We start from the raw sequence: 72,089 nt of genomic DNA, 5'->3' as shown, positions 1-72,089 counted from the left end.
TTTTAGGTAGATCTGACAGTGAATGACTTGTAAACGAGGCAGATCCGGAGTATTTTTATTAGTTTAATTTTAGTTAGGTACCAAAATAATTGTATATTGTAAATTAGATTAATTTTTTTTTCTAGTTTTAGGCAGTTTATTTTTGTTAGGTACCAAAATAGTTGTATATTGTAAATTAGATCAAATTTTTTTTTGTAGTTTTGTAAATATTTGTGTTAATTAGATCAAAATAATATATTGTCTATGGTTTCTCATGTGTAATTACAATATGTTGATATTATAGTAGTATTATGGTACCAAAATAGACATTTTTTTCCAATGAACAACATAGTAAGCAATCTGATTAAATAGTAGTATTATAGTAGTATTATGGTACCAAAATAGACATTAATTAAAATTGTCTATGGTTTCTCGCTGTGTGTATTTTTAATCTCCCTATTTTGTTTGATGTGCCAGTGGTTAATTGTATCTTTCATCTTATCCTTGTTGTCATATGTCATCCCCTCTGACAATTCATGTCTTTCTCCCTTTTATTGTACAAAAGAAACAACAAAAAATAAACAACATCAATTTAATAACAACATTTTAATAATTAAATTAAAATTAAATATAATTTAACAAATATACCTCACAAGTCGCAAAAAAAGAGCTATCGGCCTCTCCAAACCCTGATGTGTCATGAAATTGCTCAAACGGATGTCTTTCCCCACGATCCACTATAGGCCACTTCCGTCTACCAAGCACAGGAATACCAGTATCCTCATCACTGTGATCTGATACCCCACCGTCCCCATTATCATCCCAATTAGCCTCTGCCTCCATTTCTTCAGGATCATCGTCCGTATTGTCAGCATAATAAAGCCGTTCAGGGGTTTCAGATCGCTCCCTTTCAGATTGGACTCGGCTAGAGGACGAGGATGGAATCTGAGATCGACCCCTGTCAGATTGGACCCTACTAGGGCCCGCTACACATGGGGCCCGACTAGGACCCGTTACAGATTGCTCGAGCCCCAAACCCTGAGTCAACTGCAACAATTGCCTAGTATTCTGTCTGGAGTTATGTCTAGAGTTTTGTCTGGGGTTGGCTACAACATATAACTCCAGGAACTTGAAAGTCATATTCATTGTCATTTGGACATATAACTGCCAACTGCTATCGTCTTGTACCGGTAGCTGTTGGAACCAGGTTTGATTGCCTTGGCCAATATTAATTCTTGCGGTAATTATCAGTTCATAATTACGGTGGTCAATACCGAGTTGTTGGTACACTTCCCTATTTAAACCTCTAAAATCCAAATCAGGCCGAATATTAAACATTTTCGGCACTTGGTGGCTATAATAAGCGCCATTTGGTCCTTGTAATACTTCACCATCAAAATAACAAGCAATTCCAATCATAATTTGTTGAATAAACCTAATAATAAAAAATAACTAAATTAAAACAACTACAAAAAATAAATTTAAAAAAAAAAGGATGAAAAGGAAAAAAAACCTACCTATGCAGCAGCTTCGGTGAAAATGAGGGTGTAGAATGCTCTGCAGAACTGATCTTCTATATAGGGAGAATCTGCCACGTGCGCAGATCAATAATGCGAACGGGTCAGTCCGCCGATCTATCACGCGCACGGGTCATCCGTCCGCAGATCTGTTGCGCGCACGGGTCGTCGGGAACGGGTCGTCGGGAACGGGTTAGTCCGCTTAGCTATTACGCGAACGGGTAGCGACCCGTTCGCAGATCTACTATGCGAGCGTGGCGGAATCTTAATTCGGAATTAACGGATGGTATTGATTTAATTCTTATTTATTAGGGTGGTACATAAAAAAAAAACGGCTTTTATTGTGGAATACTGGAGACGGACATAAAATATCCCACAAATTGACCGAATTGATGGATGGGCAGTAAACTACGGAACCGAATCGTCTGCCCCTCAGAGTCAATGCAGAGTGAGTTTCCATATAACTCTAAATTCAAAACCACTTTAACCCTAAACCCTTTAACAGTAATCGGACTCACCCCGCAGTGATTCTGGGGGCAGGAATTTCCTGCACCTCAGGAAGCAGGAGATCTGGTTCCGTAAACTACATGTCGCTTTACGCTGACGTGGAAAGTTTCAGTTCTCGTTTTTACCTTCGCCTTTTCTTTTATTTAAAATAAGTAAAAATCTGTCCTAAAACTTTTTTTTTTTGACAAATATTATACGAATTAAAAATTTAAGAAATGTCATAAAATATTCTAACATATACCAGAATAATGTTAAACTTTAAATAAAAATCGTAGTTTGATTGTCCGGTATCATTATAAGGAGTGAATTTCAATTTCTGACCAAAACTCTTTATTTTATATGTTTAATATAAAGAAAAGAAAGGCTAAAATTCAAAATAACAATCTTTGATGAGCCGGCTTTTCACATGAAAGTTTTGTTGAAGAGTCGGAATTTCCTTTTTAATAAAGATTGAAAGTTAAGTCATTCAACTATTTAATCTACAAAGAATGAGTGAGTCTATGGTACTATGCATATTACGATTTGGCACTGTGCTATGGCTCTATATTCGAGTTTTCAAATCCTAACGGTCGATCCGAACCGTTCATCTTGTTCTCCATATTAATATGTGTTTGGAGACCAAATTTTACATTTTTTGAATTTTTTTTACTATTTTTTTAGATTTATTGAAAATCACTGTTTTTGGATGGTCCAGAATTTTCAGATCAAGTGATTTTCTAAATATCTAAAAAAAATAGTAAAAAAATTTCAAAAAATGTAAAATTTGGTCTCCAAACACATATTAATATGGAGAACAAGATGAACGGTTCAGATCGACCGTTAGAATTTGAAAACTCGAATATAAAGCCATAACACGGTAACAACCCGTGATATGCATAGTACCATAGACTCACTCACAAAGAATTGTCTTTTCTGAATTTCGAATCTGCCGTATATTTTAATTGCTGGAGTTTTGAATAACAATTCTTGCCTTTTAAAAATTCTTTGTAGTAGTACATTTTCCTCAGGGATAATAATAGTATTATTGGGTCGAATCTATTTAGGATTCGCTCAGCCCATAATGCGTTTCCTCGGCATTAAATCAAAAGGAAATATTTTGAGTTAATGAATTTCAACTGTCTGATTTTAAACATAGTAAATTTGACTCTTGTCTATAATATAAGATATATTTTAATGTTAGTGCGGATCTAATTCGCATAAATCTTGAAACAGATCGGATGATTGAGATACATTAACTCTCTTCCCTTTTGAGTTAATGCAGAGGATGAATTCCTCAGTCCAAGTACTTTACTCGTTTAAACTTTAAGGCCCTGTTCGGCAGTAAAAAAAAAGTTACTGTTCATGCGGGAAAAAAATTTCACTTGGGGCCTGTTCGGCCGACAAATGGGAATGGGCACGGGAATTGAACTAAAAATCACTGTTCCCGTGGAAAAAAAAAATTCAGTTGAACTGAATTTTTTTTTTCCCACGTGAATAGTGATTCGGCCGAACACGCTCTTGGACTGAATTTTTTTCTCCCACGTAAACAGTACAAATTAGTTCAAAACTTTTAATTCCTATTTCTTGTTAGACTGCAGAACAGGACCTAAAGGTGGACTTTCCTTCTATTATTTATTGGATCCGCTGTGATTTAATTTATATACATGCTACAACGAGCGTTCAGATTCTGCCGTTAAACTCCCAATGATACAGAACATGCACCCATTCACATTATTTAATGCGGGCATGATATTTACACTATATATATTATGCTAATAAGTAATAATATAAAATTTCAAATTTAAACCTCAATATTATAATTGTTAAATTTGATCTATCTCCTTAATATAATCTATATAATAATCATGTACCTTTAAAACAAAAAACACCAAATAATCACTATATACGATCAATCAGCATGGTCTGGATCATAACTGGGCGCTTAAGAAAATGTGCTGCATTGAGATAGAGCTTAATTTCAACTAAAACATCTCGCTCAAGACAGCGAGTGATAATCAAAGATTGCAAGTGTACATTTGTACTCATACTTGTCACGAATCTATGGAATTTGATATAAAAAAAATGATTAACTTTCACAATTATATAGCGGAAAATTGAAAAGAAACCAGATCATTACTTCAGCTGGCCGGATGCATCTTTTTGTTATATACATATAATTAACGAAAACGCACCCGTCACACACGCGCTATTAAAATAATATGATGTATAATTAACATATGACCAGATTTTATTTGGTTTTTAACTTTGTAGTTAATAAACCTAAAGGAGAAGCTCAACAAATAAAATTAATAATAGAGTCCTGTTGAAGATTGATCTCAAAATCATCATTATCGACCATTGATCTAAGATCCAAGTGTTTAGATTAAATACGAAAAATAGAAATAAATAAAACGGTAACGTATACCGTTGTTACCAAGGGCGGACCCAGGATTTTCTTTAGGGGGGCCAAAAAAATATCGAATCGGGTTTAAATAGTTTATCGGATTTAAACCCATTAACTAATTAGGTACTCGATAAAAAAATTATGTTTTGACTTATATTTTTCAATACACTGACTTATAATTTATGATCCTATAACTTATAATTAATATTACCAATCATAATTCAAGAAATTTATTTTGATTTTAACACTAAATTTAACCCGAATTGCAAATCAAACATCCAGAGGGGGGCAAAAAAATTTCCAGGGAGGGGCAAAGTCGATCGGTACCAATAGATCACCACTAAAACTCGAAATCCAAGGGAGGCGGTTGCCCCTCCCTGTGCTACAGTAGATTCGCCCCTGGTCGTTACCATAAATAGAAAAATAGTACAACGACTATATTGAGCCTTTGTAATTATAAATAGGAGTTTTGTAGTAAGAGAAAAATATAATCAAAGACACAAATTTTATCCCCTCATATTATACTCTCTATTAAATTCAATATGGTATCAGAGCCATAGGTTCGAAACTTCTGCACAAGTGCCACCCAAACTAGCAAGCTAGTTGGTACCAGCAAAATACCAGAAAAAACACAACAAGATGTCATCAGAAGGGTAGCAACCAACAATGGAAGCTACTAACTCTTCTAAAATCACCAATGTGCTGCTTGTTAGCTTGTAATAATCTAGAAGTCAATAATCCGATAATTTTGATTATATAAAGCTTTGTTCATGAATTGGATGATTAATATCATTTTGTTGCCTTGAGTATTATTGCATTTATGGATCATTTCGAGTTCATGACTGAAATTGTGAAACTCCATAATATAGATGATATATACTCTTAAAAGGTCACTGACCAAGGTAATTAGCAGGAACACTAATTACCGCTGTAAGGTTACTATGTGGATTAAATGATGGTCAAGTTTTACAGACCATAGACAAGAAGTTGTCATTTTAATCACATAGATATATGTTCCAGGAACATGATATCTGGCAGACCCCGAATGAAACATTATACGGAATTGTGTTCGTGTCATTAATGCTTTCATTTAGTGTTAAGTTCTAAAGTATGAGGTATTCATCTTTCATACTAAGAAATGTATATGTGTGATTGTTATCAAACGCTGTCGGTAAAATGCAGTTATAACGGTAGCTCTTCGGTATACATGGCTTAGCTGAGGTAGTGATGGTTTACCAAAAGTACTATTGTCCCTCGTATCTCTATACGAGCTATAGAATCACTGGGCCCCTTGATAGAGTAAGATTATCAGCGCGCAGTATGATTACAAGAGTAATCATATTTGATAATCTGCTCAAGATCAAGAAAAGATTAAGTTTACAAGGATGACACACACCTACCTTGAAACTAATCTGATAGCTATGTGACAAAAGAACTGACACAAGTAAATTGTTTACTGGATCGTGATATTGTACTGTACAGCATCATCTGTGTAATTGGATGGTCATGATGCGTTTTGCCAGATGCCTCTCATGATTATAGAAGGTAAAACATTTTTAATTCTATTTACCAACATAACACAGATCCTATCGGGTCACACCATATAGGAGTTAATCGGAGAATCTTATTGTGATTGATTATAAATTGGTTATGATCAATAGTAAGATGGTTATAATTAATTATACGTGTTATAATTAAATTATAAATGTTATGTAAAAATAACAAGCAAAAACATTGGTTAATTTATAAACGTGTGTGACACGTTGTATAAAAGTTAACCGGCTAATTTATCAATGTGCAAGACACGTTGTATAAATTACCGAAACAACAACCGCAAGAAAAAAAAAATATAATTGTTCAGAATAATTATACGAATATTATTTGTATTCGAGCCGAGGGCATTCGGGTCTTTCCAGATTCGTCCTTATCCGCATGACATGTCATCGATCCTATCCAGATGACACGTCATCGATCTTATCCACATGACATGTCATCCTTATCCATTCAATGGCATATCTTGTAAATAGGCATATGTTAAGGGGTATTTCAGTCTTTTGCAAACCTCCTCAAAAGCCTATAAATAGAGAGGTGCATGTAGAGAGAAAAACCGCTAATTCACTTGTATCGTTTCGTGCAGAATCGAATCGGTATTTTCTCTCTTTCTCGGTTTCTCTCCCAAATAGTGTTTTGGTTGAGAAAAAAAAGTTATACGTAGTTGAGGTGTAATCTTGCGGGTTGTTGTGGAGTAAATTTACGGGATCGATGAATAGTGTTTTATCGAATTTCGCGGTATGTCAGTTTTTGCTTATTGATAAAACTGAGTAACCGAAAATTCGTGTTTATAGGTTTTCGTCTTTTTCCTCGTGAATAGTGGTTTTGCAGAATTCCGCGGTTTATAGTATTTCTGGCAAAAGAAATAAACCGCTCTCTGGTTAGTCCTGGTGGATAACCTATAGAGGTATCACACGTGTGATACTCCGAGTCGATTCCTTCCCTTGTGAGGCTCTACTCGCTCGGTCTGCATTCCAACTGTGATTTGGAAACAAGGTATAAATATGTTATATTAATCTATTTAATTGGTAAGTAGATTAAAGTTTTAGAAATCAATCATGGAGTAGATCTGTAAAAGGATTAAATTGGGTTTTGATGCCAAAGGAATACTGAAGGTGGACCGCCATGGAAAGTTTCCTGACATGCCCCGTTTAATCCTTGGCTTAAGTTAGAAGTAAAAATTTTTGTTCTACGTTCTTTCCGCAGCTTAAGTCTAAACGGGTTTTGGTTAGCACCGTAAACCCCAACACTGCTCAATGACAGAAAATATCTATCATGGTCACGATCAGCAAAACAAGCTCTCAGCGGCAGAGAATTAGTATAATTCATCACAGGGGAAATAAAAAAACCCAAACCAGCAAACAAAACTCTCACAACCGAAGAAGAAACAAAAGCCATGAAACAGTGGCAATCCAAGAATGACCGAGTCATGACTTGGCTCATGGGATCAATGGAACCCGCTGTCGCAGAGTTGTTTATGACAACCGAAACAGCCAAGGAACTGTGAGAAGCAGTCTAAATACATATTGGCCAACAAAATAATTTCTCACATGTCTACCACTTGAAACAAGAGATCCAAAAAGTCCAGCAAGGAACAATGAGCAACACCGAATATCTTGGTGCTCTAAAAAAGAAAAAAGACGAACTTCGATCTTACCGACCACTAGCAACAGACCCACAAGTAATAAAAAAAAAGAACTGAAGAAGATGACATTTTTATTACCTTTCGGGGTTAAACTCGAGTTATGAAGCCGTGAGGTCGCAACTCTTGCTCACAACCGACCTTCCCTCTTATGCCTCAATTACTCAAATGATTCAACAAGAAGAAAGCCGTAGAATAGTCATGGGCAGTCCACAAGCCAGCAGTGGTGAGGGACACGAGACCCGTGGCTTTGCCATGAAAAATTCGAGCCACTCTCAAAACCTTAGAAATCAAAATCGTTCAAATTCAACCGAGAGGTGCTATAATTGCAAGAAAGAAGGCCACCATCAAGATCAGTGCTGGTTACTCTACCCACATCTCAAACCAAAAAAGTACCAACTTTAGAGAAGGGCTCAGGCTAAAGGCGGCAGAGAGGAAGAAAAGCGAAGGTGGGAGAAAGAGGGTGAATCGAAGGGGTTCTCTGTTCCTCTAACGAGTCTGCCTCCTCCTTTTTTGGGTCCGAACCAGGGAGTCATCTATTCAGGTCCGCCCTTTGCTCTAATGGGTCCGAACCAAGGAGTTAGATCTGGTTTCCAAATGGGTCCGAGCATTTCAAGTAGATCCGAATCAAGCTTGAGAGGCGCTGATGGGTCTGGCAGGTCAGACGATCAAGTTAGTCAAGTTCTCCAGCAGCTGTCTGTGTTGCTTGGTAAAATACTCCAACATGTGGTGTTGCTTCTAACTCAAATAATTCTAAGTCTAATTTATTTGATCAAATTATTTTAGATAGTGGTGCCACAAACTATATGTTTGGAAATAAACAACTTTTATCAAATCTAAATTCAACTAATAATAATCAATATGTAGTTGTTGCAAATGGTATGAAAACTTATGTAAATGGGGTAGGTGAAATTAATCTATATAATAGACAAATTAAAAATGTTCTATATTTAGACACATTTTCTATCAATTTAATTTCTATAAATAAATTAACACAATAATTAAATTGTAATGCAATTTTCTCTTGTGAAAATGTCGTATTTCAGGACCGGGAAACCGGCGAGAAGATTGGTGAAGGATTTCTTGAAAATGGACACTATCTTTTGCAATCAAAACAATTACTTTGTGCTTCCACAAAATCCATTAATTTTTATTTATGGCATAAGAGACTTGGGCATCCATCCGACAAGATTTTGAATAGTGTTCTAGAATTTAAAATTTAAAATTGTATTAGTTGTGAAACATGTAAGTTAGCAAAACAAACAAAGCTTCCCTTTTCACTTTCCACTAGCAAAAGTGAACTTGTGTTTGATTTGATCCACTCCGATGTATGGGGGCTGTTAGTTTGTAATAATCTAGAAGTCAATAATATGATAATTTATCATAAAGCTTTGTTCATGAATTGATTGATTAATAAGCTGTCATTTTGTTGCCTTGAGTATTATTGCATTTATGAATCATTTCTTTTACTGACTGGAGTCAATAACTGAAATTGTGAAACTTCATAATATAGATGATATATATTCTTAAAAGTCTCTAACCAAGATAATTAGCAAGAACACTAATTAATCGTTACAAGGTTAGTATGTGGATTAAAAGATGGTTAAGTTTTACAAACCATTTGATAAGAGATGTCATTTTAATCACATAGATACATGTTCCAAGAACATGGTATTCGACAAACCCCGAATGAAACATTGAATGGAATTGTGTTTGTGTCATTAATGTTTTCATTCAGTGTTAAGTTCTAAAGTATGAGGTATTCATCTTTCCTACTAAGAGATGTGTATGTGTGATTGTTATCTAACGCTGTCGGTAAAATGCAGTCATAACGGTAGCTCTTCAGTACACATAGCTTAGCTGACGTAGTGATGGTTTACCAAAAGTACTATTGTCACTCGTATCTCTAAATGAGTTATAGCATCATTGGGCCCTTTGGTAGAGTAAGATTATCTGCTAGCGGTATAATTACAAGAGTAATTATATTTGATAATCTGCTCAAGATCAAAAAAAGATTAAGTTTGCAAGGATGACTGATACCTCCAATATTTAGCCTATATTTGACTTGATTTCGTACCAAATTTACGTTCTAAATTGTCAAAATCATGTGCATTTCATTGATATATCCTTAGAATTTGGTACTGCTGAGAGTTTGTTTGTTTTCTGCAGGATTGGAGCAAAATAAACGAAGAAACGGCGTTTTTGGATTCTCTGGTACGGCCCTTACCAGGCTTGGTACGGCCCTTACCAGACTTGGTACGGCCCTTACCAGACTTAGCCGATCCAGCCTCCCTCCCATCTTGTACGGCCTAGCCGTACCACTTTGGTACGGGCCGTACATAGATGCCGCCTGACAGAATTCAAATCTTGGCAGAGGCTATTTAAAGCGAGGGATCTCTCCATTTTCAAGATACACATTTCATTCCAGATTGAGAGCTCAGAGAAAGAGAGAAAGAGAGCAAAGGAGCAATGAGAGAAGAAGAAGGAAGAGGTGTTGTTCTAGCAATAATCTTTTTAGTCTATTTGACTAATTTGCAAAAATATACAATTATTGAATTTTACGATTTCTTCTATTTTAGAATTATACAGGTTCAAGTCAAATGGAATTGCAATATGGAATACTTGAACTGAAAAAATCATGAAGACTTATCAAGAATGTAAATTGTAAAATCTAAACTTGGTAAAGTGTTTTTGATGTTGTTTCAACAGAATAAAAACGTTGGTAACGTTTGTAAAACGTTATAACGATTATACCTTAAGAAAACGCTGTGAAACAACTCGATCAAAGTCAAAAAAAGTCAAAAAACGTTGTTGTAACGTTTTAAAATGTTGGTAACGTTTTCTGTAACGTTTTAAAACGTTGGTAACGTTTTAATTAATTTCCAAACTTCAGAAATTCCTGATTTTGATCAAGTTTTTACAGTACAAAACGTTATGTAACGTTTTATAAACGTTGCAACGTTTTGGATGAGTTAGCTGAGCTGTCAGAAAAGTGTAAACCTAAAATCGCATTATAAGTTAAAACGTTGTAACGTTTTTGAAATGTTTGTGTAACGTTTTGGTGCAGCTCTCGGACTTTTGAAGTTTCATAAAACGTTACCAACGTTTCTGGAAAACGTTGTAACGTTTTAGCTCAAACAGCTCATTTTTGAGCTGCCACTATAAATAGACTGAAGGGATCACTTTCAAATCTAACCTAGCCGTCCCTAAACTTCAAAAGAGGCGATTTTCTGAGAGCTTGGTTCCACCATTGTTGATTGAGCTTAAAACTTCAATATCTCTCAATCAATCTCAAACAACCTCAAATTCACTTCACTAATCTCTAGTTAGATTAGGTTAGAGTGATCTATTGAGTGTTTCTCTTGTTCTCGAGTTGCTCGTGTGACTTCCCTTGGTTGTAAGGGCTCGCCGGCGCTCATCTCTCGTTGGCCGTGACTTCCCGTTTTGTAAGGGCTCACGGTTCACAATTGTAATCCTTTCATATTGGGTAATAGAAAGGCGCACCTAGAAAGAGGTTGCGACGCCCCGGAGACGTAGGCCATTGTTTTGCCGAACTCCGTTATCATCCCGCGTGTCAATATCTCTAAACTCATCTCTTTTACTTTCAATTGCAATTTATTTTCAGTTTTTGTTCATTTAGAGGTGCATTAAGTATAACAAGAGGAAGAGGCGAAAATCGACGGATCAACCTCTTCTCCACTCCCGATCTTCGATCTAGTTCTATCATGCCTCTCTTTATCTCTTTATTTGTATTTCTGGACAGATCTATGACTGGTGAGTAGTAGATCATTGTTTCTAGGGTTTGTAGATGGATTTTCTTGATTTGTGTTGCTTTTCTTGATTTGGATCTTGTATGAACTCTTTTGATTGTATTGATTGTGAATTTGCTTGTCTTGATTGCTTTGTCTTTCTGTGATTGCATATGGTATGCCTATAGTGGTAGATCAACCCTAACAAGGTCATGTGACCATTGCCTTCTCTCAACCAAACCAATCCCTTTAGGTAGACTTGTTCGAATTGAAGCCGAAAGGTTGAATTCTCCCCTAATTGACAGATTAGAGGATACCTTAGATCTCCAATCAATCAACTAGAGGATCTGGACCAAAACACGAGAGTTGAGGTTTAGAAACCCTAGAAGGTGAAGAATTGACTCCAAAACCTAGATCTTGAACCAACAAACGAGAGTTGAGGTTTAGGAACCTTAGGTATGGTCAATTGAACCTTTCTCAAGAGTTTAATACGAGGTACCAGCAAGAAATGCATCAACTCGAACTTGTAAGCTCTGTACTGGTACATCAGTACGGGTCTTACAAGAGTGGTGCGGCCTACCCGTACCAAGCCCCACTCGGCTTGGTCGGACCAGGTTGGTGCGGCCTAGCCGTACCAACTTGGTAAGACCCGTACCACTAGAGGCAAATCAGAGATGAAGTCTGAAACCCTTGAAACATCTTTTATCCTAAATCAAAACACAGTTTATACCTTTCCTTGCACAGTTACTATTCTATTGCATTGTTTGATTGCTTGAGTTGATTCTTTAGGAAGATTAAGTACCAAAACTCTCTCTTTCTCACTTCTAGTCTTTAGTCGAGATAAGTAAACTCTAGATAAAGAAACCGTCCCTGTGGATCGATACCCGATTATACTCCTCGATAGGGTTGTGCACTTGCAACCCTAATCGGAAGGTGTAACCGCGGTTTTAAAAGGTACGCTCCCAAGCGTACCGAAACTTGCGTTGCGCTTTGACGCGAACAATGACACACACCTACATTGAAACTAATCTGATAGCTATGAGACAAAAGAATTAACACGAGTAAAATAGTTTACTGGATCGTGGTATTGTACAGTACAGCATCATCTGTGTAATTGGATGGTCATAGTGCAGATGTCAGATGCCTCCTATGATTATAGAAGTTAAAACAGTTTTAATTCTATTTACCAACATAACACAGATCCTATTGGGTCACACCGTATAGGAGCTAATTGAAGAATCTTATTGATTAATTATAAATTGATTATAATTAATATTAAAATAGTTAGAATTAATTATACGTGTTATAATTAAATTATAAATGTCATATAAGACGACAAGCAGAAACAAACGGTTAATTTATAAACGTGCACGACACATTGTATAAAAGTTACCGAAACAACAACCGTAAGAAATATAATTGTTCAGAATAATTATATGGATATTAATTGAATTTGGGCTGAGGGCATTTTGGTCTTTTCACATGTCATCCTTATCCACATGACATGTCATTGTTCTTATCCCACCAAAGTGCACAAAACCAAATTGAACACCTCCATGGCATTCTTGTAAATAGACCGAACTTGGGGGTATTTTGGTCATTGGCCGAACCTCCTCAAATGCCTATAAATAGAGGGGTGGGGGTAGAGAGAAGATCACTAATTTCTGAGATATCGAATCGATTCGGTAATCTTTTTTCTCTTTTTCTCTGTTGCGATTATTATGGGATTCGAAAATAATATATTTGCGAAAGTCATGGTATTTCTATTTTTGCTTATTAGTGAATCAGAATAACTGCGGGTTGTAAATATTATTATTTTGTCCTTTTCTCAGGGAATAGTTTTTTGCAGAATTCTGCAATTTACGGTATTTCTGGCAAAAGAAATAAACCGCTCTCCAGTTAGTCCTGGTGGATAACCAATAGAGGTATCAGACGTCTGATACTCAAAGAGGAGACGTTCCTCATATTCGGTCTTCTCGGTCAGCTGCATTCCAATTAGAATTTGGAGACAAGGTATAAATATGTTATATTAATCTATTTAACTTGTAAATAGATTAAAGTTTTATAAATCAATTATGGAGTAGATCTGCAAAATGATTAAATTGGGTTTTCATGCCAAAAGAATACTGAAGGTGGACCGCCTCGGAAAGTTTCCTGACATACCTCGTTTAATCCTTGGCTTAAGTTAGAAGTAATTTTTTTTGTTTTACACTCTTTTTGCATCTTAAGCTAATCAATGGGTTTGAACTGTCAAAACCCAACAGGGGCCGGCCCCGACTATTTCATATAATGAATTTAAATATTTTGTTATATTTATTGATGATTTTTCTATAACAACTTGGTTATATTTACTTCAATCCAAGGATAAAGTGTTTAATTGTTTTAAGGAGTTTCTATGTCTTATAGAAAATTAATTCAACGCTAAACTTAAAATTTTTAGGTCGGATAACGGAACGAAATTTATAAACAAAAATTTCTCAATTTTATTTAAAGAAAAATGAATTATACATCAAACAACTTGCATAAATACTCCCGAACAAAACGGAGTATCAGAAAGCAAAAATAGACACCTATTAGAAATGACACGTTCGTTATTATTTCAAAATAATGTTCCAAAAATTTATTGGTCGGATGCCATACTTTGTGCCACATATCTAATTAATAGATTGTTAAGTTTAGTTTTAAAAAACAAGAGTCCATTAGAAATTCTTTATCAAGAAAAAATTACTTATGATCATATAAAAGTATTTGTATGCACAAGTTTTGTGCATATTAAAAGAAAAGATAAACTTGATTTTATATCTCAAAAAACTATCTTTCTAGGATACTCACATTATAAAAAGGGTTATAAATGTTATGATCCAATTAATAAAAAATTGGTTCTCTAAAAATGTCGTTTTTTAGGAGGGTGAACCTTATTTTAAAGAAAAAGAGAACATTAATCAAACATGTCCAAATGACCAATTTAATATGGTACTACCTTGCATAGGGATCAAAACCTTGAATCAACTCATAATCATGAAGTTGAAACAATTAATCATGAGGTAGAAATTCATGAAATCAACAATGATACAAATGAAAGTGAGATCGAATTAGAAGATGACTGAATTGTTAGAAAGTCATCTAGGGTACCACAACCATCCACTATACTTAGAGATTATGTAATTTACACGGTACAATATCCAATAGAAAAATTCGTCTCATATGACAAAATTGCACCCGAATACCATGCATTTCTCACTTGTGTTGAAAATGAATTAGAGCCAAAGAATTACCAAGAAACCATTGAAAATCCAATTTGGTGACCACAAGCCATGAAGGAAGAACTAGATGCCTTAGAAAAAAATAAAACTTGGAAAATTGTTTTATTACCAAAGAACAAAAAACCCATTGGTTGTAAATGGGTATATAAAACCAAGTATAAAAGTGATGGCACTATAGAACGGTATAAGGCAAGACTAGTAGCAAAAGGATTTACCTAAACTTATGGTATTGATTATAATGAGACTTTTGCACCAGTCGCAAAAATGAATACTGTTAGAATTTTATTTTCTATTGCGGTAAATAATGGTTGGGACCTTTACCAAATTGATGTTAAAAATATTTTCCTTCAAGGAACATTTGAAGAGGAGGTGTATATGACATTACTACCCGGTCATAAATTGGAAACCGACTCTAACATGGCTTGTAGGCTAAATAAATCAATCTACGGGTTGAAGCAATCTCCACGGGCATAATATGACAAACTTAGCTCTTATTTAATTTCTTGTGGTTTTAACATTAGTAATGCCGACCATTCCTTGTTTACAAATCATAATGGAACCAACACTACTCTAATCTTGGTATATGTAGATGATATCATAATTACTAGAAATAATTTAGAAGAAATTAAAAAATTCAAAATACAATTAAAAGAAAATTTTGACATTAAAAATTTAGGATATCTAAAATATTTTTTAGAAATAAAAGTAGCTTACTCAGAGAAGGGTCTTTTTATTTCACAAAGAAAATACACAATTGACTTGTTAAAAGAGACCGATAAAATAGGTTGTAAACGGATCTCAACACCAATAGATTACAAGTGTAAATTAAATATTGAGGATGGTGAACCATTAGAAGATATAAACCAATTTTAAAGACTTGTAGGAAAATTAATATACCTAACGGTGACTCGTCCGGATATCTCTTTTTTCGTAAGCCAAATAAGTAAATTTATGCACTCACATAGAACCCCACACTTAGAAGCTGTGAATAGAATTTTGAGATATTTAAAAGAAAACCCCGGTGAAGGTGATGAAAAATAACAACTCTAACAATATATGTGGCTATTCTGATACAAACTGGGCCGAAAGTTTTGATAGAAAATCTACTACCGGCTTTTGCACATTTGTTGGCGAAAATTTAGTCACATAAAAAAGCAAGAAGCAAAATATCGTGGCAAGATCAAGCTCGGAAGCGGAGTACTGTGCTATGGCATCAACCGCGAGTGAACTAGTATGGCTCAAGCAATTACTCAAAGATATGGGTATCATGTATGATCAACCCATGAAGATGTATTGCAATAACAACTCGGCACGACACATTGCGTCAAATCCTGTGTTTCATGAGTGAACTAAACACATAGAAGTCGATTGCCATTTCATGTTGGGTTTTGACAGTTCAAACCCATTGATTTAGCTTAATTGCGAAAAGTGCGTAAAACAAAATTTTTACGTTTAAGTTAAGCTAAGAATTAAACGGGGTATGTCAGGAAACTTTCTAAGGCGGTCCACCTTCAGTATTCCTTCGGCATCAAAACCTCATTTAATTCTTTTACATATCTACTCCATAATTGTTTTTTAAAGCTTTAAATCTATTTACCAATTAAATAGATTAATATAACATGTTTATACCTCGTTTCCAAATTCAAATTGGAAAGTAGACCGAGCGAGTAGAACGATCAGGAATGGTTGCCTCAGAGTATCAAACGAATGATACCTCTATCGATTATCCACCAGGACTAACCGGAGAGCGGTTTATTTCTTTTGCCAGAAATACTGTAAACTGCAGTTTTCTGCAAAAACACTATTCACTGATCTCGTGAAAACTATAACCGAGAAAGAGATAAAATATAATTAATGGACTGATCAGACAATCCGATAACACGTGAATTAGTATTTTTCTCTTTCACATCACCCTTCTATTTATAGCTTTTAAAAATACATGAAATTACTATTTTGCCCATGCCACCTATTGTGGTAGTTTAGAGGAGAAATGAAAATCAAATTGAATTTTGTTTCCTTGGCCGACATCAAATTAAAATTCAATTGATCTAATTTTTCATTAATTAAATACAATTGATTTTACTTTGGCCGACATGATCAAATGATTTGATTTATATATATTTTTTGTTTTCTCAAAAAAAAAAATATTTTGTTTTGGATTTTAATTTTAATTTTAATCAAGGTTTTAATTAATAATAAAATCCAAATCAAATATATATATAATTGTTCTAACAATTATATTTCTCACGGTTCAGTTTCGGTTGTTGTTCGGTAACTTTTATACAACGTACCGTGTACGCTTATAAATTAACCGTTGTTTCTGCTTGTCATCTTATATGATATTTATAATTTAATTATAACATGTATAATTAATTATAACCATCTTATTATTAATCATAATCAATTTATAATTAATCAACAAGATTCTCCGAGTAGCTCCTATATGGTGTGACCCAGTAGGATCTGTGTTATGTTGGTAAATAGAATTAAAACTGTTTTAACTTCTATAATCATAGGAGGCATCTGGCAATATACACTATGACCATCCAATTACACAAATGATGCTGTACTGTACAATATCACGATCCAGTAAACAATTTACTTGTGTCAGTTCTTTTGTCACATAGCTATCAGAACAGTTTCAAGGTAGATGTGTGTCATCCTTGCTAACTTAATCTTTTCTTGATCTTGAGCAGATTATCAAATATAATTACTCTTGTAATTATACCGCATGTAGATAATCTAACTCTACTAAGGGGCCCAGTGATGCTATAACTCGTATAAAATATGAGGGACAATAGTACTTTTGATAAACCATCACTTCCTCAGCTAAGCTATACATAAGGAAGTGCTACCGTTATGACTGCTTTTTACGGACAGCGTTAGATAACACTTACACATACACATCTCTTAGTAGGGACAATGAATACCTCGTACTGTAGAACTTGATACTTAATGAAAAACATTAATGACACAAACACAATTCTATTTAATGTTTCATTCGGGGTCTGTCAAATATCATGTTCCTAGAACATGTATCTATGTGATTAAAATGACATCTCGTGTCAATGGTTTGTAAAACTTAACCATATTTTAATCCACATACTAACCTAGTAACGGTTAATTAGTGTTCCTGCTAATTATCTCGGTTAGTGACTTCTTAAGAATATATATCATCTTTATTATGGAGTTTCACAATTCCAATCATGAACTCGAAATGATCCATAATTCAATAATACTCAAGGCAACAAAATGATATATAATTAAACATCCAATTCATGAACAAAGCTTTATGATAAATTATCGTATTTATTGACTTCTAGATTATTACAAATTAACATTTTATTAGAGAAAAGGTGCAAGCAAAAGAAATTGAGACACCCTTTGTTCGAAGTGAGGATCAATTAGCCGATATCTTCATTAAGGGACTAGAACCGAAACCATTCGAGAACATCACAAGCAAGCTAGGATTATTGACATTTACAATCCTTATAAGTTTGACAACATAAAATAATTGTACAATGATTGTTTCGAATAGTAGTTTCATTGTTATTTAATACAAGTTTGCATGGTTATAAATTATCATTATTGTGAAAAGTTATACTTTTCACAACATAAAATAATTGATAAGTTTGCTAGCAATTATTGTTTCTAAGTAGTAGTTTTATTGTTTTTAATAGAAGTTTCCATATTTATAAATTGTCATTGTTTGTAAAAGTTATAAGTTTGACAACATAAAATAATTGTAAATCTTCGAAGCGGGATACTTTTAAAAATAAAACTTAAGATTATGCCGTTGAAATTTTTAACACACTATTTTCATTGGTAAATAATTGTGCTCTTAATTGTTCAATATGTTATTGTTTCAATTGTACTGGTCTTACAACATCAATACTTGAAATTATATAAAATGAACAATTAATCTATTAAAATAGTCTTCAATTTGAACAATTAATCTATTAAATGAAGATTTTTCAATATTTGTAAACACAAGTTTATATGCTTTAAAATGTGTTTGAAGAATAAGCTTTAAAATGTGTTTGTAAACATAGGTTTATATGTTTGTAAACACAGGTTTATATGCTTTAAAATGTGTTTGTAAACACATGTTTATATGCACAAATTTTCAATGCTTTGTTTATGTTGTTTGCATGCCAGTACATATTGGTTTACGTACTTTACTTGTTCACAGGTACTGTTCCTGGCACATTCTACACAAATGAAAAAAAAAATTGTGCTGGGGGACGCCCTCGGAATTAGTACAAATTTAGAGTTGTAAATTTCATGCTCGGGGACGCGCTTGGGGATTGGTTCAAATTAAGAGCTATAAATTTTTGCTCGGGGACGAATTCGGGGATTCGTTTTTGTTTTAAAAAATGAAAATTTAACTCATTTACAATGAAAGTTAAACACTTGAATGCAGTTGATTAAACGCTTTCCTTTATATGTTTAAATTATATGATTGTTTCGCTGTATTTGGCTGTATTTTTGTTAATTTTTTTAACATAGCGTTTTTCACTTTATGCAGCGAAATTCTATATAATAAAGAAATATTGGTACTGTTATTGCTCTGTATGAAGTAAAACCTGATTTTTTGTTGTTGCTGACATTCTAGAAGGTTGGGGGACGCGAGCGGGTACTTTGTTCAGGGTACAATTATCAGCTTCCATATTAATATCTTAGTTTGCAAGTATTAATTTATTATCTTCCAAGTATTTATACCTATGAATTTAATTAAACTTGGAAGATCACAGTGCTTTGAATAAATTTAATTAAACTAGTTAGTTAAGTTAGTTTATGGAAGTTAAAATCTATTTAAGAGATGGGGGGATTCATATAATTATTCATTTAAAAAGGCTCAAACTCTGAGGATAAAAGGTTTGATTCTTAGAGAATGTGAATTTCAAGTAAAAAAAAGAAAAGAAGAAGGTAAAACTGGGATGCAGATTGAATATGTGGACTCCAGTTTAGGACCGCAGATTGTCTGTGCGAACTCCGTTAATTGGAGCCGCAGACTGACTTTGCAACCTGAATATTCGCAGAATTTCCTCAAATCCAAGATGTTTTGGTTTATTGTTTTTATGCTATTAGTTTTGGTTTATTTTTCAGAATACTCGTCTCATTCTAAGGAAAAAATGAGTTGAATATCAGAGATATCATTTTATTGTCATTTTTTTCCCTTTGTGAATTTGAAACTCAAGATGTAAATATAATATTTATTATATTAAAAAAAGGTAGATAGTAACCTCTTTTTTTGTCTTTTTAACCAACTAATATTAACCGATCACATCATAACACTCATTAAAAGACCCTAATTATAAGATATTATAAAATACTATTTTTTATTTTTTTCACAAACCTGTGATTTTTTTAATGGAAATTTTAAGAACTAGTATTTGTTAATCTGAGATTATTTTTTATTTATGCATATTATTATAAAATTCCATTAATTATTAATTATAGAAAATATATATTATATATTATTAACTATAAAAAGAGTAAATGAATAGGGCGAAGCGACTGCGAAGAGCAACCGGCTAAGCAGGCCCCCAGCGCAATTTAGGTCGTCGAAGCAAAACCCGCCCAGTGTTGTGTTATCCACGCCTCTTCTCCCCTCAGCGTCTCTCTCTCTCCCCCCCTCTTTCTCGCCATGGCTTCGCCATCGGCCAATCTCTGGGTACTTCTCGGATTGGGCCTCGCTGGAGTTCTCCTAGTGACGCGCAGCCTCCGCCGAGTCATCAAGAAGGATTTTGGCGCTTTCTTGGAGCGCCTCGAGCTCCTCCCTCCGCCACCTCCTCCTCCTCCCAAGGCTCCTCACCCCCTTTCCGGCCTCTCCTTCGCTGTTGCTGATTTGTACTCACTCTTCCTCTCTGTCTGTGTGTGTCGTGTCTGACTGTCTGTGTCCATGTCCGGGTGGGTGGGTGTGTGTGCGCACTTGTGTGTAATGGACAAACTGGTATTAAATAAACACAACTAACGAACTGCTTCAACTTCTCAGCTCGGGTACCAGTAAGAGATCTTTTGTTTTGACCTATGACCAGCACTTTAAGCTTATTTAAGGCCCAAGTTAAACCCACAGTCGATTCAGGTTTCCTAGTAAGTATTTGTAAATTTTGCCTGTTTAGCAACATCACACCTTGTAACTGTCTTGGCAATTTGATTTGGCAGGTTTGACATAAGTGGGGCCATAGCTAGTTTTGGATGCCCTGACTGGACAGCAACACACCATCCTGCAGAACAGACCTCTCCAGTTATCTCAACCCTGGTAGAAAGCGGTGCCACTTGCGTGGGCAAAACTGTCATTGATGAGATGGCTTTTGGGTCCGTACTGGTTTTGTTTCCCATGTTGCTTACTAGAGTAAATATCAATTGCTTCTAAGACAAACGTACCATTACTGTTTTGAGTCAGTTCTGACCAAACTGATAATTGACTAGGCTTGGTATGGTACAGGAAATGAAATGATCAAGCTGTAATTGCATAGACCAACTCTTGCCAGTTTTATCTGATGTGATAGTGCATTCAAACACAACCAAATATATTGCTAAATTACTATGAGATACATGTGTAATACTAAAACGTTAAAACAAAAATATCAAGATAGCATGTGCTACTGGTTTCTTTCATGGCATGTGCTGCATCATCCTTGGAATGAGATATTTGATTATTTGGAAAAGAAAGGGAGTAATATAGGTATGCTGGTAAGATATCAGAATATTACCTAAATCCCTTCAAATGGTGTTTGGTTTATTACAAAAGTAGGGACATATCATATGTACTCTAGCAACACATGGAGATGATTTATGCGGCTGTTCTCAGAATACATATTACCTTTCTTTCTCACCTTTTATCAATATGTTTACAATGAATAAATGGGATGTTGATAATTTTCGGAAGAAATTATGAGAGTAGTAGTGTATACGATTTCTCATGTCGAGGGTAAAGAAGCTTCACAGAGGGCACTCATGATATATTATAAACAACATCCAAATACAAAGAAATTCATGATGTTTATCTATCTGACTTGTAATTTTTCAAAATGTAGTGTAAGTGGAGATAACAAGAGTTTTGGTATGCCGTCAAATCCCGTAGCTCTTGACCGGATTCCTGGCGGGTCCTCCAGTGGCTCTGCTGTTGCCGTTGCTGCCGGCTTGGTTGATTTTGCGTTAGGTGAGGATATTGAAATACTTTGCAAAAACTGAAGATATAAATGACCGCCCAAATATTAGTACTCGTATGATTTAGGTTAAAGTAAAAGAGGAGGGATCAATGCTATAATAGTTATTGGTGGCAAATGATACTAACTTCAATTTGTGCTCAAATTAAAAAATTTGAACTGCTGGATGTGTTTTATGCATATCAAATTATCAATTACATGTGCTTAAAAATTTATAGAATTTTAATTCCATTTCAATAGCCATAACGTAAAGAGATGGAAAAGAAATGCCAAAATTTGGCTATTGAATTTTTTAGCTTCTGAATTTTGATGCATATTGAAATAAAGTTGAAATGATGCTACTTTTGTATTCATGTAGTGTATAGTATGTATCAGGTATTAATGGAATTTTGGTATTTGGAAGTTAATGATAGTTATTTGAGATTTAATTTTTACACCGATTTGGTACCAAAAACCTCTGGCATTGGATCTCTCCTCAAAGAAAAAAGGGTATTATTACATAGTGTACAGAGATTTCAAATAGCTTCCTGTATTCTCAAGATGAACAAACAGCCACCCTTGATTTTTTTAAAGAACTCCAAATTCTCCCTTTCATACAACCCTGCTCATCTATATATTCCACTGAATATCACCACACGTTCATTTGTCATGTCTATGTATCCCTTTCATTTAAACACTTGCCACATATGCAAAGTCTCCATTGCAATGTGGTCGGTGCCTCAGTGGCACTTCCATCTCACCATAGGGAATGGGTTAAAACCCGCAAGACACAAGAGGTGCTGGGAATTTTACAGGGAATAGCTAGGGGACATTTGATGTCGAAGCTTACATGGCAATGGAAGATGCTGATGTGTCATTTTTTATTCAAATAAATGGAAGTTAGGTGGAAGAAGGGTATTTGTAACGGTTTAGACATGTAGGTGGACTGTCTGTTCATTTGTCCAAAATGCAGGGGTGTTTGAAAATTTGGTGCAACTCTAATTGGAGATTTGAACTTTTCTCTTTAATTTATACTGATATAGCCTCCAACCCTAGTTTCTTCAGAACTAATTAGAAGCATTATATTTCGATGGGAATGGGTGGAGGAAGGGTGTTCTTTATACTTGAGATGTTGTATAGAGTTCTTGTTGGTATGGTGTTATGCATAGTAGTCTTGTTAAATAGCGGTACCCATGATATTTTGAGTTTTGTGAAGCCATAAATATCATCTACAGTAATTGGCCTTTTGAAATATGACCCAAATATTTTTTTTTTTCCCTTTCTATCTAGAGGAAGATAGAACATAGGGTTACTTTGTTAGTTAGGGTAGTTCTTATTTTTACAGGCTTATACTTGATATTTTGAGTTCTGCAAGGGAACTTATTAGTGAATATGCACCAGATTAATTTAAATTTTCGTGCTTAAAATTTGAAGGTGTTGACACTGTTGGTGGGGTGAGGATACCAGGAGCATACTGTGGAGTGTTAGGCTTCCGGCCTTCTCATTCTGTTGTCTCCAACATTGGTGTTATTCCTGTTTCTCCGAGCCTTGACACAGTAGGTAAGTTACTCAACTAATTGGTACCAGCTGTTATGATAGCACTGACAACACAGTTTAGTTATTTTTTTTTTAATTAAAGAAGTGTACAGGTTGACAATTAAGATGATGTCAACAAATTTTAAGTGGGGTCACAATAATCTGGTTTGGCCAAATTGGGTTTGATTCAGGACTACATGGAGTGCCTGAGCAGTGGTTTTGTGCTTTTACGGGTTTTCTATTGGAAATCAGAACATTGGGAATTATGGATATATTAGGCTTTAAGCCTTTTAATGTAAGCTACATTTATTATGAAAGTAAGCATTGTTTGCATGGTGCCCTCCTAACCTGTACAACCCAATTAGCCATCATGACTTAGATGACCAAGTTCGGAGTGATTAGCTACTCCAGCTGGCGTCAGGTTGGGTGGACCTGCTGTCAGGTAACAATGTGCTGATTCCAACACCACTTTGTTTGCAGGATGGTTCGCAAAGGAACCTGGTGTATTGCACAAGGTGGGCTATGTGCTGTTGCAACTGTCATACACCACCAGTTACCAGCCAAGGCATTTTATAATGGCAGACGACTGCTTTGACATGGTGAAGATACAGTCTAGCCGGCTCACGCAGGTGGTGATGAGATCTGTGGAGCGACTCTTTGGGAGTATGTTCTCTTTGTCCACTAGATACTATGTTAATTTTATTAAATGAGAAAACTTCAAATGAAAAGCACATTACTCTTTGGGAGTATGTTCTCTTTATAATTTTTTCTGTTGAGAGAAGTCCATAAGTTTATACAAAGAGTTACAGGCAGGACCAGTCCAAATTGACCATTTTCTAACAGAGGCCAGAGCCAAGTATCATAATGGTACTATCTGCATAAGTATCACAGATGCCTCGTCATATTGTAATATCTTGTTGGCTGGGGAAAAAATGATTTATATTTTGTTGTTGTTACATATTATCTTTATTTAGGAAGTTTTTGGAATAAGCAAATTGTCAGTGTTATTCAAAATTAAATCATTATGATTATCTTGCAATATAGCAGGACATTGTTTCAAAAGGAAAAATATTATGATGATATTTATTATTATTATTATTATTATTAGTTGTGGAATATTAAACACTTGTATACTGTTCCAGACCATTCATTCTCAATTGTTAGTTATTACATAAGTATGCTATTTTGATTTTTTCTTATTGTTTTAAAAGAAAGCATTGTATAATAACTAATGTCATTACTATTTTCATCATCATTGTTGTCATCACTATAATCAAATGGGAAGAAAAAAAGAAACAGGTATGTGATTTAGGAGATTGGATGTTTAGCATAGTACTTTCTTCCGCACAATATACACTTTGCCGGTGGTCGTGCTATTTTCCTTTTTGACATTACTGATATTTTTCAGGACAAGTTCTAAGCAATGTAAATCTGGGGAACTACTTGGCTGCTAAATTATCAAGCTTAAAAGAACTTCAAAATGAAAATAAATATGCCAATGCCAAGAATTCTATATTGCTATCACTTGGATGTGCCATGTGTGGGCTCCAAAAGTGAGTCGAAGAAACAAAAAATGTCAAGTTATTTTGCTTTTCTTTTTCTGAACAAATATTTAAAACTACCTTCTATTTTGATCAGTCTGGAATTTAAAGATCAACACATAATGTGGATTGAATCGGTTAAACCAGCCATTGATTCATATATCAAAAGAAGCATATCAATGGATGAATATTCCAAATCCGACTTGTACCAATCTGTTAGGCATGAAATGCGAGGAGCACTTAATTCTCTACTCAAGGTGAATTCTATATCTGTTTAATGTGAGTAAAAGAAATGGAGAAAATAATTGTTGATAGATACCTTGATGATTTTATCAACTTAATTGCAGGATGATGGAATTCTGGTAATACCTACAGTTACAGGTCTCCCTCCAAAGCTCAACTCAAAGGAGATTTCATCAGACGATTATATTTTAAATACCCTCTCTCTCTCAGCTATTGCTAGCATGTCTGGTTGTTGTCAGGTATATTGTCTTACTTATCAAAATTAAGAAGATCAAATAAACTTCCGTTGATATAATTGATATACTTCAACTATTTTTTTGTAGGTTACAATACCCTTGGGAACTTACGAAAAGTGTCCAGTCTCAGTTTCATTTATTGCTAGGCATGGTGGTGACCGGTTTTTGCTAGACCTCACTCGGTCTTTGTTCGGAATTCTCCAAGAGGAAACCAAAACGGTAGTCAAATCCAAAACCTCAGGCCAACAAGTCAATAACGAGGAAGCTGCTGAGGCTGCAAAAGAGAAGGCAAGCATCCTTCCTACCTGGGAGAAATAAATATTGATGTATTGTATAAATTATAAAATTGTACGGAACGTAAAAAGTTTTCAAAAGAAAAAAATAAGTTTCATAAAAATTAATCTTACTTGTGAATGGGCAGGGAAATGTTGCATATAGAGAAAAGCAATGGCAGAAGGCTGTGGGTTTATATTCAGAAGCTATTAGATTAAATGCGACAAAGGCAGCTTACTACAGCAACAGAGCAGCTGCTTATCTTGAACTGGGGAGGTAATTTTCTTTTCTTCTTATGATTTGATTTCTGGTACTTTACATTTCCTGGATGTTCTGATTTGTGTACCCCTCATTTCAGTTATCGACAAGCTGAGACAGATTGCACTAGTACTATCAACCTTGATCCAAAGGTTAGTGAAAACCTTTTGTAAATATTTTTAGCCTTCTTTATCAAGTTAAAATGGAATTTTTCATTGCATTTATCATTAGTCAAGTTACTATACATGTTATGAATATCCTTGACAAATTCCTTCAAATGGTTTTTTTTATACTTGATTTCGAGCAGAATGTTAAAGCTTACCTGAGAAGAGGCACCGCAAGGGAGATGCTTGGTTACTACAAGGAGGCAATTGATGGTCTCTCTCTCTCTCTCTCTCTCTCTCTCTCTCTCAACATGCACGCTGCACATATTTGACTCGACCAGACCCAGTTGAAATTTTATTGTGCATCAACTAACCCTAAGTTGGGTCAGCTGTGTTTGTTTACCAATTTCATCATTCTGTGCAATTGAGCAAAAAAAATCACCCTGATAAATGTTGGACCAAAATGCATGATTCAAAACTCAGCTGATTTATCAGTCTGATTGAATTCAACCCCCTCCTAGCTGAGTACATTTTGCATTTTTTATTTGGGCAGTATCAATCAAACATGGTTTAGTAAACTGAGTTAGGCAAAAAGGTATAACCAGTACTAGTACCTGCCAGTTCCTTATTAGACCCAGGCTGGAGTGAAGCGGCACGGAGGTCACTACCCCTCCCTGTCCCCTCTGCCGGGCACACATGCACAGAAAATATGAAACAAAAAGGAAGGTAGATAGAAAAGCGAACAAGAAAAAAAAATAAGCACACCCAAAATTATCTCCATTAGATATGTGCTGAAAGTGCTTTTATCTTGAATCTGTGCAGATTTTCAGTATGCACTTGTTCTAGAGCCAACAAACAAGACTGCTAATCTAGCTGTTAATAGACTAAAGAAGATATTTCAGTAAGGTTTCCACACAATTTGAATCATATAAAGATTTTATGGAAAAGGTAGGATGGGGGAATTTTTGTTGATGAATTACAATTGTAGTCTCAGAATTTGATGTAATATCTGTTCTCCCTCAATTCCTTTTGTGTGACAATTTTGCAGCATCCTATTGTGGCTGAATTTTTTTTTCCCTTATTTATTAGCGGGTTCTGTGTCCTGAAGTTTTGTTTTCAATTTGTTTAGTAGCAACTGTAATAATAAAAGTTTGCAGGTTTCTTGTGTATCATTATTAACTATATTATTGTAACAGCATTGTGTTCAGCATTTAGCATACAAGATTGACATTCTTTTAGTGTGCGGTGCATCTGGTTACCTCTTCCTTTTTTCGATTGCCTGTTAACTTGTTTTTCTTTTCATTTCTTAGATATTTAATTTAACATAAAAAAAAAAACCTGAATTCCCAAGTTTATAGTTGTGTGTAATGCTCGTCTCTGCTTGACAACTGATGCTAACAGATGGTACTTTTCAAGGGTATAACATGGTATTCCAATCTTTGATCTTTTGAATGATCTGTAAAGATGATAGGAAATCAATATTTACTAGATTCTTGATCGTATCTTATTTATTGACAGTGATGTGTACATGAATTAATTATAAGTTTATTAAGTTACGTGGGCTAATAGGTCTTGATGAAAAAGGAAGGGGAAGAATAAATGGGAATCGTGTATGTATTCTCAGTTTCCCACTGTTTTAATTATCAATCATAGTCATATTTTTTTTGAAAGAAAATAATAATCATATTTTATTTGCATGTTTATCCTTATTATGATGCTTGTGCATCAACTATTGTTTATGGTATGCTTTGGTTTCCTTGTTGCTTTCAAACAGTTTTTTATTATCATGTTTCTGTCTTTCTTTTGTGGAAGAGGCGTGCTGATAACGGAGTTTGGTAAAATAAGTCAAACAGGGATATTTTGTGGGCGGTCACATTAGGGTTTTCCTAAGACATCTGAAAATCGACTCTGACTCGGATTGTGATGGGTAGATGTTGCTGTGCCGGCTTTTCTTTTTCTTGATTGGGACATTTGTTAGAGAGACTTGTGGTTGTGTAGTACCTGGCCAGTAAGAAACTTCTTATTGAGTATTATAATTTATACCATCATTCCCCTCAAATTTACCATTTTTTACAGTTCCCCTCTCATTTGGAGAGTAGTGCTCAAAACATTTGGGAGAAAAGGGAGGTAGTATAATTGGTTAGAAAAATGTTCTAGAGTTGTTATACTCAAAAGTTGAGAGTTCGATTCTCCCTCACGAACTTTAGTAACTACTACCAAATTTTCAAAAACAAGTGCTCAAAACATTTGGAATTGAAATTTTACAATATTTGAATTGTGTAATTTCAGTCAAGATCTGATAAGACAGCTAGCTTTATTTCTTGTTTGTTCTTCAAATCACATCAGCAATTTTGTGACTAGAATCGAGCTGAAATGGAATTGAGAAACATATTTTTAAGTTTTGAAATTGGAATCATTCCATCCTTATGCTAAGTGGAGGCACCGGTCTTTTCCTGATCTTAGTTTTTATTTTGCATGTCAAGTTGCAACAAATATTCATTGAACTTGAAAGTCATCAGGCACTAAATAGGCCTCGGGCCCCCGTGAGGCATGAAATTTGTTGATTGGGATTTCTATTCTGGTATCAAAATTATATTTCTTCTTGAATTTCGGAAGTTTTTTCATGACATATTTAGATACCTCTGATATAGTTCAAATAGTTACTAGTTTCACTGATGTAGATATTATTTCAGACATCGATGCGAAATTTTTTATCCAGGCACTAAAAAACTTGAGTATACAAATAATTAATGTATTCGAAACCTCCACATGTCATTTTAGAGTAGAAAGGCACGGCTCAATTTGGATAAATACCTCCTTTAATAAAAATAGAAGAACTTTTTATTTTTTCTTCATTGTCCGACAGCGTGTTCACAATTATTAGATTAGCTTTAAGTGAGCGAAGATAATTTAGTACATGATATGTTTGCCTTCAGTTCAAGACAAATAGCATGGGACACCACGGCCAGTCTTGACAGCGAAGTCATGTTTATCGTTTATTTCTCATCAGCAAGTTGGATACAAACGGTACGGTACCAGTATTGTTGTGGGGGCATGAACCTTGTTGCATGAAACTGTCAGAAATGTTAATAATGCACAAATTTAAATTTAGGAATATGAACTCCATACATCCTTTGTTAGGTGCAAGCTATATTTATTGTTGAATCCGTAGATAGCTGAAAGCCTGAAACCTGTCAATGTAGATTTAAATATGATTGGACTTTGGAGGTTTGTTAAGTGTGAACTCACAATATTTTTTATTTATTTCTTATTTAGTATGAATACTATACAAAAATGAATTTGTACAACGACCACACTTAATATTCATTTTACGAGTAGAACTAAGGTATTCTTAAGTTCGCCAAACCTCTTGGTGAATTCAAGTCTAAAATCCATCAATTCGGCTTTAAACGACGAATCTGTATAGTTGAAACCCGCCTACCTTACGAGTGATGCGTCTACTTGTAAAAAAATTTAATTTTAAAATTAATTTTACATAACGTCAAGTGGTCAAAAAAATTTCAGAAAATGAAAACATTAAAATTAATTTATTAATCTTCTAATTTTGACCGCTTGATTTTATACTAAATTAATACGAATGTTTAAAATTTTCACATATAGATTCATCACTCATAGATAGACGGATTTCAACGATTCAAATTAGTCATTTGAAGCAGATTTTATGGGTGTTAGACTTGAGTTCATAGTTTTACTCTTCATTTTACAGCTAAATAACGAATTGTTGGATGGCAAGGTCAAACTAATGTATTTTCGTTCTTCGTCAATTAGGAGTTTATAGTTTTACTTTATTTTAGTGAATGTGAAATGTGCTAAAGATATTGATACTAATTTAATCGTCTATAGATCGAAAATGGTAATACTAAAGTTGACACTAGGTACTTATGATGTTTGCTTCTCTATAGCAATTAGAATGGTAAAACTAGAAAAATGAAGGGCAAATTTATAATTTCCACAGACGACTTGATATGTCCCAATTAATTTCTCTTTGTTCATGCCATATAATCAAACCCTAAAGAAACGATATTACCTTTTGACTCTCAGAGGCATTGACCGCGACCTACATACTGCCAGAATATATCATATCCAATCCATTACCTCGAATCAAATTGTTTGTATTTACAAATTCTTACTTTCAACTTATTTTTTTATCCATCTCTTTTCATACCAATCATTTAATAGCTGTAACATCTCGTAATTTTATAAATACTTATAAACTTAGATTTTTCTTATTTATAATTATGAAAATATGAAGGTTTACAATATAAAACTTTTATCTTATTATTTTAAATAAAAAAAATGGAAAGAAAAAAAAAAGACGTAGCACTATGGCCATGTGGCCTATGCATAGGTTGCCTTCTGTTTTTACCACCGTTAAAACTCTCTACATATGATTCTCTCTCTTAATCATGTTAAGATTAAAAAAAAAAAAGAGAGAGAGAAATTTAATAAGAATAGAAGAAATATTTTGATATTAATAATCTGTTCGATTGGAATTCCGACTACGTTGCGCTGATTCTGTACATTCGTAGCAATTGGATTTGGATTTCTGGATTGATCGTTATCAGGTAACCGGACTTCTCTATAATCTGTGTTTTCGTTTTGTTTGGTTGAATTGAATTTTGAATTGGATAATTGAATTGGATTTTGGATTATGATGCATATTTAACGGGATAGCGGGTCTGTGGTTCGAATTTGATTTGTGAAATGATATGATCGTGTGTTATGAGAATTTGAGAAATGATATGATTGTGTGAAATGAAATGATATGGATATTGTGTGACTTGTTTTATTGATAACCCAGACCCAGGTGCTATTGCCGGTTAAATATGTATTCGTAATTTGATTTGACTTGTTTTATTGATCCGAACCGTTCATCTTGTTCTCCATATTAATATGTGTTTGGAGACCAAATTTTACATTTTTTGAAATTTTTTTACTATTTTTTTAGATTTATTGAAAATCATTGTTTTTGGATGGTCCAGAATTTTCAGATCAAGTGATTTTCTAAATATCTAAAAAAATAGTAAAAAAATTTCAAAAAATGTAAAATTTGGGCTCTAAACACATATTAATATGGAGAACAAGATAAAAGGTTCGGATCGACCGTTAGGATTTGAAAACTCAAATATAGAGCCATAGCACAGTAACAACCCGTGATACGCATAGTACCATAGACTCACTCTAAATATATTGTCAATTTATTTACAAAGAAATTCTGAAGCAAAGTAGACGAACAAGGACTCGCCAATAATAAAGCAAAGTAATTAAATAACAAGTAGCTATGAGAGCGATATTTGAAAATAGCTAAGGCTAAGGTGTAGACTTGTCACTTGCTACCTTGTCACCTTGATATAGTGAAGCAACCCCACATCATGTATTCATGTTTGATCTCACCTAACATTTTGACAATCATACATCATCCACATATCTCCTGTACTTGGGAGATATTATCATTATGAGACAAGCAAATTAATTTTTCTGGATCCAATCATACATTCGGTACTACAGTTGACCACAAAATAACCATCAATCAAATATGAGCTCTTCTTCCACTGAACCTTGTTTTAATATTGCATATCAAATTAAACATTTTACGCTTTATAAGTGATAAATGATAATATGTCATAGTTAATTCTTTTTTATTATGACGAATATTTACCATCACATAGATCAGCTGTGAATTCACATCAGTGATCAACTTTTAACATTATTGGTTGTTAAACAAAAGACGATATATTCGAAGCACTAAACTTAAAAAAAATTAAATTGTTTAATAAATGACTAATTAATTTGTTTGCAAATGGTTCTAAATTAAGAATAGCTTATATATCTCGGTAGCCAGTTGCCGGTTTGTTCAAGTTCTCAAGACAAATATTACTACAAAAAAAATATTTATTTATTTTGAGAGAAGTTCTCTAAAGATTTTGTTGAAGTACTTTTCAGGTGATAGGTAATGCCTTGACTTTCATTCTGAATCCTGATTCATACACGCAGCCTGCCAGTTACATTTTATCTTTACATACGTGGTAAAAAATTGGACGGACAATTTGATTAGCTTTTTTGTTAGTCTGTGAAAGGAGATAAATATACAGCAGTCAAATTAAGGAGCAAAGATGTGATCAAATCAAGGATTCTTAGGAACAAGAAAATCTTGAGTGAAAAGGGGAGTGAAAGGTACCTCAAAGGCTAACAAACCAAAAATTCTCAGTGTTAAATCACAGATAGAAGGTTCCAGCGAATTACAACTTGTAACAAAATTCTAACTCTATACCATGATAAATTTATAATACAGTGAAATATGATTCTCTGGTAACTCCATCCCTACCTCCTCCTCTATTCTAATCTTGGTCGGAGCGTGAACAGATTCAACCACCATAGTACGTCAATAGTCGAACAAGAGTATATGCAGTCACGGAGGGAGATGTAAGAATTAATTAAGGTCATGTTGATTGTGGAGTGAGTGGTGGAGTAAATTCTTTACTCCACCTTTAATTAGTCAAACGAAAAATAAATTTGAAAAATTAAGATGGAGTAGCATTTGAGTTAATCCGGAGACTTCACCTCTCTAGGTGAAGTAGCTTACTCTACCCATGGGTCCCCCGGTTAGAGTAACATTCAACTTATAATTGTCTTTCTCTTCGTTAAATTACTACACCAAACTTCAACAAAACATGATTAATACAAAATTATTAGTTAGGTCTCACATTTTTATATCTGCTTTCAAAGTTCAAACAATTTATACGAACAACTTGACATTATCTCTATTTTAAAATGTGTTTGGAGACCAAATTTCATTTTTTTTTTCCACTTTTTAGATAGATACAAAATTATTATTATTTTAAAAAATTATGAACCATCTAAAAACAATAATTTTGTATCTATCTAAAAATATAATAAAATAATTAAAAAAAATATAAAATTTGTCAATAATCATATTTTAATATGACATATCGGACAGTTTGAATCGTCTCTTTAAATTTTAATAATAAAGACAAATGCGAAACATTATTGGGACATAGAAACAATGAAGCATTTGAGTTCTCGATTTGGATACAAAATGACATAGAAGCCTGATTTGAATCAAAGCAACAGTCATGCGGAAAACAAATTAAGCCTAACTTTTCTTTATTTTGAAAGGGAGGGTACAAATTTAGTCAGCTCGAGTAAGAAATAAGAATCACCAAAATCCAGTGAACCTTTTAAGTTTTAACCCATAAACTTTGTTCTACTTACACAGTTGCTGCCGGCAGCTGAGCGCACAAAATCCTGGACGATCAGAACTTTTTGAGGACATTCACGTGAGGTTATATACTGTGCAGAGAGCAAAAATTATACCTCGAGATGCGCGCTCAGCAACTTCAAACCTTTTCAGGAAAACAATATCGACCGTTATTTATTGCGTAATGTAATATTTTAGATAATTTGATGAGAACCTTCTAGAAACAATAAAATCGTGCTCGGCGTTGAACTATTTTTCACGAAAGTTTAAAATAAAAAAGATGAAAGTTTCGAATGGAATCAGAATTCCCGGTCATGATCTCTCCAATCAAAGAAATTCTTGTTCGGCAAATCAGGACCGTTCCTTATCACGACCCATGTCCCATAGGCTGTAATTAGACTTCAATAATTGAATATCATCAACATCAACTTTCATAGAAATTTAAGCTTTTTTTAAACAAAGATGAAATCCAGCCTTTAAACTTTAAGCATCCACAAGATATATTTTCCATTTGAGTTTTGAATATACAATTTCCTACTTGTCTTAGCCAATATAATGAAAGCTTGTTCTATAAAACTTAAAATTTATATTGTTATTGAATAATGAATACATCGTGTACTAAATTTGATTCAAATGAAAATATATTTCAAGAAATGCTAAGTAACAAAAAACAAATGCCAAGTACCTAGAGTGTTAATTTTCAAATTTCTCCAAATAAACATTATGATTTAAAATTTTCTCAGTCTAAATTATTGTGTTACGTATGTATCTATAATTTGTACAGTTTGATAAAATAGATGCTATTTTACAAAAAAAAAATATATATGTATATTTTTAATATAACTTGCTTAATGACGAAAAAATAAATAATAAAAATACTTTCGTTCAATGGTCGGACAATCACCAAATTTCTATATTTTTTTTATCATGCACACCTTTTGTGTAATCCTAAACTAATTTGGAGGGAATAAAATTTGTAAGACCGGAAATATTAAATATACATATATTAGACACAATTTGTATCTTTAACCATCGTTTTTTTTTTCAGGATGGTATTTTTATTGCAATATTATGTTGGGCCTCTTTTACATTTAAAGTTCATATTTACATGTCAACAAACTAACATTCATAATATAGGAATACTTATACCTATCAGATATAGTTTTAGATATATTGAATTATATATTACTATGTCCAGGTGCCTTTTTTATGTACGAATGAACAGAATTAAGTTTGATTGTTATTCCACAAACTGTGATGGGAGGGAATAACTCACAGACAATTATTCTTACTAATCTTTTCATTTATTCGGTTATTCCTAAATTGTTATCCTCCCAAACATTGTCTTATTATTTTTATGCCTTTCTATCCTAGCAAATTACGTCATTAATTATGAGCAATATTAATCAACAACAATAATAATAGTAATAGTAATAGTAATAATAAAACAATATTATTATTATTATTATTATTTCTCTCAAAATATTATTATTATTATTATTATTATTATTATTATTATTATTATTATTATTATTATGAATCCGGCTAATGTACTTTCTTTAGAACTTCAACAATATGCTTCCGTATTCAAAACCTATGAAATCGGTTTGAAACAACAAATTCAAACCAATCTCTTTCATGAGAGCTTTGTTTCCTTATAAAAAAAAATTAAAATTTTAAATTTATTTACTATCAAGTCAAGCGTTGAAAAAAAGTAAAATATTAATGTAATAAATATTAATCAACAATAAAAATAATTTTAATAATAATAATATTTTTTTTTTGTGATTTTAAGCATAGTGACATAATTTGCATTTTATTTGTGAATAAAATATTTGCTGTGTTTTTGAATTGAACGGCAAATTATTCTCGAATAAAACTTGAATTACGAATTATTCACGAATAAAATGTGAATAAAACTTGAATTACAAATTATTTGCGAATAAAATGCGAATATAAAATTAATATTTTTTTTGTTTTATTTTACTTTCTTGTGGACCGTATTATTTTTAAATTATTTCTAAATTAAGAATTTCTAATTCTGCCTAACCGAATTTAAATAATTAATTTGTCACTGATGTTAAGGGATATATACACTGAACTCGCTACGTGCAATAGCATAATGAAGTTGTGTGGAGAAGATATGAAACCAATAACGGGGACTAGCAGAGCAGGACGCTTTTCCATGTAATCCTTTATTAATTTGCAGAAAAACCCCACTCTAGTCTATAGCTCTAGGATAATTGTGTCATAAGTTAACCATCCCAAGAGAGATTCCATCTCCCTCCTTTTTTTTTTTACCAAATCCGATTTTTGGAAGAAGAACCAAATCCAGAACTTAAAAGAACATATAAAAATTAGCGGCAGCAACGAGAATTAATTCTTGGGAACCTCAATTTTGAATTAACTATTAAATTGATAATAGGCCTTATATAATGTTCGGTGTACAATTCAAGGCGCCTTAGTAACAATACTAACAAACACTTGTGTTATTTTAAGGTTTCCTATTTGTGTTTCTTAATCACAGCCATCAGGCCTAACCACCTTGCTTAGAATAATGATACATGTCGCTCTCCTTTTTTACACGGAGAATGCGGTATTTTCAGAGATATTTTTTGTAAGAGAAGATTGGTTCTCTGGCCTTTAACTTAGTTAATTATTATAGGTTGCAAGCTACTTCATAATAAAATGAAAGTGACAATATACATACAATATTTTTGCGTATCTACCAGTCGTCAATCATATCTAGCATCTTGTATTTTTTTAAAACAAAATTTAAATTATTAACAATTGACATGACTTAATTTTATTTTCCCAACAGTTTTGACCACCCAACAAGCTCTAAAATTTTCTCATACTAACATAAACTAAAGATTAAAAATAAAATAAACTGGAAACACTTGGATAAAAAATGAGCGGAGATAGTGAATTTAACTGAGTGATAATATTCTAGACCAATTTTCTCCCTTCCTAAATCTTGCCAGACCAACAAATCTTTGATCTTTCAGAAATCAGAAATAACAACACATCAAACTCAATTTCACAGGACGTTTGTCTGATTTTATTGACTTTGTTTTCTTGCTATACCCAATCATCAATCAAGCTCTTGAGCTCTTGGCTCTTCCAACTTTCTTCCCTTCTTCTTTTTAATTCTTTAATCCTGTTGGTTCCCTGTTGATTGATTTGAGCCATCAAATCTGCTCTGGAGTGTGTGTGTGTGTGTGAGTGAGAGAGAGAGAGAGGCATGTGAGTGAGTGCGTGTACACACACACACGATAAGGAAGGAGGGCGCATAGGGGTAGCCCGGTCGCTGTCTCTAGATTTGACATCTATACCCTTACTTGTGGCCCCCATTCTCCAGTTTCAGCTGACCGCCCCAATACATTTTTATTGTTTGCGGCTTTGTGGTGCTTTCTATCTCCTTCACTGTACCAAACTCTGTACTACTTTTTCTCCAGATCTTCTCGCCCACGCACTTGTATAATATTCATGCTGATTAGCATGGAACAGTAACATTAGTGACAAATAAATTATTCGGGTTCATTTCGATGAGATCAAAAATTCGTGATTCGAGAATAATTCAGATATAATTCGGAAATGATTCGGAATTATCTGGATCAAAGATCCATCCTGCAAGAGAGCAAAAAAAAAATGTTCTAGAAAAAAATTTGTGAATGTGTAAAATTCGAATTTAATTCAGTCATAATTTGGTCAACCGAATATCTGGTGTTCAATTCGGCATCACAATAAAAAACAAATTATTCGAATTTAATTCAGATTTAATTCGCAAATATTGTGACTACGCATAGTAGCCTAGATACAACTCGTTATACGAATGGATGAAGAGATGTCGTCCGCTATAAGAAATGGGATTTCTCCATCAGACCCATCCCCTCATCTATTCCATCGATTTTGGTAGTGGGTCCATCCTGCTTCCTTGCGGAGACTGGGGCCCACAGCCCAATCACATCTCTGACAGCCACCTGATCCTGGATTGGACAGCTGTGCTTTCTAGCCCACCACCTCTTACCCCTCCTCCTCTCTCCTAGTATAGTAGTATTCTTCCACTCGGGACTGTTTCGCTCTTATTTTCCTTTTTCGCTGGAATAAGGAATAATTGAATTGAAAACTCAAATCTCCCTTGAAACTTTGATGTAATTCCCTCCGTTTGCATAAAATCTACGGTGACATTTTCTATTACCCTGTCGGGCATTTGATACCAACTCATAGAAGCCAATCTGTGATTCCAAATTGGAAAAGATAGTACGGGAAACACTTGCTACTTTTTTTCGTTTAAATGCCGTAGTAGTGCTCTTAAAAGACATAAGAACAAGGTTCGAATAAATGAAACCTTTTTTATATATGTTCAAATGTTTACAAGACTCTTTAAAGATATGAAATTAATTCTTGTAGATATTACAAATGTTAATAAGACTCTTTAAAGATATGAAATTAATTAACTGAATCAAGGACATAGTTTAAAAAAAAAAAAACAGAGAGAGAGCAACTGGACGACATTAATGTGGCAACAACCCACGCTTATGTTGCAGAATTTTATCCAGACTATAATTGCCTTCCTTCCAATTTTATTGGATAACTAGGAAGAGAGCAGACTATAATTGTTTCAACCAATTCCACAAGTGTTACCTCTTAACAACTAACATGATCTGGCATTTATATTCCACTCAAGTGTACGAGCTTTCTCTTGTTCCTTGACCAAAAGAACACCCCTACTATACTAGTCAAGTGATAAAATTATTACCGACTTTTATTACCTGACTCTCACTGGTAGAGACGAAACAGTATGAAATAAAAGAGATCACACAGCCTTGAGGAAGTGAGGATTATGGATAAACACAAGTGAGAGGAACTGGTTCTCTTAAACCAGAAAAGAAAAGAATTTTGTCAGAAGGAATTGATGAAAGAATACCCACAAGTCCCAACAAATAAGCTTAATTACACAGATAGCCTAATTTGCACCAAAAGTGGAAAATCGCCTCTTCTTCATTAATCATTGATTTATTTAACATCCCAGATCTAACCATAATACACATTAATATTAAAAAAGGCATACTAATTTCTAATATACTTGCAAAGAACCTCCTTTAGAAAAGGGTTATAGGAAAAAAAAAAAAGCAAAATGAAGAAAAGGAGCCGGTACAACAACCACCCTCTTGCACCTCTCTCGCCAGCCGGTTCAGTAAACCCCAACTTGGTCTAGTGAAACAGGGTCTGATCAAATCTCATTTCCTCATCAATCTCTTAAGTTCAATCTCCGGGACCCACTAGCAGTGGCACTAAAAAAACCTCAAGTTTTGGTTGGCCACCCTTCAAGCCGCCATGACACGCCAAGCAGACGTGGCAATAAGCGAGCGGGTGTGCCAGCCAAGGGTCAAGCACCCGTCTTTCTCCTCAATCCGGTATCCGTCTCCACCAGCAAATAGCGCAAGCAAAGTGCTAGCCTGTTTGAAAGCGTTCGACCCAAGATGAACGGGCTCAAACCCGGCCAGGTTAAACCGGCCACGCCACTGCGCCAGGTTCTCATGCCTCTCAGTCCGATCAGAACCCTCACAGGCTACAATGTTAAAAATCTGACGGCCCAAATACAACTCCGACATAACCTGGTCAGTCTGGCCTGGATCCTGGGGCTCAGTTGGTGAACTATTCGAACCTTCAAGTGAATCAAACATGGTCGAATAGTAGTGCAACGCCTCGGTAAACCGGTCTAAAAACGAACCAGAGTTGTGGTTCGCCTCTTGTTCAACCACAGTAAAGAGTTTTGGTTTTACCTTTTGCACCGTGTCAAGCACCTTGTCAAGCTCACCAGGTCGGGCCAATAAGCTATGTAGCTCACAAACAGAATTAATCACCACCGCTTCTGGCTCACCATCCCGGCTTTCATCTTCTAACATGTAGGGTTCAATATCAGCAAGTGAATTGGCAACCAAGCCATGATATTTGAAATCGACCCGAATGGTGTGTGCAAATTGCGCAAGCTTGAGCCCAACCTGTTGAAGAGCATCGGAGTTGTCAGGCTGTGGTGGCCCCACACCTGTTAATCGAAACGATGGTGGGCCCCCAGGCCGGAGAGCAAGGGCTTGGATCAAAGCAGGCCACTGCAAACCCTGTTTGATACCAAAATCCACCACATGGACCCTTTTGCACCCCGCAAAGGCCTCCAAAATTGCCTGATTAGCAGTGAAGTGTGCGAATTTGAGATAGGGGCAGGTTTCATAGAAGTGCATGTGGAGCAGATCGGCAAACGAGTCAAAGGTCGACGGGTCAGATATCGGTCCGACAGGAGGTCTAAGCCGGTAGATCCGCCGAGCTAGGGCTTCACTGAAGTACGTTGCGACTTTGCGCATCGCCCCGCCTTGGGACGAAGCAAGGAGCGATATCTGTTTAATCAACGCATCGGCTGCCTTGAGATTGTCTTGTTGGACAGCCTCAGCACAGGCCATGAGGGCATGAACCAGGCGTACGCCGGCTTCTTGTGGGTCTACCACAACAACTTGAAGACTTGGAGCTGTAACAGGAGCAGGGTTCACGGGTTCAGACTTTATTGTTGTGGGAGCTCCTCCCCGACCAAGAGAAGAAGAGGAAGAAGAAGAGCAGGAGCCTGATCCAGAACCAGTGCGCATCCGCTTCCTTTCCCTGCTGGGATCTGTTTGTGAAATGGAGTTGGGGTCAAAGGTAACAGTAGATGATTCAGCCGGGTCAAAAGAAGGGACAGATGAAGGAGGTGGGGGAAGTGAAGGAGGAGGGAGAGGTGGAGGCGGGGTATTGAGCTCAGTCAGCATGGAATCAAGCCACGTGGACAGATCTGAAGGATTGTAGTGCACCGTTTCAGGAAAGAAACCCATATCATCAGTGACCTGAGCTGTTGATGCAGAGGCACTCATTCCCATGGCCATCTCCAGCTGCTCCAGCTTCTGCGCCACGTCAGCCATGTCCGATGATCGGACTTTGTAACCCAGCGCAGCCAGAAGCTCATCTACATCTTCCTCCTGCGATTGCGCCGAAGAAGGGAACTTTCCCTTCGCCGCCGCCTCGCCGGAGGAGGCGACGACGCTGTCCGGATACTCTCTCTTCATAATTTTTCTCTTATTTCTCAGCCTATTTTGTGTCAATTTCTTTTTATTTTCTCTACTACTTGTGAGAGATAATTGTGGGAGAAGAGGAATGGAATAATAATAATAAGAGGAGCATCTCTTTCTCTCTCTTTGTGTGTGTTTCTCTCTCTTTCTCTATTTGTATTTGTATTTGTATTTTTACGCTCTTCTGCTTGCTTGCTGTGATTCGTTTCTAATGATCAGTTAAGGCAAGTGTAGTTATTTTGGAAATTCGTTTCCCGAGTCGGAAACGACCAATAGGAAAAAAGAGAAATCAAGTGGAGAGACTGCAAATCCGTCAACAAACTTTCTTAATCAGTATTTTCTAATCTTAAACACCCCCCCCCCCCCCCTAATTTACAAATCATAACCTATTCTTATTTGTGGCAACTCCTGCAAGGGCAGAGCTACTTGATTCTCTTTTTAATTTTCTGTGTGGCCTTTAGAATAACAGAGGGCTGCTCCTTTTTACCATCTAATAATTTATTTCAAGTTTATACTTGTCCGTATTTACTGCATAATAATTAACTAATAAGAAAAATTGGAATTAAGTAAATTATTTCTGTATTAAATTGAAATTAGCAATTTCGATCAAGTTTTCATAATATTATTTTCTGCACAAAAAAAATGAAATTTGAGGATGTTTCAATTTGCATACGGTTCCGTATTTAAAAAAAAAAACGAATAAAATTTTGCACTAGGGTCTTATTTATTTGGTAAGGCCACAGGGAGGTACACTATATCTGAACAGCCAGAAGATCAGGAATCTTAGCTGGCAGTCGTACAACTTCGACAGTTTCATCCTATTTTTTATCCCGCTTTTGCCCCTGCTTATTACTGTTTACCGAAATGACACTAACCCAGACGTCTCGCCTGTTATTAGCACAACCCTCTGAACTCCGGGCCCTACCTTTGCGCCAATTATCTCGCACATGCCTGGATGTTCTTCTCAATTTGTTCCCTAGACGCGGTCTTTAGGAGCATGTCTTTCACGTGTCAGGTGGGATACAGCTTTCAGTGTTAAGGGTATATTTGTAATGAAGTGGTAGGCGTCCAGGAAAGGATATGAATAGAGGTGTGGTCCGGTAACCAAAACCACAGGTTCACGAGAGCTACGAATCCTTATCGCTAACTCTCTCAATGGCGCCACGTGCCGCAATCGTTATCTGTTGCTCCCTCGCCCCCAGTAACTTTTTGGGGTTGTGTGTTGTGCGTGAGTGTACCATACCAGCGCCCCATCTTTCCCACACCAGGATCAAAACCGTACAAGATACGTCTCGGATTGAATTCGTAGGTCGGCTTAGTCGTGTCATATCGATAATTGGGCTCGTCCGTGGACCTGTTGTAGAAGAGAATTGTTTATACCAAATGGGAGACAGTGAGATGTAAGAAGAACAGTGGCTGAAGAGAAACCGATGGACGGTAGGGGGACCCATTAGTGTACCCCCACACGTGGGATGGGACCCATATTTGCCGTTCATTATTAGTGAATTTATCTTTTATATATTTGTGGGTCCTACCCTCCACCAGCACCTCCAGTGTGTCCCACAAGCCCACAACCTAATGTCTGACCGGCTTGATTAGCTCAGGTCCTCAGGAGAGGGAGATCAGTTCGGTCTGGTTCTGCATTAAATGCTAGAACCATTATAGAGAATTGCACTATTTGAAAGCAACATCAAAATACCGACCATTTTTATTAATATCCTTAAGAAAAAAAAGTTAATTTTAAAAATAATTATCAATTCTGTTTTTTCTCAAAACTAACCTAACCGTCAGACCCACGGGCGATCCAATAAATAAGCAAACCGCCTGGCCCACGGGCGGTCTGCTAGGGAGGAAACCCCCCCCCCCCCCCCCCCCCCCCCCCCACGGGCGGTCTGCTATAGGTGCCTAGTTAACCCGATTTTTTTTCTCTCCTGCCCACTCCAACCATTCTGTAAACTAAACATTTCATGTGCTGCGATTTTACTATTTGAGAGAGAACTTAAGACGATTGTTGGGCGATTGAAAGGCGATTAGACTATAGCAACAGGTTTTTTTTTAATTTTTTGTTAATTATTTGCTAATTATTAATTAATGTAAATGTTGAAATTATTGTTGCTGTTGCAATTACTGTAGCACCATGAATTAATGTAGCCACGGGAAATTATTTTTTTATTTTCTAATTATTTTCTAAATAGCCATTGATTCCTGTTCAATTAGTGTAATCCATTATTGTTCAATTAGTCTAATCCATTCCTTATTTAGAATCAATACAAGTCTAATCCATTACTGTCATTTGAAACCCTAGTTACAATGGCACTCAAAGTTGGAAAAAATAGAGGAAGAACTCAAACCGAACGTAAAGAAAAAAGAACACTTATTAATAACTTTTGGACGGTTGAAGCCTACGCGATGAGGAATTTGAAAAAAATGTTTTCACCAAAAAATAATGAAGACTTTATGAGCACTCTTGATCCATCAATTAGAAAAATACTGATGGAAGGCTTGGTAGACAGGGTCCCTCCCCCTGGATGGGGACAGTGCTGCTTATGTGACGTAAAGGGAGATATGGTGGATATGTTCTTTTGTTATAAATGTGACAAAGCTGTTGACCCCAATTGCATGGACCCGTATGCAAATCCGGTGAATGACACTCGTCTCACTAAGTGGGAGTGTCTTGCGTGCGTCCGTCGGGCTGAGGAAAAGAAGGGAGCAAGTTCCTCAGCTCGTAAGGCTTAGTCTGAATTGTATGCTGTTGTAGTGTTTTATTTTTGAATTGTAACAGTTTGTATAATTGTTATATTTGAATTGGTTGTTGCTGTATGAATTTTATGTTGTTTTATTTTATGGACTCGACAGTATTGTATTATTTTGTACTGTATCTGGATTTTATGAATTTTATGTTGTACGTGGGCTGCATTATTTTTGTAACTAATAAGTTGTTTTTATTCGAATCGAAATGTAAAGTGCAAACAACATAACGCCAACATGAATAAAAAAAAAACATAATGCCAACATGATGCCAACATAATTACAAACATATAATACAACAATCCCAAAGTCGAAATACTACAGTCAGAGTCAGAACTACATCACAATAAAAAAAAACTCTGCAATCATCCTCGTCGTTTCCTTCTGGATAGAGACAACCTAGGAGCCACTATGCCTTTGCCCTCCCGGTGCGGCTGTACACGCCTCTGTATCTGCCCCTGCGGACTCACATCTCCTAAGTCCTCCTCTCCACTCTCCTCTCCCATATCCTCATATCCTCCACCCAGACTCTCTGTATACATGTGCTACGTATCTGTACCGGCCGCCCATGGATCAAAAAAATTGACGGACTGTGCATCGGCCGGGCCTGTACGCTGCTCCCATGTATCTTGCTCCCATGTTGGAGGATACGTAGAAGGAGGCGGTGCGCCAAATAATCCAGAGACAAAGCCATCTGTAGTCTGAGATGTACTCCTACCAGCCTTAAAGTCGTGCTCCATCTCCACTCCATATCACGGTCTGTGGGAGCCAGTCACCTCTGCATCTGTATCGAACGGGGGCAGATCATTCACGCTAAAACTGGGATTAGCATTCCAACGAGGTGCTCCATCCTAAATTAAAACAATGTTAGATTTGCTACATACAAGGAACTCTGCAATAAATAATATAAAGCGGTAACTGACCGGCCCAAGCTCTATCGGAACTCCATATTTATTTCTATAAGCATCCCATCCTTTAGTTGATAACACCCAGTGGTGGAACTCCCAACCGGAGTCATCATCTGCATAATTGAAAGTCAACTGAGTTAGAACAAACAATTCGAGAAAAATAAAACCATTGTGTGTGTCATACTTTTAATATTAACTTCTAATTACCTGCAGAAGGTGGCGGCATATCATGGGCGTAGATAGCCTCTGGTTGATAATTCGGATTTCGCGGTGTCTTCTGTATCTCCCGCCAATTGATGTTCTCTCCAGAATCGCGCAGCATGCCAACGAGGCGGCCTTCAAAACCGCTTGTCTCCATGATTGGTGCAGTGTGCTCGAGCATTTGGCATCCTATGTATCACCAAGCATCCCTCGCCATGCACACCAGGTTGTGTCCAACTCCTCTCATAATTGTCAACAGCTGCACACAACATGATTACGATAGCAGTAAGTAATTAAAAAAATTTAATTTTTAATTAAAGTATGTTTCAGTTGTACTTACCGCGCGAGCATTGATCGGACCCCAAGGCATGTAATTGCCAGATGAATCCATCAGTCTACGTCTAAGGGCGTCGCCATAATGGCCCGTCAGGTAGACTGACGGCATGCCCCATCTCTAGTACTAGACGGCGTATCTTAGATTCCTGGGACCAGCACCCAATTATGCAGTAGATGGTGGGCTCCATAAGTGCTGCTCCGGATGTCGAGCCCAGTCGTATTGGAAGCTGAAATGCCGGCTCCAGTCGACTTTGGGCTTACTGTGTAACGTCCTGCAATTACAATTAATTAGAAAGGAGACAAACGATGACATTATTAAAGTGATAATGAAATGAAGTAGGTAGTACTTACTTATGAAACTTGTTGGTATCATCCTTACCCATCAGCGGGTGCTCCGGGATGAAAACATCCAAGCCAAACTGTCGAGACACCCGATCGAGGTAGTGGTACTCCACTATCCAGAAACAAATGACCGGTTCCCGATAAAACCATAGCCGTGTCTGGTCTAATGTCAATCGGCTTAGCCATCTACGCTGGTACCATGCGCGATACGGAAACCAGTCGATATTCTCATCTCGGAGAATCTGGAGCTGACCCCGTACGTAAGAAATCCCCTTGCCCTTCTCTTCATGATCGTGATCACGGCCCCATTTGGCACCATACGCGGGGCATGTGTTAGAGTCAGGCTCTCCCTACCGGGGATGTGGCAATGGTATAACTGGCCGATTTACGGGCAGATGTGACCACGACCAATGCTGGAGCAGAAGAAGCGGTCCATAAATCTGTTTGTTCCTCACCTGAAAATGTAACTTAAAATAAGATCTCGGTGCTTCTTATCCAACCGTAAATAACAACGTATATTAGTAGAGACTTACCAGACAAGCATGACACAGGCCTCTGTATAAGTGGGCGAGGACAGCTCCACCCCAGTTATATCTCGATTCTCTCTCCAAGTCCCTCAGCAGGGAGAGAAACATAATCGGAACCGCATCACCACTGGAATCCTCGAACATGACAGCTCCACACAGATCCAGCACATACGCCCTAGTATACCTGCAATATAAAATAATCAATATAAATAATTGAGTTTGTTGATGAATTACTAAGTTACTTTAAAGAGTGCAATGGTACCTCCTGACCGCCTCAATGTCATCAGTCTCAGGGAATATCTGATTTTGGAAGAAGTGAGACCGGAGTGCCTTTAGAGAAATACAGTACCCAGAATACCAGAACTCCTCCTCATCATCCCCCTTCTTCTTATTCTTCAATTTCTTTTGCAATGTCTTCAGATCACACCCTAACAACTCCAGTATCATCCTCTGCAGGTCTGGATGGTCTGAGATGCCACCTACGGAGTCGCCATCGATACGTAAACCCCATAAGGCGCTCGCATCACCAAGGGTGACTGTCATCTCCCCGACCGGGAGATGAAATGTATGGGTCTCAGGTCGCCATCTCTCCGCTAGACCATGCATTAGAGACTGATCGATCTTACTCTGCGGCATCATTGCAAGCTGATACAACCCAAGGTTCAAGATGTATCGCTTCATTTCTTTATGGGGAATGAACGGAATCTCAGACATACAGTGCCTCACCATAAGCATCTCTGCATCCTGTATTTATTACCAATTTGTCAGACTCAAATCGTGTCTTTTTTTAGTAGTTTTTACATTAAGTATAAAAATCACATACCTCAAGAGATGCCAATGAGACGCGGTACTTAACATGATGGGTCCATAGAAGAGGACTAAATGTGTCAGGATCATGCGCGCCATCTGTAAAACCGGCCTGAGACAACGAACCCGCTCCAATCGGATCCTCAAATCCCCTACCAGTCGTATCCTCATATGACGACGGGCCCTCTCCAGTCGGATCTACCGAGGACGTGCCCTCTACAGTCGGATCCACGACATCTGGACCCGCTGCAGCCGGATCCGCTGCAGGCGCAGCTCGTACTCTACACCGTCTAGCCCTGGGCATACTACATTTACAAAAAAATATATATTAATCAATCACAACTTAAGCAACATATGATATTAACAACATAGGATATAAATTATATAACTATAAATTAATTATATAGTTATATATTGTTAATAAAATACTAATTATATACTATCTATATATTAATAATATCAAATAATATAACTATAATATTGATACGGTAGCTTATTTTGACAGTAAAACTGTAATTTATTATAACAATATAACTATAATATATTATAATATTATTATAATAATTAATTATATATATTAACAACATAGGATATTAATTATATAATTATAAATTGATTATATAGTTATATATTGTTAATAAAAATTAATAATATATATTAACAAAATACGATATAAATTATATAATTATAAATTAATTATATAGTTATATATTGTTAACAAAATACTAATTATATACTATCTATATATTAATAATATCTATAATTATCACAATATTATTATAATAATTACTTAAACTATAATTTTACAACATAATAATTATATAATTTTTAACCATAAATCCTAACTCTAATTTTTTATTAACATCTCACAATTCAAGCAAACATTAATAAGATGAAAAAAAACATAATTATTTCTAGGGTTTATGGTTAAACATGCAAACATTTTATAACATGCATGCAAACATTAATAATATGAAAAAAAATCTCAATGTTGCTCTTGTCACCAACTATAATTATTTCTACTCGAAAATTACCAAAATTTGATGATAATCAACACCAAAATCATGAAATGAAGAGGGATCAAATTCTTCTACGTATTATTTTGGTTTTTATTATATATGTCACCAACTAATCGAATCGAACAATTTAATCACAATCACAATTACATTTAATCACAATCAAAATTACATTTAATCGAATTCAATCACATTCAATCAAATCGAATCCAATCCAATCGAATCGAACAATTATAACCTAATCACATTCAATCATCGAATCGAAAACTTACCCGAGAGAGAGGGGGATGAGGGTGGCAGCTGGTCAAGCGAGCGAGAGAGCGAGAGAGGGGGCTGTCGGGCGAAGGGAAGAGTGGCGGAGCCGCTAGGATGGCAGTGGCAATGGTGGCCGGCTGGCTGGGCTAGGGTGCACCTAGCTAGGGTTTTTCGGTTTTTTTTTTTTTTCATTTCTATTCTGTTCTGGACGAAGGCAGAGAGAGGGAGAGGAAGCTCACGGGTTGGGGTTAAATGGTTCACTATCAGACCGCCCGTGGGGGGGGGGGGGGTTTGGTCCCCATAGGAGACCGCCCGTGGGGGGAGCGGTTGGTCCCAAGGAAACTGCCCGCGGACCAGGCTGTTTGGTATTTAACTGGGCCGCCCGTGGGCCTGGCGGTTAGGTTAGATTTGAAAAAAAATTAAATACAGGGTTAATTTTAAAATTACCTTTATTTTTAGGGTATTAATAAAAATGTCCGTCAAAATACTTGTGACGTTCTTGAGAAAATATAAACAGTATAATAAAGGTGCCAGCGACAGATAATATTTTTTTAATATCCTATTTATGTATTGAAAAAAAAATATTGCATCATTAAATAATATTGATAAGTTTAATTGCAAATAATTGTTCGTGTATATTTCAAAGTATACATTCGCAATAAACATATTTTGAGCAAATGTCTTCAGATATAAGGTGCTATCTTTTAAAAGTTCTATGTAAACTTGGAGATATAAGGAGAAATTTTATGTAAATAAAATGTAAATTGGTCTGAGAAGTTTTTATGGTTGTTAATAACATCATATAAAATTAAAATCGGTACAAAAATAATAACTTTCTAAATGAATGTGTTCTGTACCATTGTCAATGTCATCCTAGTTCAATATAACTAAGAGAAAATTCACAAGTACATATTAGATAATTATTTTTCCTATTTTTGCACGTTACACAATTTGAATGAAATTAGGTTGTTTTTTCTTCTCTACGCTATACTCCAATGAATATTTAATCAAATAAACACAAGTTTTTTTTTTTTTTCATTCAAGCAATATTAAAAAGTATATTAAGCTAGTGTGAAATTTTTTGGAAGCAATATTAAAAAGTTTTTTTTCATCATGGATAATGCGAAGTACGACCAAATATTTTGGAAGCAATAATTAATATATCAGCATAAAATTCGAGTAATCCCTTCTGAGAAATCCGATAAATTTTTCAGACTAATATGAAATTTTTCGTTACAAACATTAGATATGAAAATGATCTAGACCATCAACAGCTGTGATTTACGTCACGGTATTGTGCTGGGAGGTGGTAAGGTAAAGAAAGTATAATGTCATTGGATGGGTGGCTTTATGTGTTGCGGTGAAGCTGACGGTAGCTCTAACGGTTTCTTGAAAATTGTAATCCTATCCTCTCCGATTCATGCTGAGTTGTTGCAAAAAATACTCCTGAGCATTAAGGAAGTAATGGAGAGCAATCAAATCATGGAAGATATCCAAAATCCTAACAGTGGCTCTAACGGCCTCTTGGAAATTGCCATCTTATCCTCTCCGGTTCATGCTAAGTTGTTGCAAAAAATACTCCCGGGTATTTAGGAAGTAATGGAGAGCAATCAAATCCCAGAAAATATCTGCATTCTTGATGGTGGCTCTAACTGTTTCTTGGAAATTACTATCTTATCCTCTTCGGTTCATGTTAAGTTGTTGTAAAAAATACTCCTAGGCATTTAGGAAGTAATGGAGAGCAACCAAATCCCGGAAAACATCCGCAATCTTGACGGTGGCTCTAACGGCCTCTTGGAAATTGCTATCTTATCATCTCCGGTTGATGCTAAGTTGTTGCAAAAAATACTCTCGATTATTTAGGAAGTAATTGAGAGCAATCAAATTCTGAAAAATATCCGCATTCCTGACGGTGGCTCTAACGGCCTCTTGGAAATTGTTATCTCATCTTCTTCAATTCATGCTAAGCTGTTGCAAAAAAATACTCGCCTATTTAGAAAGTAATAGAGAGAAACCAAATCTCCAAAAAATATCCATATTTCTCTCCATTCTCTCGCGTCGCCATCTTTTTAATGCAAAGCTCTGATTCCCATATACATACTGATATTGCAAATCATGTTATTAATAGATTCTTGTACAAGTTATTCCTTGAAAAGGATAGACATTGTTTTCAAATAAAATGAAGAATCGTCAAATTGGCTCAATTATTCTTATTCTAACATAGTATTTATTAATGGCTAATCTTGCTTCAATAAAGTAATATATTTTTTCTTAATATTATGTCTTAAGTTTCTCATTCCTGCCTAAATTAGTTTTATTTTCCTGAATACATGTCAAGAAAGTTTGATACCCACGACTTCTCTTATCAATAAGTCTGTCCATGTCTTTTATACCAATACAACAATTTCCAAAATTTATAAAACTATAGTAAACAAATTATGGTCCAAGTAAAATATATGCTCATCCATAAATCTAGCAAGCAATATTTAGATATGTACATAAAGCAAAATTCACATTGACTAGTCTATTTGAAAGCAACATCAAAATACTGTTACGTTCTTGAGAAAATATAAACAGTATAATAAAGGTGCCAGCGACAGATAATATTTTTTTAATATCCTATTTATGTATTGAAAGAAAAATATTGCATCATTAAATAATATTGATAAGTTTAATATCCATAGTCTCTTGCAAATAATTGTTCGTGTATATTTCAAAGTATACATTCGCAATAAACATATCTTGAACAAATGTCATCAGATTACATATACAAGGTGCTATCTTTTAAAAGTTCTATGTAAACTTGGAGATATAAGTGAGAAATTTATGTAAATAAGATGTAATTGGTTTGGAGATATAAGTGAGAAATTTATGTAAATAAGATGTAATTGGTTTGAGAAGTATTTATGGTTGTTAATAACATCATATAAAATTAAAATCGGTACAAAAATAATAACTTTCTAAATGAATGTGTTATGTACCATTGTCAATGTCATCCTAGTTCAATATAACTAAGGGAAAATTTACAAGTACATATTAGATAATTATTTTTCCTATTTTTGCACGTTACACTATTTGAATGAAATTAGGTTGTTTTTACTTCTCTACACTATACTCCAGTGAATATTTAATCAAATAAACAGAAGTTTTTTTTTTTAATTCAGGCAATATTAAAAAGTATATTAAGCTAGTATGAAATTTTTTGGAAGCAATATTAAAAAGTTTTTTTTTTCATCATGGATAATGCGAAGTACGATCGAATATTTTGGAAGCAATAATTAATACATCGGCATAAAATTCGAGTAATTAATTCTTTGAGAAATCCGACAAATTTTTCAGACTAATATGAAATTTTCCGGTACAAACATTTTTTTTTTTTTTGATAAAAGGCTTTTAGCCCATTTTATTTCAGAAACTCAGTTTGTAACAACAAAAGTAGGTCGCGTCCAATCACAAATATCCAAAAAGCAAAACTAAAACATACAAAACATAGAAACTGTTCCACACCTGAATGGTGAGACGTAAACAGAAGGAAAAACAAAACAGCAAACTAATATTTTTTTGGAGTTTAATATAAATGCAAGCTAAATAAGATAGATCTTGTTAAGCAACGGAACTGGAGCTACTTGCTGTACCGGCCCTATCCTCCATCGGCTGATAGAGTACCATCTGTGTATCGGCAGGGTCCCAGATTCTTAGAGGAATGTCATCAATTGTAGTCGGCATCCACCGCAGCACAATCTCCCTAGCCTGTCGCTTGATCATCCCTGCCCAATAATTAACCAAAGCCACAATCATTAGTACAATAGATCGAAAAGTTTTATTATTAATATGTTGAAAGCAAGCATCATTTCATATTTTCCAAATCATCTAACAGAAAGCACTAAAGACTACAAGGAAAGCAATTTGAGAGTGTTTATCTAAGGTAAAAGAGAAATCAATGATATCTGTGACAGAGGACCGATTTTGAAAATAATATCTGCTAAGTCCCATCCAAAACCAAAGTTGGTGTGCCAGTTTACAATGTAAAAACAGATGATTAACAGTCTCGTCTGCTGGACAGAATTGGCAGGTGGTACCTCCTTTCCAACCCTTAGATTTGAGTCTATCTTTGGTCAAAATTTTATTGTTACTAAGTAACCACATAAAAATTTTAATCTTATGAAGGAGGGGTAGAGGCCACCATAGTAACGGTCTAGGCGTTTGAATGCCAGCAAAATTGAGAAACCTGTATAGAGATTTAACTGAGAAGCAACCTGAAACTTCCCATTTCCAAGAGATTCGATCAGTTTGATGGGTGAAGGAAATGTTACTAATGAGAGATAGTATGTGTGTCCATTCCTGGATCATGACAGGACCTAGCTGTCTTTTGAATTGGACAGCCCCACCTTGGGATTGAATAACCTCTTGCAAGCTAATATTAGGAGTACTACAGATAGCAAAGAGTTCAGGATAGGTGGTTGAGAGAGTGGTGTGGGTATGTCATACTTCAGTCCAGAATCTCACTGAGGAATGCATCCCTGGTTGAAAAGTAACACTACATTGTCCTAAATTGTCTAATTTAACTATATCTTTCCAAAAAAGTGAATGTGGTAATGAAGAGCCTAAATAGTATTTATATAGGATTATATCTTTCCACAAATGGGTGTAGGTAGGATCTTTAAATTTCCACCACCATTTCATTAAGAGTGCTACATTCATTTGCTGTAAATCCAAGATGCCTAGACCACCGTATTCTTTAGCCAGACATGCTCTATACCAATTCACTAGAGAATATTTTCGTTTGGAAAGTTCTGATCCTTGCCAAAGAAATTCCGGTACAAACATTAGATATGAAAATGATATGAACCATCAGCGGTTGTGATTTACGTCACAGTATTATGTTGGGGGTGGTAAAGTAAAGAAAGTATAATGTCATTGGATGGGTGGCTTTATGTATTGCGGTGAAGCTGATGGTAGCTCTAACGGTTTCTTGGAAATTGTAATCTTATCCTCTCCGGTTCATCCTAAGTTGTTGCAAAAAATACCCCCGAGCATTTAGGAAGTAATGGAGAGCAATCAAATTCCAAAAAATATCCGCAATTCTGACGGTGGCTCTACCGGCCTCTTGGAAATTGCTATCTTATCCACTTCGGTCCATGCTAAGTTGTTGCAAAAATACTCCCTAGTATTTAGGAAATAGTGGAGAGCAATCAAATCTCGGAAAATATCCACATTCCTGACGGTGGCTCTAACGGCCTCTTAAAAATTGCTATCTTATTTTCTTCATGCTAAGCTGTTTCAAAAAATACTCACCTATTTAGAAAGTAACAGAGAGAAACCAAATTCCCGAAAAATATCTATATTTCTCTTCATTCTCTCGCGTCGCCATCTTTTTAATGCAAAACTCTGATTCTCCATGTACATACTGGTATTGCAAATCATGTTATTAATAGATTCTTGGACAAGTTATTCCTTGAATAGGATAGACATTGTTTTCAAATAAAATGAAGAATCGTCAAATTGGCTCAATTATTCTTATTTTAACATAGTATTTATTAATGGCTAATCTTGCTTTAATAAAGTGATATTTTTTTTCTTAATATTATAAGTCTTAAGTTTCTCATTCGTGCCTAAATTAATTTTATTTTCCTAAATACATGTCAAGAAATTTTGATACCCATGACTTCTCTAATCAATTTAACTCTGTCCATGTCTTTTATTCCAATATAACAATTTCCCAAATTTATAGAACTATAGTAAACAAATTATGGTCCAAGTAAATATATGCTCATCCATAAATCTAGCAAGCAATATATACATATATACATAAAGCAAAATTGAAATTGACTAGTACAGGCAGTTATTACATAGTTCTAGACTTCTAGTACAACCGCTCTCACCAAAATCTGCTCTGTGTACTGAATGAAATATGGGGAAGCAGAACATCTGATTTATCCAATTTTTGTTAGTGGAATGTGATGTTATATTTTTTCCACATTGCAATGTGAGCCACATAAATAGAGATATATCCATCCCTCAAATAAATGTTAATAATTTTATCATTGGACCTAAAACCAATGTTCCCTTTTTAGCGGTTGGACTTGGGATGGTTCCAATCATTTGCCATACTTATAGCCTTTATGGGAAATGGCATTTTAAGCAAGTAGCCCTCCAAATTATCTCAAAATAAAAATAAACACTGTACAAACGTTATTCGTCAGATATAGTATAAATCAGTCAGGGTCAATGTAATCTAATTGTTATAATGAAATTCCTTGCTCAATAGGACTCAATAGTGAGGATACTGTGCCATCTCACTGTTGATATTTATTTCCCCAAAACAGAGAATATTATTTGGAAGATGGTAACTGATAATTTGACAATTATTTATGTTGATAGTGGGAATGATATTATTAAATTAGATACAGAATTATATGGCTAAAAGGTAAATTATTTTATTGCTCGACTATAAAATTTATGCATTTAATTTAGATTAATAATATGTAGAGGCCTTCTTAGAAAATAAAGCACGCACAGTTTAAGTATTTAGTTATATTATCCGATTTGAAAAGGAATTATTCAGAAATATTTGCAGTGGTACTGTAACAATTTTGAAAGAGGTGCATAAGAGATAAGGATAAATGATCATTGACAATCTGACACCTCTATGTGAAACTGTGAACGAGATTGCTTCAAGCAATATAAAATAAATATTAAGTCACGCCAACTTGTGATTTCAACAAACTAAAAACATTGTTTATTATATCTATACTTGTTAAATACGAAGTTTTCCAAATTTCTCTGTGAAATATATATATATATAAATTCTTTAAATAAGGAAGTGGGAGATTATTTTAATTATTTGTGAGATGTGTTTCTACTCTCCATCAAGATAATGTTTCTTCCCCTTTTTATTTCTTTAGTGCTAATGCCTTAAGGTGCTTTTTTTTTTATGGCAATGGTGTATTGAATTTACATGATTCTTTGTTCAAGCTAAAGATAATATGATCGATGCATTAAAATGAGTACTTTTAGAATTTAAAGATTTATTAAGATTAATGATTGCATTAAATATATCAAGGGATCAGGAAGATAGTATATTAGTTAACGTATTAGGTAATAGATTGACCCAACTTCCTATCCTTAACTTACACATTACTTTGCATTACAAAACTCTATCCATTAATAATTGAGCTTTGGTGTGTGTGTGTGTGTGTGTGGGGGGGGGGGGGGTCAAAAATTAAAGTTTTGTCAATGGCAATTTAAAAATATGTTTTCTACAGCTTATATATGTTATTTTGAATAAAATCCATGGACAACTTTTTCTTAGAAAACATCCTCAAAGGCCGAATTTGTAGAATTCGTATCCTTTGCATTAACTCAAAAAGAAATTTTTTGAGTTAATGAATAGTGACCATTCGATCTGCTTTAGAATCGTACAAATTAAATCTGCACTAATATTAGAGAGCCCCTATATCATAAGCAAAGATCGAATTAGCTCCATTTATAATCAGACAATTAAGATTCATTAACTCAAAAGATTCCTTTTTGAGTTCATGCAGAGGACTCTGTGTATCATTATTACTGTATACAAGTTTTGTCCGACAAAATCTAAATTAAATTCAAAAGAGAAAATAAACAATAGAACCAGGTATCGAGGTACAAAATTTGCATAGGAACTCTTAACCATTATAATATAAACTAATGAACTAATTCTCTTTTTCTCACTTATTCTATAATATTTTCTACATATAATTTTTTTTTCCATTATAAATACGATAGACACAACACGGTTTATCGAGGTAGATGGTACTGCAGCTAATTGGATATAAGTACAGATTAACAAAAACTCATAATGAATTTCAACAAAATGATACCTATTCTATTTATATTTGGATGAAGTGAGAATAAATTATTTTTGAGTTAGGTTATTTAGAATAGCTTGTTTTATGTTTGATTGGATTGGAATCAGTGTTGTAAATAACGGTATGTGCTTGTTAGACGGGCAGGGAACCGTCAAGCGATTAATCGGGAATAATTAGCCGATTAGTCAAAAAAATCCATGACTAGTCGGACGATTAATCGGTCGAAATGGCCATTTTTTGCAACACTGATTTGCTGGTTTGAATAGCTAGAATAGAAAATCTAAACTTTTTATCTTATTTGAATTGACTATTTCTATAAAAAAAAAATTAATTATTTTAATAAGATAAATGAGAACTTAACTATTCTGGATATGTATCCAAACATATATAATAAGAATAGTTTTGGTATGACAGATTTTTGTTGGTAGGATTATATTTATTTTATTGGATGATTATATTAAATTGTTGAGATTTACTTAAAATTAAATGACAAGAACTTTTATAATTATATTTAATACTGAATATTGTTTTTACTAAAAAAACGAGAAACTAGTATAAAAACAAAACAAGTATATATTTTCTACTCGTTCTAATTTGACCAAAATGTCAAAATTAATTATAAATTTTCTCCCATAAAATGTAGAATTCTAAGTACTGCTCATATAATATTTTGAAAAAGGCAAGGGCTTATGCAAAATTTGTTCCTTATAATAAATAAAAATGTGTAACCATTATATATAGAAAGGAAGCAAAGAAGAGCACGTCAGTTGACCGCCACCATCTGCCTCTTGTTACGACGGCACAATTTATATTGCAACATGGGTTTGCTTTATTTATTTATTTCTTGTTCCAAGGGAATTAAGGGATCACAGTTGAAAAAAAAAGGATAGCCTCCAAAATTTCCTATGTGCGTCAATCAACACTATATAATTCAGTGTTGTAAAAACGACCGGTTAGACTGATTAGTTTTTGGCGGGATCAAATAATCGTTATAAATTTTCTCAATTAATCGGTCTATTGTTTTTTATTATAGCTGATTATCTCTGATTAATGATACCATGTTTGTCCGATGAGTGCATATTGTTATTTACAGCACCATTATATATATTTGTATCAGCGCATAATAATTCTTGGAATAGTAATTAAAATTATTTACAAATTTTTTATCGCTAGAATTAAATTGATTTCAAAATCAATTTAATAAGCTTTATAATTAAAATATCAGGAAGTTTGATGAGCTTAATTAAATAACACTAGCTTTTACTATATGTGTGGGTTTCCAATTGATGGGCATGAATTGTTTTGGGTTTAGTTAGTCCGTATGTCATTTAATTTTAATTAATACAAGTAGTTGGTACGAAACATGGATTATACACTCTATTCTTGCAAGCAACATTAATAATTAATATTTTAAAGTCAGATTGCTTTTCAAATATTTTACCTTTTATTTTAAAAAAAAGTTGAAGTCAATGGAGATTAATTATTTTTTGCAGCAAAATATCCACGAGTAATGTCATATGTTATGGAAAAACAAAAAATGGCACTCAGAATCAAATTTGAGCAACAAATGGAAGTGCTAAAAAGTTGCAATTAAATTGTGTTATTGTGGGTCCCTGGGATTTACTCTGCCTAACGACCAGTTAAAAGCCTCTGTCGTTCTGCCACAAAAGATGAAGATCCCAAATCTTGATGCGTCATTTCATTTGTATTTAATTATATTGTTAATTAATTAGGTTATTACCCTAAACTAAAGTAGGTTCCATTTTGCTCACTGATAGAGATATGCACATGCGAGTATTTGCTACACTTACCCAGCTTTCTCCCACCTCGGTCCAAATTTCTTGGATCAGTATAAACAAGAACAGGTTTAATTAAAGCTCTAACTCTCCTCTCTTTTAAATAAGACATAGTACAGGAAAAAAAAAGGTAAATTGTATATTTTTTTTTGTGTGCAGAAAATGACTGAAAATGATCTAATAAATTTTATTATCTTTTGCATTTAGATGATTTGAGATGAAGATTCGATTGGAATTAAAAAGTTTTTTTTTTAATTTAGGCGCTTGTAAAGCTACGCTGGTGCATTTTTTTCAACTAATAATTAAATTGATGCTGAAGTTGTTTGATAAGAGTGGTGTCATGAGGGGCGGACCCAAGATTTTCATCAGTGGAGGCAAAAAAATATTGAATCGGGTTTAAATAGCTTATCGGATTTAAACCCATTAACTAATTGAGTACTCGATAAAAAATAATGTTTTGACTTATATTTTCCAATACCCTGACTTATAATTTCTAATTAATATTACCAATCATAATTCAAGAAATTTATTTTGATTTTAAAACTAAATTTAACCCGAATTACAAACATTGAGAGGGGAGGCGAAATTTTTTTCAGAGAGGGGCAAAGTCGATCAGTACCAATAGGTCGCCACTAAAATTCGAAATCTAGGGGGGGGGGCAACCCCCCCAGGCGCTACAGTAGATCTGCACCTGGGTACCATCTGGGTTGATGTACTATTGCATAATATGTAATTGAGGTAATTAGCTGGAGTCAAGATTTAATGCCTTTAGCTAGATTTATGTAACAAATTTGCGTTGAAAGAAAATATGATGTCATGTTGCTATTTTTCCATTTTTGAATGAAAATATTTTGCTTTAAAGGGACCAAGGATATTTATTCAGTACATATGATATAATAGAGAGAAACTCTCTAAGAATGCCATTTTACCTACTTCAAAAAAAGAACAGAGAAATTCAACATCATATTTAGAAAAATATAAAAATGAGAGAGACAGAGTCAGACTCAACATGTGAAACCACATGTTTTGGGACTGCCGAGAAGAATTTCTAGGTTTAAATTGTCAGGATGTAACCCCATGTGTGATGCTAATACATTGTTAAATGAAATAAATACCCCTTTCCATCTTAACTTAATCATGTATCATGACCAGACTTATCATGTCGGCTACAATCACCAACAAAGCGCTAGTTCTAATAATATCAAAGCAAAATATATATATTATTACATACATCCAGTTGCATTAATAAATGTAATTATTTACCATACATGTATTTTTACCCAACTGGTGAAATTTTTTCTTTAAATAGTAATTATATAGAGAAGAAATGGACCTTTTTCCAAAGTGGCACAAGATTTTTTTTTTTTTTAAAATTTCCCTTTTTGACACGAAATTAGTTTTCAAATTAAACAAGAAATGTCAGTCAAAAATTATGTGCGAGGAGGCCGAAATAAACAATCACAAACTATGCCATCATTTTAATAAAGCTAATACGTGGGAAGGCACATGGAATTGTTGTTTTTTAGGAGTTGCATATGTAGAATTTGTAAAATATATTAAAAAGGAGGTTTCGTGGAAGCCACTTATTTTGATCCGTATCAACGCGTGTCAGAAGAATGCTTAATATTTTATACAGTTTAATTGTCTCTAGGTCGCACAAAATTTATGATAACTGACAATACAAATTCTTTTTATCACTTTCAAATACCTACATGAAAGTGAGGATTTAATCCTGATTCGGCTTTGTTACTTGGCTTGAATGTTACAAAAATCATATAATATTAGTTTTTAATTTAGTGATTAAGATAACAGCTTTCGTGTTGAAAATTGTTGGTTCAAATCTCAAAGATGAAGCACAACGAGAGATCCTCTCAGATTGGAGCTGATGCATCATCTTTTAATTTCATGCTTGATAGGTATAAGCCTGCTAATAAAAAGGGGAAAAGAAAATTCCTATAATTACAGAACAACTGAGGTTGTACACGATGGAATAGAATAGTAGCACATTTATACCATGTTTTACTTGTTCAACAACATTGTTTAATTACGGGGCCAAGATACATGGAACATTTATTATTGGGAGTATATAGAACTCGTGGAATAGTGCTATGTTATCATAAACTACTGTATTTTTCCAGCCTAATTTTGACCAGCAAACTGTCCTTCTGTTGTCCGTCTTATTGATTTTTAATCTAACTATATACAAACATTCTGCTATCATTTGAAGGTCATCAATTTCAGATACCAATTAAAAATATAAAGACTAGGGGAAAAAAATAATACAAAACCATTGAAATACTTTACCAAGCATGCATATACTGGTATCATCCACAATGTTTTTTTTCTTTTCCTTTTTGCCAATTACATAATTAAGAAAATGCCCACAATTATATTATGAATCAAGACAATAGTCAACTTCTACATTAAACTGATAGTTACTAATTTACTATCTTTATACAGTACAAAACCAATGATGACTATATATATATATATATATACAAACGCTACTTGATAACTAATAATCATATACAAGTATACAACTAACTCTTCAGACTTCATTTGCCAATTCAACGGGTTCCAGAGAAATCAAATCTCAGATCTACCAGTAAACTGCCAGTACACAGAATTTAACATTTAACCAAGCATAAAATTATTTCTACAAAAGAAGCACTTCAGTTTCATAAGAAAAAGAGTACGGAGGTTTGACACGATCGCATAGAATAGTAGCATTTCTATCATGTTTTTCTAGTTCACCAACAATGTTTAATTCCTGGGCCAGATACATGGAACATTTATTAAGTACAGAACTTGTTGAATAGTGCTATGTTATCATAAGGTACATGATTTTTCCAGCCAAACTTTGACCAGCTGTCCTACAGTTTTCGGTCTTATTGACTTTTAATCTAACTAAATAGAAGTAAAAGGGGGAAAGTTACAAAACCATAAATTCAATATGAGGGTTACTTTACCAAGCATGCATATACTGGGTATCATTCACAATGTTTTTCCTTAATGCTAATTACAGTAAGAAAATGCCCAGAATTATATTACAAATCAAGGCAAGAGTAACCTTCTGCATTAAATTGACAGTTACTATCTATCTTCATACAGTACAAAACAATATGATGACCATATGTACAAACGCTACTTAATAACTTATGAGCATATATATACAACTAACTCTTTCAGACTTCATTTGCCAATTCGACGAATTCCAGAGAAATCAAAATCCCAGATCTACCACTGCATTGCCAGTACACAGAATTTAACTAAGCGTAAAATTATTTCTATAAAAGAAGTACTTCATTTTATTATTTTTATATGAACGTACCAATGAAACAAGAGCTCCTAGCTGTGTATAGTTTAGTCAATAGTCAGGTCTCTATGCAAACACATCCTCTAGTATACTCTCGAGCAATCCTGGCATTGAAATTGGTGCCATCATAATTTATCCTGTCTGTTCAGAAGGGATTGATGCAGGGCTCCAGGTTAATGAAAGTGAAAATATAAAAAAATAAAAACAGAGAGGAGCCATTTCAACTTTGTATTATATAAAAAAAAAAGCCGAGCAATTAAAACTCAATGCTAAAATGAAGTTACCTCTTGATCGGAGTATTAGGGACATTCTTTCTAGATTCAACAGCCACAGTGGAGAAAGACAAATAATGATCCTTTTGTGAGGATTCTGTGGACTCTGCAAGATTTCCGTCCAAAGTTTTGGTTTCTTTAGGGGCTGTTCCAAGGAGTTGAACTGTTAAGCTTCCACCTAAGTGAAAAAGGCAATATGCGAAAAAAAACAGTTATTATGTAACATAAGAATGTATCAAAAGCTAACCGACGTAATTTCCGATCACCTCCAAGCTCCATCCAACTAAGGACGTATCTTTTCTTAACTTGTGACCATGCCTTTCATTGATCATAAACATGGAAGGCTGAAGGTTTTGAGGCTGTGCTTTGGCCAATTTTGAACACCACTTTGTAAAATATACAAAAGCCATTCTGAAGTTGATGTTTTTCAGAGAGAGCTACAGAGGGAGAGACAAACAGACATACAGAGACAGAGCTAGAGAGAGAGAGAGAGAGTCCATACAGAGAATCAAAACAGCACCAAACCAAGCAGTAGAACTCCATCTTTCACCTAAGAGAAACCATGCAAAGGCAGCACCCCAAACAGGTTCCAACCCGTATACAATCGCAGTCTCTGTCGCTGATATGTCATTCATAGCATGCATCTATATGCAGAGATGTATAGTAACATTATTGTATTACTTTTTTTATGCACATAGGATCTTAAAAGTTTGCAAATAGAACAAACAATCTTTTTTCTTTTTTTTTTGTAACGTATCCAACGTAATAAAAAATTTCCCACAAAATTGAACTGAAAAGGGTATTCAAGAGATTAATTATATTTGGTCCCAAGTTTGTGTACTCGACTATCTAGTCATAAGGAGATTGCAAACAACATAAAACTTGTTCAATGAAATTCTACATATTGAAAATTTTATAATTTATCAGTAAAATCAACACGAATAAACTAATCATTAAGAAAATGTAGACCTACCTCAGCCCATAGGCACAAAGCAGTGGAGAAGAGGCCTGTGTACAAAGCCGGTATCCAAGGAAATGAGGCACAAAAATCCCAAAGAGCCGTCAATTCAAATGAGGAAAACATAATTTGAGGCGAATCTGTTGAGTATTCTCTAATGGCAAACCACAGCATAGATGACAAGGCTACTACTATTACCTACACATGCAAGCATATCATGTCTTGAGCTAAACACAATAGTAAATAAAAAATTTAGTGGTAAATTAATGTATAACCCTACAGAAGATGAATATATCATGGAGAAGATGCATGCTCCAATGAATCATAAGAATTGTCATGCTTAAACATATACAACATTAAAAAAAGATATCCTTCTTGTTCTTCTGTACTCCATTTACTACAAAAATATACCCACACTACCCCTAAGTCTACATAATCAAGGAATAAAAGATGAAAACTAGGGCACTTTCCAATAAGATCAGAGATTGTTTAGGACAAAATCTTCAGCTTTTGTCTGCGTAAATTCTAATAAGACTGTTACAAAGCAAAAATAAATCATCAAAACGGACTGGTGGCCACACAATTTTTTTTTTTTTCTGAAAATAAGGAACAGAGCTTTGTTTTTGCTGTTATTGGACTTTGGGGAAGTTAATAAATAAATTACGTTCTGAGGGTGGTACAAGGAAAAAGGTTGTATCAATGTTTGCCTTTACGGGTTTATTCTGTCTTTCTTTTCTTTAAGATTGAAACCAAGACTGAGGAGCTGGTCAATATGCACATTAGATGGACTCACTTGGAAGATCCGAGGTTTAGAGATGAGGAGGGGGGCTTTCTTTTCTTTTTTCCTTTTTAGTGAAAAAGTTGTCCAATGGAATTATCATCCATTTGGGAACAAGTTGCATACAAGGGTTTGATTTCATCTTTAACAAGAGAGAGGGTATGCTTTGGCAACTGGGAGTGTATACTGGCACCAGAAGGGTAGCCAGATGCCAAAACATGTTAAGTTAATATTATCCAAACAGTGCAAGATGTATTTAGAAGCAGTGATTATAACGGAAATAGGCAGCATATGTCAAACTATTTTCATACAAAACGAGAAAAAAAGAAAGAGAGAGAGAGAGTATAGTTATTAGTGGCAAAGATGAGCATACGTGATTTTTATCATTTAAAAGGTTTGCATTTTGTTACATGATTTTAGGGGCCACCATAAAAAGAGTTGGAAATTATAAATCAAACCAGCTAACATATTAACCAGCTTGAGTTAAGTATGAACTCACATCGTGATTATGTGCTTTACTTTAACCGTATTTGATTGGCCTCAAGCTTCATAGAAGGATCATACTGAAAAGGTATTTCTATACAAGTGTCAGATGTACCTCATAGCTAAGGATTGGCCAGAAATTCTTTTTACTCGTTTTGCGGGAAATTTGTTCTGTTCTGAGCATGTGAATGCCGAAAAATAGTGCACTCAATAAATTCAAAACATCTCCAGCCTGTAACATGGTTCAAAATCAGTAAAAGTTAGAACACAAATGATAGTCAATGTTGCATGAAAAGACTGCACTCTTCTCATCATTCAATTTAGCTGTAAATGTGTTTTACATTGTTATCATCAACAAAACTTGCCTTCACAATTTTAGATGGTTTTTACATATACAGGCAAATTGTACCGTCATCAAGCTTAACATATCGGTACTTGTGTAATACAAGCCGTAAGGCACTTGACAGTTCAAGTCTCTGATGGAGCTTTTTTTTGGATCAAGCACTTGCTAATCCACTTAAACATCGACTCACACATACAAGAAAGAGAAAACACCAACAGAAGAAGGAAAAAAATAAAAAATATGCTTGAGAACGTACACAAGGAGAGCCACTGGATTCCAAGAAACCAACGCCAAAAAGTGAAGCAATTGCACCAAACCAAGTAAGAGGTGGAATCGATGCACCGCTTAGACCATCTATCAACGGTACCACTATGACCTAATAAGAACATTAAGCAACTTTTTTTTCATCAATGCTTTAAATCACCATTATTGTAAGGTTTTTTTTTTTCCATTATTCTTTTTTTTGTACAAATGACGGCCAAAGCTTTGCTGAATTTGATCAATTCACAATCAACATTTTATACGACCCTATCTATAGATGAGGTAATGGAAAACAGGCATGTGGTTAGATGATGCATTTTTGTCCTGATCAATAAACAGTTTGTAAAAATCTTAAGCCAAAATTAGAGAAATGTAAACAAGAGAGATTTAGAATCAACTGTAGGCTAAAGTTTGTACAGCTGGTTTGATGGTGATATAGTTGAGATAAAACAAAAGTCCAGGGGCAATTGTGTCCTTTTCAACTTACTTTACTCTGAATTTAAGTTTTAATAGTGTTTGTTGCTAGCAATAATTCAAAACATATTCTATGCTCTAAGCAAGTTGCAAATATAACCATCTTTGGCTTGATTGAACCCCTGAGCTTTTTAGTTGTTTTCCATCAAACCATTTTGTCACTTGACATAACTCATGGCATCAATACAACTATGGAATTATGAGTTTGCATTATACTTCCCATGGTAAATCAGCAAACAAACTATGACAAATGTGTTGGTTGCAGTCCCTTCTCCCCCCTCTCTATCTCTATCTCCCTTCATCTCTTCCATAACAGTACGTTTGAGCTAAACGTCCTCACCTCAGTGACATAAGCGCATTACTACCCTCCTTTTAATGAAATTACCCCCTACATGTCCATTCTCAGAAATTTCCTTTGAAATATGCTTATTGACAATCAAGGCCAAAATTATTAAACCCTGTTTAAACATTAAGGTGCCGAGGTGTACATGCACAATCCCCAAAGGATGTTAGTTGCAAATTGCAGGTAACCCAAGGATGCAGTTTTTCTTTCAGTTTGCGTACCAGTAAATGCAAGATGGAGAATTTATTAAAGAAACTTACTGTAAAGGCCGAAATAAAAGAGGCTCGGCCTGCATCAGAGGTAAGCATGCCGAGGGCTTGGGAGAGGTAAGCTAAGCTTAACCAAAGCCCCAGCTCTAGCCCTGCAGATATGGTTTTCAAATCCCCACTTGATTTGAATAAACGTGGTATAAATGGGACAGCACAGACACTGAATCGCACCATGTTGAAGAATGCTGGATCTGTCATAGCCTCTACCTCTTTTAGCACCGGTATGTCACTTGCTTAAAACAAAGGGACAAAAAAAACTCAGTATTTTTATAAGAGAAGATAATTAAATTTCTTTACCATACAGCAGGATAGTACTTAGCATTGGTGTGGCAGTTGTAGGGGCATTGACATGGTGCTGGCAACAATGAGAACCTATGCTCTCTCTAGTTTCAGCTTGACTTATGTACATACGGACTCTTGCAATTAACAAGTTGCAGTGAAGGAGGTACGATAAACTGGACAGTAATAACTAAGATGGTCCTAAGATGCACACCAAGTGTTCGATGAAAAGACCAGAAGATTTACAAGCAAGTGGCCAGGTAAGAAGGCAAAGAGCATTTAAAATGCAAAAATTTAATCAATTAAAAGAAAATTTTAAGGATAGAAGAGGCGTAGGTGTACCATAAATAACAGTTAAAACATTGAGAATCATAAGGCTTCTAACTTTTCTGGAAGCAAAAAAGATCCTTCTCCACAGCGGACGACGCCTGGAAAGGGATTTCAACCGCGATCCAAATCCTAGTTCGATCTCCTCTCTTTTGCGCTTCAGTTCCTTCTTGATCTCGACCTCAACCTTGCGAAAAATCTCAAAATAATTCAATGGAGGCGGCTCCTCATCCAAGGAACATACCGTGATTAATCGTCTGAGCCTGATTTTGCTGGTAATGAGGTGATTTGGTCGAGATTGAGGAGAGTGAATGATCCGAGGCAAGGTTGAGAGAGAACTTAAAGCCAACATTTCTTTCCTTTCTCTTTTGATTTGAATCTTCTCTACTCTCTAGGCAGAGTAGGAGGAGGGATTAAATGGTTGTGGTTACTAACGAGAAAGTGACGCTGGGCAGTGTTCCCTGTACCGCGTAAAATAGAAAAAACGTGAGAAAAATGAAAAACGGGTGGATTGGGACCGTGGTGTGGATCGTCTCGGGTGCGTATCCTCTGAGATATCTCAACTTTTGCGTGACCGACGTGTCCGGTGCCTATTCGGGAGTGATGTAGGGGTCAGTATTATGTGTGCTTTGAGATTCGTGTAGAGAGTATTTAAACGGTTGGGATTTTCCAAAAAGTCACGCAAAGTTTGAGATATCTCAGAGGATACGAATTCGATCGTCTCCAGGTTAAAAGAACAGCATTTGTCCTGCTTGCTTGTTTCTGTTGGGACCATAGTGACAAGATACCCGAATTATATCTGTTTAATTCTTTTTTGGATGATGTCAAACCGAATGCTGAATTATTCGGTTGATCGAACTTTGACCGAATTAAACCCGAATAATTCCCGAATTTTACAAACTTTTTCCAAATTTTACGAATTATTCGCGAATTATTCACGAATTTTTTCTTAATTTTTCCAAGAACAATTATTTTTTTATTTTTTTGTTTTTTTGCTCCCTTACAGGACTGGGATTTCTGATCCGAATAATTCCGAATCATTCCCGAATTATACCCGAATCACAAATTTTTGATCTCGCCGAACTGAACCGGAATAATTCATTTGTCACTATGGTTGGGACTTGGGACTTGAGGATCTGTCTGAAGAGATCAGATCGATCACCGTCGCGCTTCTCCAGGCAGGCGGTTGATCTACACCAATGCTCCTGTCTGCATCAATCACGATGCAAAATCAACTGCCAAGATATGTCCAACTGTGATTCATGTACCTCAGAAGATGTAACAAGGTCTGCTCAATGATTCTCTCTTCTGAGAGTGCGTATTCTCTGAGATATCTCATATTTTTCGTGACCAACGTGTCCGGTGCCTATTCGGGGGTGACGTCGGGGCCAGTATTATTTGAGCTTTGAGATTCGCGTAGAACGTATTGTAACGGTTGAGATTTTCCAAAAAGTCACGCAAAATATATCTCAGAGGATGCGAATTCCTCTTCTGAAGTATTTCTATTTTGTACCGGCGTTCTCCGATATATATACAGAACAGAGAAGTGCATCGACTGTACTCAATAACTCAACTATAGTATATCAGCGATATATCAGTACTCTATAATTGTCTGGCCTTTTCTTAAAACTGTCATTATAGAGGAGTAAAGCTAGCGTGTGACATGCTCACCAAGAAAGTTTGGTGAGCATAACTCCAAAAGTATATCGGATCGACGTCAAATGTCAAATCCAAACCGTTGAAATCCATGTACTTCATGAGTGATGCATATACATGCAAAATTTTGAAAGTTTCGAGTTTATTTGCTACACGGTCAAGTGGTCAAAGAAATAATAAAAATTGAATATATAAAATAACTTATAATAAAATGTTCATTCCTTTGACCACTTGACCGTGTATCAAATAAACTCGAAACTTTCAAAATTTTGCATGTATATGCATCACTCATGAAGTACATGGATTTCAACGGTTTGGATTTGACATTTGACGTCGATCCGATATACTTTTGGAGTTATGCTCACCAAACTTTTTTGGTGAGCATGTCACACGCTAGCTTTACTCATTATAGAGTACTGATATACTATAGTTGAGTTATTGAGTTAATATAATAGTTTTAAGTGTATTTTTTAAAATGTACATCCTATATATATTTTAAAATGTACTCAAATGTATTTTTTTTTTTTACATTATAGGATGTACATTTCACTGTTTTAAAATATACACTTAAAACTATTATAGAATATATAGTCATTTATTGCGGAATGCACATTTGTCTATTTCAGTTAAACACAATTGTTAATCGAGGTCTTCAATATATCTTCTTATATTAAGCACGTAGATGTCGTGATCCGCCAACAATAGTGATTAAAAAATAAAATTTTAGATTGAATATGAGTTCTCCAATCAAATAGTCTATCTTCTTTTGATTTTATGCATTTTTTTTATGTTTGTTCACGTCTAAAAATATAAATTTATTTAGGTACGTACTCGCGACAAGTTGTAGTATGCCTAAAATATCATTAAAGAAAATTTTGAATTGATTGATAATTGAGGAGGGATCAAATTACAATATTTTTTGAGTTACAATAAGCATTTTCTACATTTTGAAAGTCCAAATCGTCGATCCAAACCGTTAGATGTGATCTCTATAATAAAATGTGCTTGGAGACCAAATTTTACATTTTTTTTAAATTTTTTTACTATTTATTAAGATGGGTACAAAAACTAGTCAAATTCATACCATTGAATTTTGTACCAATCTTAATAAATAGTAAAAAAATTCCAGAAATTGTAAAATTTGGTCTCCAAACACATTTTATTGTAGAAATCGCATCTAATGATTTGAATTGACTATTTATACTTTGAAAATGTAAAAAATGCTTATTGTAACTTGTTGTAACTCAAAAATTATTATAACTTGATAATTTATACTCTCATTTAAGAAATGTATTTATCCAATACTGCTATTGTCATCATTGGTATTTACCATTTATGTTGCCTTAATTAGTAATGATACAATTAACACTAAAAGCAACGTTTAGTAGTTTTAGCAATAAAGTATGTCATTTTATTTGTTTTTGACAAACTTATGAAATTATGAAGTTATGTGCAACAAACAAAGAATTGAAGAAAAATATGTTAATGTTAGAAGAAGGACATATAAAATTATTTCAAAAATTAATATGGTTCAGGGTCAATTTTCTCAAATTCATTAAGACTTATAATGAAAATCCAAACAATCAAAGTCATGTCTTTATCTTCCCGTGTTAACCAAACAGGTTTGAAGTTTTTACACGCGATCAGTTTCCTTTTACATCTTGTTTGGATGGAGAGTACTGGAAAGGAAGGGAGGTGAAGAATAGAAGGAAATGATGTGGAAGAGAAAAGAAGATTAATATATTTAATCTCTTTATGTTTAAATAATTAATAAGAAAAAAAAAATTGAAGTTCTATTTTCGTCTTATTTCTTATTTGATTAATTAAAATTTAGAAGGTTAATAAAAATTCGGTGGCTATTATAAGTTTGTGATAAAGAAATTTGAATGAGAATTATATATGTAAGATGTAAGATTGAATATTTCTGTTATTTTTTTTGAAAATATTAGTAACAAAATTTATCATCATCTATTACACTTCAAATAGGGAGGGAAATCAATTATATTAATTATAATAATACAAAATTAAATCTTTCACTGCCGACATAATTTTATCTACCAAATACGATTCGAGAAAAAAAAATTCTTTTCTTTCCATTCCGTCCCTTCCTCTGCTCTCCATTCAAAGAAAGTGTTAGTATTACTGCTATGACCCAGATTTCTCGGGAAAATATTTTAACAGAGTTTTTTTCGCTCCATGCAGCGCACTAATCATATGCAGTGCTGTTTTGATTCTATAATCAGTGCGCTGCATTAAGTAAAACCTACTCCGTTTTAACCGATTTTTCTCTGAAGCGGCCAAAACGGATTCGTGAGGTGCCAGACAGACCGGAGATTCCTTTCTATTTGCTACTTCTCATATCCAGTTCCTACAAAGGGAGATCTCCTGTCTAAACCTCAATATGTGAATGGATTTATACACATTCGTCTACAAAATTGAGATCAGTTGGAGTAGATGTAGACAACCAGTTGTGTTGTCTTTATCAATGAGATGATTCACACCAGAATTTTGAATTTGTTGGATTATTATGGAAATGGTAAACCGTGAGGCCGAGCAGTAGTAATCATGGGTCCCGCAAGAGAGCAACGGAATATCAGGTATCGTGATAATTGTGGTAAAATACATCCCACTGATAGATTAACTGTTAGATTTGATTATAAAGATCAATTTGTCAATGTAAAAATTAAAAAATTGTAGCCGTTAAGTATAATATGTTAACCTAATAATTAAATGTCGTAACGATATTGTCTTCGACAAAATATTACAAGCTAGAATTCATTTAAAATTTTAAATTGCTCGCGTAATTATTTGTGCAGGTGTTAAATTATAAGGAAGCCATCCGGGCTCCACTCATCAGGTTTAATGAGACACAATGCTTCGCGTTTCGACTCTGGTATGGCTGTCATGCGGGCTCCACTTGTCAAGTTTAATCAGACACAACATTGGCTGGTGCATACCTAATTAAAAGGGTCAAAATTATTTTTTTGGACTTCTCAATATATTTTATAAAAGTAAGCTACTGATATCATTTTTAAAAGTTTTGAATTTGAAATTATTATAAGTACAGACTTTGTGAATTTTCTTCGTATCCAATTCCACCGGGCTGGCCGGTCCGATGACTTTTAGGCCTAATTGGGTCTTTGGTGGAACCCAGCTCGAATGCGATGCGTCACAATCTCTAGCAAGACGTTGTGCATCAAATTCTTTTTTTAATATTATTAAAATAGTAAAATCAAAATGAAGCGTAACTGTCATTCGGCCGCAACGAAATGATCCATCAGATTTGCCGACACTTTTATTAATAACCACCTTTAAATATATTTTACCACAAATAACCAAAATTTTGAACTTTTATTAAAAATATTCAAACCGCAATATTTTATATTGCGGTTTGAATTTTTTTTTTTTTTTTGCACTATAAAAATTATGTTCTTCTCTCCCCCTTTCAAAATCACCAATATCAAAGAGAGGAAGAGAGAGAAAGAGAATGCGATTTTGAAGGCGAAAAATGAGGACAAAAAAAAATATTTATGTAAAAAAATTAGAGTTATGACCAATCTGCATGGGTGCGTCATCGATGTTTTAACATTATTGATGTTTTGGCAATAATAAAGTTACGGGCGTTTAGAGAGTATGGGTGCGTCATCGATGTTTTGGAAATGAAACATCGATACACTTCTGCCGTCATTAAGCCGGGTATAAAGCATCGGTGCGTTATCAGTGTTTTTGCACGGAAGCATCGTTCTTTTTTTTTTAACTTTAAACAGCTATAACTTGCATTATCAGTGTTTTTGCACGAAAGCATCGTTTTTTTTTAACTTTAAACAGTTATAACTTGCATTATCGGTGTTTTTGCACGAAAGCATCGTTCTTTTTTTTTAACTTTAAACAGCTATAACTTTGGTCAAAAAAGTCGGATTTCCGCGTATGACCCCGATTCGAAAAGGGGGGGGATGAGACAGTCGAGACCTTTTGCGAGGATTATTCCGTTTAAGTTTAGTGCCTCAAAAATTGCAAAAGATTCTGAATTGCAAAAAAACATCGTTTAGTACCTCAAAAATTTTGTTTAGGTTTTCTATCAACGGTAGACATACAATGACTGGTATTAATTTCTTTTCAAAAGTCTAAGAGATTATTCAAAAATTGCTCATATAATTATTTTTAAATGCATTTACTATTTATTGTGTGTGTTTGCTTATTTTTTTAATGAATTATGGTTTCATTTATTATTCAAAAATCATTAAAATTATCTATGATTGTTCAATATATGTCCTTTACACGATAATTTTTTTTTTCAAAATTCAAAGAGATATATTAAGAATTACGTATTGAAGTTCAAAATCATTTATTATTATTTTTTTAAAAACTCGCCAACAGATTCCGACCCAATCGATCGCCTCTCTAACCTCTCCGACGTGTTGCTCATCACAATCATCTCCTTCCTTCCCATTCATCACAATCATCTCATTCATTTCCTCCCAGACAATCAGAAAACTCAAACTGATTTACCTATGGTTCTGAAAAACATGATATAGAGTTCATAAAAAATAAAAACAAAAACATGATATTGTGGGGTTCTGATGATTTTGAGAGGGAGGAGAGAGAAATGAGGTTTTTATATTGCAAAAAATAAATTCCAAACCGCAATAAAATATTACGGTTTGGGTATTTTTAATAAAAGTTTAAAAACTTAATTATTTGTAATAAAATATATTTAAAATTGGTTATTAATAAAAATATCGGTCAGATTTGTATTGTAATAAAGGACCACAATTCAAGATTGTGGACAGCAGGTTTCGTCATGACTGGAATCCCGGAATGTTTCATTGCAATTTCCCCATGTTTGAAAATTTTAGGAATATGGTACTACTCGTTTATTTCTCTTAATGCTATGAATATTAAATTCGGGTGCATCAATCTTACTTTCGAGAACATAAATTAAGAAGAGACAATCACTAAATAGAGGAGGGATCCAATTACAATTTTTTCTGGTGACACTGAATTACACTCTTGATTTTCAAAGTTTTTTAAAGTTCAAATAGTCGATCCAAACTGTTCAATATAATGGATATATTAAAATGTGCTTGGAGATCAAATTTTATATTTTGTGAATTTTTTTTACTATTTATTAAGTATTTTACAAAATCGATATATTTAGACCATTGAATTTTTGTACCCATCTAAGTAAATAGTAAAAAAATGTAAAATTTGATCTGCAAGTACATTTTAACATATCCATCATGTTGAACGGTTTGGATCGACTGTTTGGACTTT

At 34.7% G+C, this 72,089-nt stretch overlaps 3 protein-coding genes across 4 annotated transcripts; 1 reads left to right on the top strand and 2 right to left on the bottom strand.

Moving 5' to 3' along the window:
- Positions 1 to 20,084: 20,084 nt before the first annotated feature.
- On the top strand, positions 20,085 to 27,209 carry TOC64-III (translocon at the outer membrane of chloroplasts 64-III). 2 transcript variants are annotated; one of them, XM_078299267.1, is made up of 13 exons: positions 20,085 to 20,444; positions 20,760 to 20,912; positions 21,635 to 21,759; positions 23,180 to 23,305; positions 23,762 to 23,944; positions 24,690 to 24,834; positions 24,920 to 25,079; positions 25,170 to 25,304; positions 25,389 to 25,589; positions 25,723 to 25,850; positions 25,933 to 25,984; positions 26,140 to 26,209; positions 26,759 to 27,209. In XM_078299267.1, exons 1-13 carry the CDS (start codon positions 20,242 to 20,244, stop codon positions 26,839 to 26,841), a joined length of 1,764 nt encoding a protein of 587 aa, XP_078155393.1. In that variant the 5' UTR covers positions 20,085 to 20,241; the 3' UTR covers positions 26,842 to 27,209. The 2 variants fall into 2 exon arrangements, 1 of the variants encoding a protein (XP_078155393.1); XR_013510801.1 differs by having other exon boundaries at positions 20,091 to 20,444; positions 26,140 to 26,662.
- Positions 27,210 to 38,162: 10,953 nt separating this feature from the next.
- GAI (GRAS family transcription factor family protein) lies at positions 38,163 to 40,619 on the bottom strand. Its single transcript, XM_078299271.1, has one exon. The coding sequence runs from the start codon at positions 40,268 to 40,270 to the stop codon at positions 38,507 to 38,509; it is 1,764 nt and encodes a 587-aa protein (XP_078155397.1). The 5' UTR covers positions 40,271 to 40,619; the 3' UTR covers positions 38,163 to 38,506.
- A 19,506-nt stretch (positions 40,620 to 60,125) lies between these two features.
- Positions 60,126 to 65,695, bottom strand: LOC144551331 (uncharacterized). The gene is made up of 9 exons (XM_078299266.1): positions 65,175 to 65,695; positions 64,545 to 64,786; positions 63,463 to 63,582; positions 62,979 to 63,095; positions 61,618 to 61,800; positions 61,147 to 61,288; positions 60,657 to 60,822; positions 60,388 to 60,513; positions 60,126 to 60,299 (listed from the first exon to the last, which is right to left on the bottom strand). Exons 1-8 carry the CDS (start codon positions 65,509 to 65,511, stop codon positions 60,498 to 60,500), a joined length of 1,323 nt encoding a protein of 440 aa, XP_078155392.1. The 5' UTR covers positions 65,512 to 65,695; the 3' UTR covers positions 60,126 to 60,299; positions 60,388 to 60,497.
- Positions 65,696 to 72,089: the final 6,394 nt, after the last annotated feature.

Source organism: Carex rostrata, chromosome 3, assembly GCF_964058835.1.
Source record: "Carex rostrata chromosome 3, lpCarRost1.2, whole genome shotgun sequence".
Taxonomy (NCBI): Eukaryota; Viridiplantae; Streptophyta; class Magnoliopsida; order Poales; family Cyperaceae; genus Carex; species Carex rostrata.
This window is presented reverse-complemented; position numbering and strand designations above follow the sequence as displayed.

Coding starts and splice junctions, on each gene's coding strand:
- GAI (XM_078299271.1), bottom strand. CDS start 40,270: ATGAAGAGAGAGTATCCGGACAGCGTCGTCGCCTCCTCCGGCGAGGCG.
- LOC144551331 (XM_078299266.1), bottom strand. CDS start 65,511: ATGTTGGCTTTAAGTTCTCTCTCAACCTTGCCTCGGATCATTCACTCT. Junction 63,096..63,462: donor AATCCAGTGGCTCTCCTTGT/GTACGTTCTCAA, acceptor ACCATGTTACAG/GCTGGAGATGTTTTGAATTT. Junction 60,823..61,146: donor TGGTGCTGTTTTGATTCTCT/GTATGGACTCTC, acceptor TTTTTCACTTAG/GTGGAAGCTTAACAGTTCAA.
- TOC64-III (XM_078299267.1), top strand. CDS start 20,242: ATGGCTTCGCCATCGGCCAATCTCTGGGTACTTCTCGGATTGGGCCTC. Junction 25,851..25,932: donor GCTTATCTTGAACTGGGGAG/GTAATTTTCTTT, acceptor CCCTCATTTCAG/TTATCGACAAGCTGAGACAG. Junction 25,985..26,139: donor CTATCAACCTTGATCCAAAG/GTTAGTGAAAAC, acceptor GATTTCGAGCAG/AATGTTAAAGCTTACCTGAG.